Source organism: Tyto alba, unplaced genomic scaffold (assembly GCF_018691265.1).
Source record: "Tyto alba isolate M040663 unplaced genomic scaffold, T.alba_DEE_v4.0 Super-Scaffold_6, whole genome shotgun sequence".
Lineage (NCBI taxonomy): Eukaryota > Metazoa > Chordata > Aves > Strigiformes > Tytonidae > Tyto > Tyto alba.
This window is the reverse complement of record NW_024881327.1, coordinates 25,581,328-25,647,574: the sequence shown is the minus strand read 5'-3', so window position 1 is coordinate 25,647,574 and position 66,247 is coordinate 25,581,328. Positions and strand designations below refer to the sequence as shown.

The following is a 66,247-nucleotide window of genomic DNA, read 5'->3' as shown; positions in this document are numbered from 1 at the left end:
GCTGCTCGGGAACTGGCTGAGCATTGGTCGGTCAGTGGTGAGCAACTGTTTTTCATTTACATCACTTGTTTTCCTTGGATTTTATTTCTCTCTCTTTTTGCTATTTTCCTTTCATTACAATTAAAAACAAACAAACAAACAACATTTTATTTGATTTCTATTATTGAACTGTTCTTTTCTCAATCCATGAGTTTTCTTACTTTTACCCTTCCAATTCTCTTCCCTGTCCCTCTTGGGGGGTGTGAGTGAGCAGCTGTGTGGTGTTTAGTTGTCAGCTGGGGTTAAACCACAGCACCCACAGCTCTCGGGCAGGCAATGTTCTCTGTCTCTGGCACGCTAACTTCAATTATCAAACTACATAGACTGATAATTATCATGGGGGAGGGAGAGAAGGCCCAGTCAAACAAAATGTATCACTGCTTCTGCTTTTTTAATGCTTTTGGTTGATCATTATTGGCAGGATACAGCAAACCAAAGTGTTAGCTTCTCCCACAAGCCAGTTTTTATAATTTCAAAAGGAAAAAATAAATGGGAAAAGCAGCTTATTCTCTGTTAATAATGAATGGCCACTGCTCCATGGCCTATGAAAGGCAGGACTGTCTGCAGCACAGTGGATGAGCGGACTTGGCAGGAGCCACCAGGACCCCTTATCTGTTTTCCCCTCTCGGAAGAAGGAAAGCTGCTGTTTTTCCCTTTCCTGCTTCTTTGCTTGGAGAAATCTGTTACTTCCCCCGAGACTTACATCCTGACCTATGTAAGTCTTTGAACTGCTCTCTTTAACATTTCATTCACGGAGCCTTCTCGCTGAGATATGAGGCTTCAGGAGCATGAGATAGAGCTATTTATTCATCTGACAGAGGCAGTGTTCATCAAAGAGTTGCTTAGGTTTGTCCACGCTACAGTCATGCAGTGTAACTCACAATATAGGGTGATTTTCCTTAATTAAGTCTTTTGATATTGTTTAAAACAATGGCCTAAATATGCTAATGCTCTCTGTCTGATTTCACTTGTTTCTTAAAGCAAAATTTGGCCAGAAATGAATATTGATTTAGGTATACTTCTTAATGTATGCCATATACAAAAAAAATGTCATGTATGGAAATATCTGCATTCTGTGCAGGCCAGTAGTGATTATATAGTAATTCCTTGATCGTGGACAGTTTAGTAATGTTTAAATTATTTACTGCTAAGATGTAAAAAATTCAGGAGAGGAAACAGATTCAGAATATGCGCACACACATACAGATATATGTGCCTTGTGGTCCTTGGATTATTTAGTTCACCTACAAATGTTTGTTCGGTTTGGTTTGGGGTTTTTTTGTTTGTTTGTTTTTGTTTCTTTGGTTGTTTTTTTCTTTAAAGCAGGGCACAAACAACAAATATCTAAGAAACAAATGCAGTTCTTTTATGAAGAAGAAACTTTGTTGTCAGCCTGTGACCACAGAGCATCTCTACTTCAGGTCTCATGTAGGTCCCACCATCAACAGAGACAGAGACTCTTGAGAAAGGGCAGCAAGTATTCCTCCTGCTTGCACCTGAAAGCCCTGTAGAAGGAAGGTGCAAGCAAAGAAGGGTGAGCTTCAATTAATAAGCAACTAAGAAAAATACAGTGCTATGAAGAGAAAAACTTAATTGTTCTTTACTGTTAATGAGGATTCTGCACACATTGGAACAGCTACTCCTGGGAACCACAGAGGTGTTTTGGGAAACACCTAATGTTGGGTCACTTCTCTGGTCTTTTGGGTGGTCAGTAGGCAGCATCTTCTTCATCCCACCCCCAGACCCATATCCCTGTGCTGAATCTTCAGGCGCTGCTGCCCAAGTGTCATGTGCCTTCCCCATTCTTCCCCCACTCCTGCTCACCCCCCACAGTGACTGAGCTGCAGAAGCCCAGGGAGCCCCAGCCCATCACAGGCCTCACCAGGTTGGCACTACAATTCAGAGTGGGTTTTGCTTTGGGGAGATGCTGATAACCTGTCAATCACCCTGCGTTAGCTCTGAAGTGAAGGCATGACATGGGTACTGCTGGAGAGACACATTTTCACAGTAGGTTGTAAATAAATGAATTCTGATGTTCAGGCAAGTCCTTTAGTTTCCTCTGTTTAAGTCCTCTGGGAGTTCTGTTGTTGTTCTCAGGCTCTCTGATTCCTATTCCTGTTAGTAAGCAGTGGAGAAATCTGGTCTTTCTGAAAAGCTTTTGCTTTGGCACTGTATTGGTTGTTGCTAATTGCATCTTCTTTATTATTCTTGTAACAGCTGTACCTGGTCACCTTGAGGAAGGACTAGATATCTGAACCATGTTCATCTTTCCTAACACTAGACATTGACTGCAGTAGTAGCTGCCTGCATCCCAGCTTGGTGCTTAGGTGCTCATCCTGCCAGGCAAATTTTCATCAGCTGAGATCCTTTAATCTATCTGGTCAAACCCACTCAAATACTTTAGGCAAGAGTAATTGCTCTCTGTATTTCATTAACTCTTCTGACTCTAAAGATTGCTTAGTCACCAAGCTGGAATGTAGAAGTGCACCAGAGACACCTCAAGTCAGGTAAGAGCTATCTCTCTCCTATTACTCTGATGTATATAGTAATCACCTGATTGCTGACCCAAATATTAGAAAATCAGAGCTTCTAGTCTACTGTATTTACTGAAGTTTGTTTAAATGCTTGAGAATTGTTCGTTTGCTTAAAAATGCTGAAGGGCAAAACTCACAAAGCAGCTTAAGCTTGGGATGTAGGAGAAGCAGTGGCAGTCCCTCACACCAGTTCCCCAGTTTCAGCAGTTCTGCAGTGCTGCTCAGTTCCACTGGACTCTATTGTGTTATTCTAGATCTCCAAAATATGTTACAGTATGTGGGAAAGTTGTGAGACTCCTAGGGCTTGTGTTAATCTCCTTGCTGCAGAGTGGCAGCTGAAAAGCTCCAGATGAATGGCAGTGAAACTCACTGCCAATAATTCTTTATTAATTCAAAGAGACTCCAGGCTCTGGTTACACATGCTTATTCAGAAACAATCACTTCACTCCATTGGGAATAGTGGGAGAAGGGAGAACCCGCTGCATGGGGCTGCAACATTGCAGTAATTCTCCTGTATTAGCTGTCGACATTGTTTGAAAGACAAAAGACGTCATTTCCAATGTGCTGGGCTTTTTACTAAAAATGAGCAGTGATCTGCTACCATATCCTCTCTCCCGCTATCTACCCCATACCCCGCGGAGAACAAGGGCACCAGACTATAGCCTGCATAGTCCAGTCATTGTTTCCTTTTCATGGGAAACAAGACTTGTCCATCGGCCAAACAGCCTTTGAACATCTCATATGACCTAACCAGACTTCCTCGCATCACATGGTCATGACCCAGCCTTCAGGTGCAGAGAAAAGAGAATAATCCCCACCTCAGACACGCATCCAGAGGAGCTAATTGCCATCCTGGCTACACTGACTTGTGTCTCTGTGCAGAAATGCATGATGCTAGGTATAAAAATTGTGCCTCAGTGAGAAAAAGGGAAGAGAGCTGGCTCACTGCAGCTGGTGGGTCTCTAAAGGTCTCAAATGGACTGAACAGATTTTGCTTGCAAACCGAATATGATTCCCAGGAAACTCTGGCACTCACCATGGTGAAAACAGGTTCTTAGTGCCTGGTAGTAACAGCAGACAGGTGAAACATACCCTGCCACTTTGCAGAGGTAGGAATTTGGTACCAGATAGCATGAACGGTGGTTATATTACCACTATCATGTCTATGGCTTGTTCCAGATACTGCTCACGTTTTGACTGATATCTTCACTAAATATTTCTGATTAAAATAAATTTCATTAATCTCTTTGTCTAACCTTTGTTGCTGAAAAGAAAAATGTTTACACACACTTCTTTTCATCACATAAATGGATGGGTTAGTCCTGCCCAGCAGTGGCAGTAAGACTCCTTAGTGCTACCTGCCTCTATTTTAGACAAAAACAACACTTGTGTATCAGACTATGATACGAGTATAGATTTTTCATGATGAATTAATTCCTGTTTATGACCAAAGGTGCTAGTAATTTCTGAGGAACACCCACAATTTGTTCCAGCTCAAGGACGCTATTCTTTACAAGAGAGATGATGATCGGTGCTGGCCTGGTCTGAGTACAGGGCTCTTCCCTCCCAAAAGCTGTCACCTAGTAGGGAGAAAACTGTAATTCAAGACTTGAAGGTAATCTACAGACAGGGGAAAAATCAGTGCAGGTTCACTGAAAAGTAGTGCCATAATAACCCAGTATCTTCCTTTGACAAGGCAGCTGATGTTCCCAGCAGATTTGCTCCGATTTGATTTCAGTGAAGCATCTGACATGGTGCCATGCGAGAAATATCAATTAAGAGAGAAGCTATACCAGAACTGTGACCTGTCTAAGAAGCTTGCTAACAAGGAGATGAAACACGGGCTGATGAGAGGGGGGAAACATGAGACCACGGGGCAGTCACTAGGAGGGTTCATCAAGGATTGGTCTTTAATTAGTGGCTGCACATTCCAGCAGTGAGGGAAGGCCACTGCCAGTGCCATTGAGAGCTCAGGACTGAGCTTTGGTAAGATGGGAGGTGCAAGGGGATTTGGGACTGGACAGCAATGGGTCCACCAAGGCACCTGCTGTGCCACCAGTTCCTACACCACCCATGCTGGGCAGAGCATCCAGTGAACTTGACCCACAATGTCAGATCATCGCAGCCATTTCACATGCTGATCCAAATAACACTTCTACTTGGGATACCACAAGAGCTTCCAGATTTCCTGGCAGAGGGTGATACCAGTGAGCCAAGAGCAGCTGGTGCTGCTGGCTGCAGAGGTCTCCCAGCCACTGGCTTGCCCAGCAAGTGTGTCTAGGAAGACGGAGCAGGATCTGTTGTCATCTCTTTTAAAGGTTGGGAGAGCTCAGGTGACACATCTGGCATTACACGGTCACATTATAAATGCAGAGAACTCACCCACAAACAAAGTCCAAGAGGTTCCCATGTGTGTAAGCTGTATACAATGTGCAGAAATGTAGATTTTACATTGATAAATTACATTTCTCCTCAGATATGTCACAGCAGCAAAGGTAGAAAATAATAAAGGGTGAAACACATCAGTTTTGCTTATATTCTTGTAATAATCCATATACTTGTTCAGGAATTGCAAGCAACCCTTCACTAGGGTTTTACAGATAATAGCCCGGTTGCTTAATGTTGTTTTCTGGCCTTAAACTTTGCTTTCTGATCTTTCTTCAGCAACAGGTTAAGCTTAGATAAAGGAAAAAGCATGGGAGGATATAACAATACCTTCTCTACCTCACTCTAGCCAGAAACATCAGGAATCCAAAAAAAAAAAAAAAAGTTGTAAGGCAGAGATTTCTTATGTCCCAATAACCCAGTGACACCACAGCCTTTAAAGAAAGCCCTGGAGTAAATGGATGCTTTCACATACCAGTGGATGCTGTCAGGAAACTACTGGCACAGCCTTATATTACCAAGGTCACTGGCACCTCTGCGGTACCTTCTTTTTCCCAAGGAGTGACCTGTGGCAGCCGGGCAGCCCGCATCCCTCAGTGCACCGGGGGAGGGAGGCCCCCAGTGGACAGATGGGCAAAGCATCACCTTATTTTTCTCATTTTCATGTTCTACTAACGTATTCCATCTGTGACACAGTTGTCTGTCTGAAAGCACAGTAATCCCCATGGTTCTAAAATGTCCTAAAAGCTATTGTGGGACAAAGATTTTTACAAACACCTTTTATTTTAAGATGAGGCAAACGAGTGATTTTTTTTTTTTTTCAAAAATAGTAACCTCCAATTAATAAAACTGTTGATTGCTGAGTAGCTAACAAAATCAAAAGCTAAGGCAAATCTAATTATTTTTCTTTTCTTAAAACAAATTATATCTTTTGGTAGAATAACACTGGAGGAAGCAGAAATATTTACATCACTGCAGAGTGTCCAGCATCTTTTACTCATCAACAACACCAGCAGTAATTTATATTCCCCTGGGCAAGTGCTCCCCTTTCCAGTGTCACCATTTCTGTTTCATAATCCCTTTATCCCCCTGGGACACCCGGTTCCTGGCCGGCAGCTGGACACAACACAGCCCCAAAAGGCAGCAGCCAGTGCTGAGCTTTTGCCGGGATCTGCAATCTGCACGCATTTATTTATTTACTGGCTGCCCAGTACCTACTTATTGCTCAGCTGGTAAACCAAATGCTACCAAGAACAGCTGACTTCACTTGATGACTTGTCTCTCTATGGAAATACTCATGTGGGTGTCTTTCCTCCACACAGTGACTGACTTTCATGGAATGTACGAGAATTTCATATCTTTGCGATTGCTAGCCTTCCATCAAACCTGGCCAACAGGTTCAGAAGTTATTAGTGGGAGACAGTCTGATTACACACACTTTGTTTCTTAGGAAATCAGCCTAAAATCAGCCTATAAACAAACGAACTCGGTGGAAATCTGAGGTTACCCACATCCTGCCAGATTGCTTCCAAAATCCTGTTGGACCTATTATTTCCAGATACTTAAACAGAGGCAGAATTGATAAATGCCTCTTTTTATCAATCATGGATATTCATATGTTTAGGTAACCATATCCCTCCTGTCACTGGACCCTTTCAGATCTCTCTTTTTGTTTGCCCCTGTTCTCGGATGACAGCTTGTGTATATCACTTATTTCTTCATCACTTCCGAAGTAGACCACTGAAATCTGCTTTAGCTGGAGTTGAGTATAAAAGGCATCTCTTTGACGGACCTTAGGACAGAGCCTCTTATATTTTGCAGGTCATATTGGATAACATATACCACCATACATACAAATGAAACACATCACCAATAACCAGATGTCATGCAGTCAAACCTAGTTTTGAAATAAGGAGCCAAACTTCTCATAAATAGCTCCAAACTTCTCATTATTTTTTAATTATTGATTAATAGACCTAGAACAGAAAGCTACATAAATTCTTTCTGCTGCCTGAAACAAGTATATTGGCCACAAAATAAAGCTGCATCTACATTTAGCTAGAGTGTTATCCAGTTAGTGTGTCAAATGACACAGTTTTATTCCATCTCTAGAACAATTAAGCATTATCTTGTACAGAGCAAACTGAAACATTCAGTGTTCATGAATGTAGGAAATGTGCATGTGCATATACATGTTACTTATATCACTCCTCCTGACCCAGGTGGCCACCAGTGTTCATGAACTACCTGGAGCTGCTCATAATACTTCCCATTTGACCTTGTAGTCCTGTTTTTTTGAGCACCCTGCACTCAGGCCTCTCTTTATTTGTTGTATTTGGGACTTTCTGCATCCCTTCAGGCTGTTTCTACCCCACCTGAGGTGGCCACCCATGCTCAGCACCAGCTGTGTTGTCGGTAAGGCTCGGGCAACCCTCATGCTGCCCTGATGCTGCCCTAGAGAAGCCTCACCTGAAGCAGCATCCAGCTGTGCCATGGCTCTTGGAGAAAGAAGGAGACAAGGAGACAGCTCAGGGGAGGGCAGAAGGCATGGCAAATAGGTCCTGCAAACCCCACTGGCCGGGAAGGGCTATAAGATTTACGCTTGCTTTGTACGGAGGAAAAACAGTGGAGGAGGCACATCCTCCAATAGGCAAATGTTACAACAAAGACAGCACTGGTCAGATACCTCTGTTTTTAATAAGGCAGGACAAAAAGAAGCCACCTAAATTTGCAAGAAACAGACTGAAGGTAGGCTTGAGAGCAAATGCTCAAATGAAGATGAGTAACCACAGGAGAAACGCTGGCCAGAGAGAATATGAAATTCCCACCTTTGGAATGGGGAAGTTCTGGGTGTTTTTAGTGACATGATAGACCCACCTCACTACGGCTAGCCTAGGTATAATCGGTCCTCTAGGTACTGCAGAGGGTTGGATAAGTAAAATGACCTTTTCTCAGTTCCATCCCTGTATTTTCTATCCTAAGGAAGAAACAAACACTGGAATTTGGACCTACCATCATTTGTGTATGGGTATGGGGCAGTCAGTGTGGTCAGGCAGTCCTTTCATGCCTGAAGATTTCTGAATACTGAAAATAAAAGGAAGGGGAAAAAAAAGGTAATTCAGAGATTAAAAAGGAGTCTGAGAAATGGTGGTAATATCTTTGAAGTATGGAATGGGAAAATATTTGACGAATTAAGAGCAAATAGAAACTATGTATGCGGGAACCCTGCCTTTCCGACACTAGATGGCTCTGCAACCCCAAGGAAAGCTTGTCTTGCTGGACAAACGACCTTTTTCCTGGGAAAATAAAAGTATCAAAGGGGCAGAAAGGTGATGAGAATGCTTCCAGTCTGTTTTTATTAAAGAGGAGCAACACTGCAACTGCAGATTTTCTCTCCTAGATTATCAAGTTTAATTATGCTACTGTATTTTGATTGCACGTGCTTCATCCTTCGTAATAGCCATTAAAATATTTTATTGAAAGTTATTGCATGCATTGCATAAAAGCATACACTGCATTGTTACAAAGGCAGTATAAACTTAAACAATTTTAAATACAAGAGAAAATAAGTTTTAACTACTGACTTAGTATGACATAGATAATTTGAACATTAAGTATTGACAACTTTCACTTTTTCTTTTTTTTTTTTTCTTTTACACCTGTGATCCACTTCTGCTTAGTTTTAACAGAGTTGAGGTGAACAGATGACTTCAGTCTTATAGCATGGTCCATACAGTACTGGCAGAATGAAGCATTTTAGTAAGAATCATTAATATATTATCAGATATGACCGGTTTTACAGAAGGACAGTGAGGAAGCAGAGAGCTGATGTGGTACAAGAACACCAGGAGAACTGAATGTAGTCTGAGTTTGGGGAACTTTAATTATCTGGTTATGATACAAAATTTTTAAACAACGAACAGTGTAACTCCATAAATAAATATGTTCCTTGCTGACAATTTACATGTTTTTTATTTTTAATTTTTTCTTTTTATTATGGTGAATTTACCTTCACAGGGAGAAAAATCAAGGGTGCAGAGGCATAGAAATAGCTGACAGAGGGAAGCCAAAGCCACATATCTGATCAAGGGCAATTATCAGTGGCAGCAGACTGCTGGGAAGTGGTGAATTCTCCACCCCTTGCTGGCTTCAGATGAGTGCTGGACACCTTCTGGGAACTGCTGAGGCAGGAGCAGTCTCAGGAGAAGAAATGGCCACACAGCAGGAGTGGAGGTGAATGTGCTGCATGACAGAGCCCTGCTCAACCAGGCTGTGTCGAGGGATGCTGTGGGTGAGAGGGAGCACCCCAGCAGCGCCCAGTGACAGATGACATGCCACGTTGCACTTGCATGGGTGTATCAGTCCTCATGTTGGCCATACACCGAGTATCAGACTCTATGTAAATACTGCTCAGTGAAACTTGAGGTTCTCATACATGTATCAAAGCATTATCACAACGTAATGATCCTTTATGGCTCACTAGTGGAGCCAGGCTGGTTACAAAGGAGTCATTGAAGGTCCCTGAGGCATCATAGCCATTGCAACCTGCTGAGTAGCCAGGAGTGCTACTGTAATGTTGCCATACTTGTCCAAGAGCCTGAGCTAGTTTGTGTGATGGTTCCTTGTCCATCTCCAGCCGGGCTGTGTAACACACAGCGCTCCTCACTCAGCGTGATGGAGGATCATGCAATCAAGTGGGGAAGAGAGAATGTCTCATATCCTGGACTAGCAACCAAACCTGCATACTCCCTGCTCTTGCTGCCATGCTTGTGTCTGAAACATGGCCAAAATATCTTAGTTTAAAATTTTCTTTTGAGTAAGTTACAGCTGTTACTTACTGTTTCCACCCCCTTCCCCCCCCGGCTTTTTTAAACAACAAACTCTTCAGCAATCTTCCATTTGAGAGCTGATCCAGCTGCAGTCCCAAGTGAAGGCCAAACAGCTATGACAAACCTAAATCTGTGCTGCAATTTGAGGGGAAAGAAACACAGCAAGGTTGGTCTGAGTTAGGCTGTTCAAATAAAGCTGCATGAACTTTCACACTTTATATTGTTTATTATGATGTTTTCAGAATGAACCACAGATGTTTTGCTTTGTTGTTTTTTTCCCCCCTGATTGAGTCACCTATTATCCAGGCCAAATCTGGGCAGCTCAAACAGGAGTCACAACGAAGAAGTATCCAAAAAAAGGTCAATAGTTCATTTGATTTTTAGATAATCCTCTGCACATATCCAAAAATATACTGAAATAAACATAATGCCTACTAATTACATGGTGTAAAATAGTGGGAAGTAATGGATCCTATCTGAACTGCTTGTATTCCCCATCACTTAAACTGAGTCAATGAGGTTGAGTTAGGATTGAATTTTGTGCATAGCTTGCAACCTTTAGTTAAATATTCTGCTCTGGTTACAATGTAGGAGTAGAGGAGATTGAAAAGTTTCTCAGACAACCTTTGATCTTAAATTTGTATCTTTAGCCCTCCTGAGCAAGTGAGATCCCATGAAGCAAATCAAGCCGGGGATGTTACATAAACTGTCAACATGATGGCAAATGACCAGAGACATGCTCTGAAAAATGCCAAGTGTCACAGCTAGGCACGAAGAAACTCTTTACTTTTTATTTTGGAAAAAAATAGTCACATATTTTCTGACAAAACCTGTCAACATGTTACTGCAGCATCCTTTGGGGATGATACTGGTGTGCAGAAAAAAAGGCAGTTCTCTGGCAAGAGTTAACCTGACTCTCATTCAGCAGTCTGCTGAGTCCTTCCTAGAAAGGAGAATGGAGATCTGGCTATAGAGGGCTCTTTGAGAGTAGTAGATGTCAGCCCATTTGAAACAAAAGTTCCCATCCAAACATATCCCCAGGTTTTTTACTGCATGCTTCATTTGCTTTTTTTGTTTTCAGAGTTGTGTAATAACACATCCAGATCCCCAGAATACATGTTATAGTTTTAACAGAGGATTGTCCTTGGAAAGTTTTCAAAGTGTTTCTGTATATTTGCAGTATCTGTACTTAGCACGCTCAAAGCCAGAGTGATTAATTTCCTGCCCAGTGGCCATTTGTTGTTTCATACGTTTTTTTTTTTTTTTGGCTGCACCTTTATGAATATAATGGAAAAATCACTACTTGCAGATAATGAAAGTGAAGGAATTAAAAAATAATGCATACAACAGAGAGTGTCAGCCACAGAAACTTGTTTGCAAATGCCAGCGCAGAGCAGTATTTTGTATTAGGTAGCTGTCGTCAGTGCCTACATATTTGTGGTTAAGTGGCCAGTAATTTGTAGTCAGCTAGAGCCATGAGTTACTTCTACTGTGTAAGTACCTGAGCAGTGAAAATAAAAAAAAAAAAAAAAGCCCATATTATTGCTTAAGAATTGATATTTCAGTGCTTATCATTAGTGCTCTGTATACCTAGTCATTACTGATTTTTTGTTTGAAAGTGCAGTGTCTCTGGAGATTGTCAGATGCTACACAAGCAGCTGAGGTATGGGGAATAGAACATTGTTGTGACACCTGGGTCTTACCACGTCCAGAGTCTGTCAAATCGAGGTCCGTGATAGTAAAGTACACCTTATTATATGTTGGATAGCTTCCCTAGATTTGGTCTATTTTTACTGAAGGAAAACATAAAGAAGCCGTCAAACTCTTTTAGGCAGTTAGGTCAAAGCAGCCACTAGCAAAATAGGAGGCCACAGACGGTTTAACTAAAGCATTCACCTATTTCTATGGCTCATCTCGTATGTTTGTTTGTCCTAGGAAGTCACCTAGCAATGCTAAGGGCCAGGCATTGCTTGGTTGAACTGGTATTAGGAGAAAAGCAGCAGAAAGGCAAGAGATACTAATAATAAAGATACAGGAGCTGTAGACACTGAAGTTTCATATCACTGCACTCAGAAGCAGTTAAGTTGACTGGAGGGGTCACGTGTCTGATGAAGGACTTCTGGGTAAAAGATCTAATCCTTTTCCTATTTGATTTGAGGAAGATTCAGGAAAAAAGGGTAATGTGTTTCTTGAGACAAACCAAAGTTTTATCTGATACCTGACTCCATCCCCTGATTTTGTCTTCCTGGGCACCCCTGAGCTTCAGCTAGTATTAGCTAGTGTCAAGAATTGTGACTGGTTTCTTGTGGAAAGATAACAGGACTTTGTTGTCCTCTTGAACCAAGAATGAACAAGTAGTAGAGGTTCTCACATACCTTAAAATTGGTGCATGATGTATGAATTTTAAAAAGGACCTGTTTAGCAGAAGAGTTTCAAGCAGAATCTGAAGGCTTCACAAAAATAGCACAGAAAAGGTATGTTGCCTGTGATGCTTTCTTTAAAATATGGATAAAATCAACAAACTCTTGGAGAAATGGGAAGCCCAGTTGCAACACTCCCAGTTTGGAAAAACAAGGACAGCCACCTGGGTGACATGGACTAGAAATATGAAGGCACTAGGAAACCTTCACCGCTTGGCTCTTGCTAGCAGAAATGAGCTCCTACAAGGACTTAAGAAACAAACAGAAATATCTCCCAAAGGAAACCAGAAGTTTTGCAAGTTATTTTAGAAGTCATCCATGAGAACAAAGGATCAGATCAGTTTTATGATTATTAGGACTGTTTTCCAATCTGTTTCTAACCATTGAAAGGGGACAGACTGAATCATCCCACTCCAGATACAGAATGGGTGAAGCTGACAGGGACTTCTGGAGATCACCCAGTCTAACTCCACTGCTCAGGTTAGGTTGTTCACAACCATGCTTGTCAGGTTTTTAATATCTCGAAACATGGAGACCCCACAGCCTCTCTGGGCAACTTGTGCCAGTACTCAGTCACCCTCACAGTGAAAAAGTGCTTCCTGATGTTCAGAGGAAACCTCCTGTGTTTCAGTTTGTGTTCATTGCCTCTGCTCCTGCCACTGGGCACCACCGATAAAATCCTGACTCCCTCTTCTTTACTCCTTCCCATCAGGTATGTATACACATAACCAAGATCCCCCTGAGACTTCTCCAGGCTGAACAAAGAGTCTCAGTTCTCTCAGCCTTTCCTCATGAGAGATGTTCCATTTCCTTAATCATTTTCAAGGCCCTTTGCCAAACTCAGTACATCCATGTCCTTCTTGTACTGGGCAGCCCAGAACCAGACCTAGCACTCCAGATCTGTCTCACCAGTGATGAGCAGAGGGGAAAGATCTCCTGCTTCAACCTGATGGAGACAGGCTTGCCAGTGCAGTCCAGGATGCTGTTGAACTTCTTGGCTGCAAGGGCACATTCCTAGCTCATGTTCAATTTGGTGTCTACCAGGACCTTCAAGGCCATCTCTGCAGAACTGTTTTCCATTCTTTTGGTCCCCAGCCTGTACCTGTGTCTGGGGTTATTCTTCCGCAGGTGCAGGACTCTGCATTTCTCCTTGTTGAACTTCATGAGGTTCCTGCCAGCCCATTTTTATGGCCCATCCAGGTCTCTCTGCATGACGGCACAATGATCTGGTGTATCAGCCAGCCTTCCTGACTTTGTACTGCCTGAAAACTTGCTGCGTGTGCACTCTGTCCCATCATCTAGGTCATTCCTGAAGACGTTAAATCTCCTAATCTCTACTCGTTGTAATAAAATGGAAGATTAACACCTCATGGTGTTGCAGAACAGTCCCCTGGAAGACAAACTGAATCGTGCACAGACCACCAGCATGTGGCTTGGAGACAGCCAGCAGTATGAGAAACCCAGGGAAACAGCTGAGAGTGAAGACAAAGGCATGGGTGCTTTAGGTTGAGAGGGAAGTGGATGACTCTACCTGAGCTGCTGGAGGACCACCAAAGTCACGTATTCATAGCGGATAAGAAAGCTACCAAGGATTTCCAGGATAAACTGGCAATGAACCAACTCACAAGCTTTCAGCTGGTCTTCAGCTTGTGGACCAAGGTCAGTGGATGGATGCCAGATGATTCCAAATGGCTCTGGAATTTGCCACATTACTTACATTTTTTTGTTGTAGTAGTGCATCAGAAAAGGAAGCAGGTGCTAGCAAGGAAGATGGGTGCAGATCATTATGAGCCTAGTAACTCCAGCTCTGTGTCTTGCTGAGAATCAGCAGTTCTGGTATGACTCATGACAAAGCATGAAGGACCAGAAAACAATTACATTAATTCTGTAATGGGCAACCATTCAGATAAAAATAAAGAAATGGTCACAAGGCAGAAGAAGATGGAGCATCACAAATACAAATATCTTTCTGAAGCAGACACTGAGCAGAAGGGGAAGCATCTGAGGGTATGGAAATCAGCTTTATGGTTAAGTCTGGATGTGTGAAGAACAATTGTAGGCTTTTCACTGCTGAGTACACAATGCATGAGAATAGCAAACGCTGTAGTCATAAGACAAGATATGTAAGGTGTTCTGGATGCTGAGGGATTCTGGCAAAAACTGGGGCTGACAACCAGACATCTCATTACTCAGTGAAGAGTTGAACTCAAAAATCCACTTGGACAGCATTACAGCTTCTGGATATGCAATAAAGGCCAAGAGTAATATAATCCACTGAGAAGTCCTAACATAAAGATTATTTTTAAAAAGTGGTTTGTGTGAAGTTTGGGCAATTTTCAGCAAAACCAGCTAACCTGCTTTCAGAAACAGCTATAACATCTGCTCACTGAGAAAGGTACCTTGCAAAGCAAAATCAGGGAATGATCAAGCTGCATCCTGACACCAGCATCTTAGCTGGCTTTACTGGTTGAAGTTTCTGTGGAGCTGAAACAAGGAATGCGATTTTCTTGTAGATATTTACTATCCAACCAAGGCAATCAGCTCCATCACTGGACTTTCCTCCTAATCTGCAGGACCCCACACATTGGCCAACCATCTGTATGAGAAGAGTATCTGCTGTACATGCAGCTATGCATATCCATACTTCTCTTTGCTCCCTTGGCACCCCCCAGACTGTGCTGCAGCTGCCATGGAGATTGCATAAAGCCGGGAGAAGTCCCTCTAAATGCACCCTGCTCTCTGCCTGTTGCAGCAGTCTGGGCAAGAATTTGAAAAGGTTGTTCTAGCTGTATTACAAGCATCGCTACCAGAGCAAATCTGGGCTGTGTTTACTCTGATTTCTACTGTGTGAAAAAAAATTTGTTTATCACTGATCTCAGCTGGAGCCATTTTATGGTTTCTTTCTGAGCTCACTTTGCTTCCAATTCAATAAGAACTAAAAATAATAACATAGATAATCTAATTGCAGATCAGTAGATATCCTGACCACTCTCAGTCTCAGAACATGTATCCCACGTACATTAGACACACACGCAGTGCACGAGCTTTCTAGCAGCAGTAGCTTTTCACCTAGAATAAGGGTGACATTTGTGAACCATAAAGCCTATCGATGTTATCCTGCTCAGTTGATATAGTGCAGGGACTTTCTTAAAATAAATAACAAATGTTGATCTCTCTCCCTGACTGCATACCATGGCCAAGGAAAAAATAAATAATTAAACCTTTGAATTTCATGTCCACTGGAGAAATCTTGGAGAAAAGAAAACAGGAAAACATTTGTAATATTAAAAATAGATTGCTTCCTGGAAGTAAGAACCCTGATGGTCCTGTTGACTTGTTTTTTTCATGTTAAATGCCATATGATACAGAAGCACAATCAGTCAGCTCCTGATTTCATTTGAACTTTGTTTCAAATACAAAATTTATATGGTAAATTTTATGCTTTGTTTTAATACTTTTATATTTATTTTTAAGTAATACATTTCCATGCAAAAGCTACTATTACAGGCTGTGATGTGAAAGACTGACTTCAGAGACCCAGAGAAGTATTTTAGCCTTAGAAGTAATAAGTAAGTAAGAACAAGATAAATATTCCCCTGGATAGCTATTGTCTAGGAAAATACGTGTCATTCTGAAAAGCTGGGCATTTCCAGGGAAATTCCCCACAAGGAATACTGCTGGAAATGGTAGACATTTCCAAAATGGAAAAAAACATTAAATATACCTACAGGCTACACTCCAATTTAAAACATGCACCAAACACATACAGTCACCTCATTTGTCATTATGACTTTACAGCACGGCACCCCAGCTAGCAGAAGCTGCTGAGACCACAACAACCTCGCGTTCCACTGTCGTTATCAGTTTCCCAGCCAGCAAAAGGCAGGTTTGCGTGTGCGGTTTCATGTCAAAGCCCTGAAGCTCGAATGCAAGGAACAGACCCTTCACTGGGTAACTGTAAGCTGTTGGCAGAGTTTCTTGAAGGAAAAGGCCACCTTCAGAGATGGGGAGGGCAGCTCTTCCTCCGCAGCTGTGAAGCTCCCTTGCAGATTCCAGCAGGAAAAGCTTACCTCTCTGCATTGGCTGAAGTGGAAAATCCACTTCTTTGTCCTGGTAGCCCGTCAGTAGTCCATTACTATTGCACAGACACAACAAATGAATACAGTGCAAACTTGTTATAAGGTGGGGCAATCAGGATTAGATGAGGACTTACACACTAGCAGGTAAATACCTAGTGAGTAACAGTCACCCAAATGCAGAGACCACAGGCAGATAAAAGTCATGCTCCCGACTGAATTACATACTCTTTCTTCTGATTTTTGTCTTCCTAAGTTCCCAAACTTACAAGCAAAAAAAAGAGTAGCTAGAGGCAAAACCTGAAGGTGAATGTTGATTTTAATTCTTACCAACTTCTATTACTCTGAAAAGGTAGAGATAGAAAATATATTTCTAAAATGGATGTCCCTTCAGACATAATCCTGTCCATTGAATATATCTTAAATACATTTTTTTTCCCAAAAAATCAGTATAAATGTTATTAATGATGTTATAGTTTTCTACTCAGGAAGGATTAAAATAAGGGATATTTTTTCCCTAAAAAAGACACAAGTTTTCTTTAAACAAAAGGTTTTCATTAAAATTCCATTTAAAAATCACTTCAGTCTTACTTAAATATTTGTAGTCTTTCAGTTTCTATTTGAGTCCTTCTTTCAAGTTTTTCAAGGCAAGAAGAGTGAGTTCTCTAAGTTTTCCTCTGGCCACTGAGCAGTTGTGGGTTCTCCTGGTCCCGGTAAGATCCCTGTTTAGAAGACCCATGAGGAAGCAGAAAGATATTTCTTATGCAGCTTTTTCTGAAGTACGGATTTTTTTCACTGCTGAAGACAATGGTGGTTCCTAGTACATTCCAGCCTACAAAACCTGACAGTCTGCAAGTGTCTCTAAAGATGCTGTGAATTTTGGTGCCTGGGAGTATTTCCACTCAGTAACTGAGATACGTCTAGCTCCAGTAGCGGCACAGACATGAGCGTGGGGCTCAGCTGACAGAACAGCGGTGGACTTAGCCTGTCATTTCTAATCTCTGTACTTAATTTTACCACCTGTAAAAGGGGGAGAGGTCCTTTTCAAACCATCACATGAACAGCTTCACAGGAGCCTGTACAAGTACAACTTCTTTCAATTTTTTTTCATTTTTGCTGTTACCTCAGCTGTTGCTGGGTGTTGTTGAAAGTAAACACTTATATCACAGCAGAAAAAAACCTACAAAGATAAATATTTAAAATAACATTACATAACCTACTAAAACTCTTACCATAGACATTTCTGAGTTTCGATGATAGTTGAAGCACTTTGTACTTTGCTGCCCTGTTGATCCCTAAAATACAGACTAATTCCCCATGAAATTAACTGTTTATACACACCTAAGTGTGTCCTCATGCTTTGTCTTGGATAAACATTGGCCAAAGTGGTTTATATGCTAAGGTTGTTTTCCTTCTGAAAGATGATCCCTAAAGTAACTTCAGTCAAAAGATGTGTAAAGATGAATGATGATTTTCTTCTTCCAAGGGTCTTTTAACAGATCAGTTTAAGGTGCCACTCTTCAGTTATGATCATTTTTTCTATGAATGAATCACTTGATTCTTGTCATTAATTACCAGGTTTTTTTAGTCAAACTTTTTTTATTTTCTGTGAAAATATTATACTTCAAGATTAGGACATTGACAGTCATTTTATTAATAAGGTAAACACAATGTTTTCTTTTAAAAACATGCAGCTTAATTCCAGGACAGGTGAAGTGAGTGCTAATGTCATCCAAATGGTGATGGTAAAATCAGTTCGTCCATGTGCAAGTCTATGAACCCTTACCCTTTAAGTGCTTGGACATGGCTCGATAGTAGAGCCTTGTCCCTCCAAGAACATCTCGTTTCACACCCCTCAGCCCCTGGGACTTGTCCTTGCTGCTTAGGACATAAAGTTCTGACCAGCTAGAGTGAGCTCCATCCTGGTCACGCTTCTCAGTTAATTCACTACTCAGTTAATTTCCATGTGGGAAAAGACAGTAAAGGCAAAAGAAAATAAGGTTTCCAACTACCCAAATTGTCTAGATGAAAGGGAGTAAAAGGGCACCCTCTTACATTTTGTTATCTCTTCCCAAGCAAGCCTCTTGAAGAGATTGCCCTAACTATAACATTCATCTTGGCCAACACAATGAGGCAGCCTTCACCCCACTGTTACTTTTGTCTGCTTTTCACTGTACTCCTCCAGTCTCTCTGGGTAGTAGGGCCAGTTAGGCAGAAACATATCTGCTACCCTGCCTACTCATCTTTACCTGCCCTCACTTCATCCAGGAGGTGAAGGACATAATTTTCCCAGGCCAGTTGTCTCCATCCCTGAGCCTGATGGAGGTTGACGACTTCTCAGCCTTACTTACTACAGACAGAGAAGTGAATGCTCAAGCATGATTGCAAACTCCGTTACGTCCCTGCAAATGTGAACTGGGTTATTGCAACATTTGTGCCCTCTTATGCTCCCTTACAAAATCTTGAAAACTAAATAAAAATAAATCAAAATTACTGCTAAGAGTAAAAACGCAACAGGAACTTGACTTAAAAAAATTGAAGTAAACCAGACAATCTTATAAATGCAAGCTAGCAGGAACAGAAAGAGAAAAAATCACCTGTTATACTTAATGAAAAACATAGTGTTGGGGACCATTTTCGACTGCTAGAGTGTCAGCGCCATACACAAAACCTAGAACTGTTCAAACTGCCCCGCTTACAAAGTTTACCATTCCCTTTAAAGATGCATTCCCGGGACTTCAACAGCTGATGTGAAAGAAGATCCAATTTCTTTGGAGAAATTCACCAAATGCTTCAAAAAGGGGATGTGGCATAGCTTCTGAATCATAAAGCAGAAAAAGACTTCTTGCCTCGGTCTGGTGCTATATTCCTTCTATCACTCTGATGACACAGAGATCAGAATTGAAAGCAATCGGTGAGAACTTAGCAGATCTTCCCTCTGGAACAAAAACATGGGTGGTTCCTGTGTTAGGCAACATACAACTAAGATGTATTTGGTGTGGTACATTTTAAAACTTCTGTGTGTTATTATAGAATTTATAGATGATAGACTTTCTATCTATCTGTCCCTTTCCAGTTAAGTCTGACTTTTTTTCTCAGAAAATAACTAAAAGTATGTAAATTTTTGCAGAAAGTATTCCAAATGGTGTGAATTTGGAAACATCAGACAGATGTTATCACAGTCATTTGACAAAGTAGAATTCATTAATTTTCACAGTCGTTCAGTGTTACAGTAGAAAATATACCTATATATTTATCATATGAATTAGTAAAAAATGTATGCAGATAATTTAACAACTGAAATAATATGTCCTATTTCAGCTTGGAGTTATTTAAAAGTGTTTTCAAGATTTTAAAAAAAGTTTTGTGTCAAAATACACATGGTCCTATGGAATAGTTTCATTTTTACTAGATCAGAATTGTTCTATGAAAAGCCTTCTGCTGAAATATTTTCCTAATACAATCTAATACTTCAAGTTATAGAGTAATTTAGGATTGGAGGGAGCTCTGGGGGCTCACCTAGTCCTTCCTTTTGCCCAAACCAGGGTGAACTTCAAAGTTAGATCAGATTATTCAGGGACTCGTCTCCAACAAATTTGTAAAATCTGCAGGGTTGTTTTTCCAGGCAACCTGCTCCAGTGCTCATAGTGAAGAGCTTTTCATTATACCCATCTGAAATTTCCCTTGCTCTTATGTGTGACCACTGCCTCTTGTCCTTTCACACTGTACCTCCAAGAAGAACTTGGCTCTAACTTCTCTCTGTGCTACAACAGGTAGCTGAAAACAGTGGTTAGGTGTCCCTGAGCCTTTGCTTCCACAAGATAAACCCAGCTCCCTCAGCATCTCCTCAGTTCTGGCTTGTGTTCAACTTCTCGCCCAGCAGGTCCTCCTTTTTCCATAAAACTGGTCCCAGCCCCTGCTGCTGTGTGGGGTTACTGCACCAAGACGCAGGATATCTTGGTGCTTTGCATGTTTTTGTCGAACTTTGTGAGGTTCCTCTTAGCCCACGTTAGCTCATTCCTCCACCATCTCAAGATCTTGCTTGAGATGGGCTGGAATGATCTGGAACTGTCATACAGTCCCAGCATTTCTGTCCAGCGTGTCATGCTACTTATATATCAAATTTGCTACAACACAACCATACCTGAATGTACTTGTGAATGTATGTGTCCTGTGACTGTTTTCAGGAATCCAGAAACTAAGATGTCTTCCCAAAATCAGAGTAGAGAAAAGTGCTTATCATTAGACCAGAAGGCAGGACTGCTCAAGGTGAGGGTGGTGGCAGGTGCCCCCCTGTCCCTTATTACCTTTTGGAATTCTAGCTTTTAAGTTTTAAGACTGGTTTAAGTGCACAATCCTGACTTTTTTATTTTCCTTTTTTTTTTTCCCTTTTTAATTTTATTTTTTAAACAAGAGAAATGCTGTAATATCTCTTTCAGCACTATTAGCTTGATATTATGCTGGTAAAATGATAATACTTCCATAAATCTCAAGGAGCACAAGCTGACTTTTTTATCTCTCATTTGCCGTTTATTATGATGGGAAAAAAAACACTTAACTGATCTCCTACCTTATGGATGAGCAAGGAGGTTATAGAAAGGTGAGCAGTAGTAATAACAGTTGTAATGGTAGCAATCAGAAGCCAATAAAACACATCTGATGCTGACCTCAATTAACACCGACATGCACTCTCATTTTAGCAGTAATATCAAGTGACTGCTACAACATAGTTAAAGCCCAGAGCTCTGCTTTCAAGGGATGCTGGTGACAGTTCTGTTTTCAAAACAAACAATTAGAGACCACAAATCAGGATACCAAGTTGAAATGTGGTCTCCTGAGGATCTCGCGATCCTGAGCTTGAGGTCTCAGATAAACACAGTGCTGCTACAGAGAGTCACGTTGCTTTTCTCATTCCAGATGATAAACAGGTGTAACCTGCAATTTTTAAATCCTGCCAGGAGTGGAGCAAACTTCTACAGCTGGGATGACACAGGCCCTCTTCCCGTTTATAAAGGCAGATAATATAAGATACTCACTGAGTAGCAGGCTTAACCTTTGAGGTTAGAAAGTTCAAACCAATTTGTTGAGAAAAGCTAAAGGCTTATATTAACAAGTCTCAGGAAGGGTCTGGGCAAGGACAGGGGCCTGGACTAACAGTGATATGGAAACTCCTACAGCTAAGAACAATATTCACAGTGAGTAACTCTGGTTGCACAGATGTTAGCGGTTTTGTTACTTTTTGAAGGAACATTCTGGAAACAAATTTTCCACTTCACCCATAGGTGAACACTTTGGTTACGTTGGGGCAGTATCACAGAGTGTGCAAATTGGGGTACATTGTCTTGTAGACAATTTCTGTTGGTCGACACAACCAAGAGTACTTACTCACATTAAATTTCCCAGGTACAATGGCAAAAAGCCAAGAAATGTTCTCCAGGATGATGAAAAACTTACCCGCCTTCCAACAGATTAAATTTGAGCCTGCATCTTTTTTACGCCTAACCAGCATTTGCATGGGAGGGTACCCTTCACACAGCAGAATTGTAGCTAGATTGTCTGTCCTTCCCAGGATGATATCTCACATGACTGGAAAAGCCTTTCTAAAGGCTTTCAGAAATAGTCTGGGGCCAAATCAAAACCAGATGTGTCTCTTCTATGGATCTCAACTGGACATGGAAGCCTTAGTCTTTCTGAGGGTCCAGGAACTTGTTCTGAGCTTTCCAAGGTTCTAAATATAAAATTGCAGATACTGGTCACCTCCCAGTACCTGAGAGGCAGTAGAGTCTATGTAATAGTGCAATGTACTTAAGGATGTAATGGTGGCCTCTGGCTGGGCTGGCTGCTGATTTCTGCACTAACTACAGCAGAAAGCTTGCAAGAACCAGGGTGAAAACACTGCAGACTCTAACCTTTCAGTGCAGCCAATCCACACATAAATCATCATTAGTGCAAGTGAATACTGAATAATCCAGAATTAATTGTTACAGTCATCTAAGCATAGAAAGAGCAGTTTTGTCCAGAGCTGCCAGCTGAATCATTCAGAAACTAGAGATATTTTACACTTGGGTTATAAATAGTCATACATCTTCATTAGGGTATCTCACTTGTTTCCCAGTTATCTCCCCTGTAGACCAGGGCAGTTTCCTCTTCTATGGATTGAGGCACCTAGCTCTTTTCCAGGTTTTAGTATTGAATTCTTTCTACAAAAGTATTGACTCCTTTGACTCAATATATCACCCAGACAGGAACAACAGAAATCTGGAGTTAGGTATCATCTATAGTTTGATCCTTTAATCTTGCAATTTGACATCTATATACCACTACATCTAGAGTATTCGCTTTCCCATCTAGTATCATATAGACATATTGAATAGAAATTGTAAGAGATTAGACCCCTGTGGTAGCCTCCAGAGGAGCTCATAAGGCTGAGGACCAGCTACCTCTAAATACTTTCTTGGCTTTCTGTGGTTAGAACCACTACAGATTTACACCATTGTGAAGCCCTGACAGAGGACTCATTCTTAATTTAAAGGAATAGATGATGAGATCAACCTTTGCTTTAGTTTGACTTCTCTGATGATAAAGACAGCTATCCTCCCTCACCTACTGTCATAATGAAAACTCTTTTGTGTAATTTTTCCAATTCCAGCATCTTATTTAGGAGCTTCTCAGTACTGTCACCGCAGGTTGCTAGCACTAACAACCAATATATAGAGAACCTAAATGGTTGTCAGATAAAAGATGGTCGCACCAAGAGACAAGATGGATTGCATCTGAAGCTGCTGAGAGAACTGGATGCTTTCATTCCAAGATCCCTCTCTGTCATCTCTGAAAATTCATGGAAATTGGGAGAAGCCTCTCTCTAATGACTGGAGAAAAGCAAATTCTACACTCATCTTCAAAAAAGGCCAAAAGTACAATCCAGAGATCTTCAGACTAGTCAGTTTCACTTTGATCCCTGAGAAATTCTTGAAGCAAGCCCTCTTGGAAGATACTTCTGGGCATATAAGGGAATGAAGGTGATTAAGAAGAGTTAGCATGGATTTACCAATGGTAAGTCATGCCTGACCAACTTGATTGTCTTCTGTGATAAAATAACTGGCTTTGTGGGTGAAGGGAGAGCAGAGGATGTCATTTACCTTGAATCTAGTGAGGCTTTTGAGGCTGTTGCTCACAACATTCTTGTATCCCAAGTTAGGACATTACAGTCTGCATAGGTGGATAACTAGATGGCTAAAATGTTGGTCTGGTAACCAGGCTTAGAGGGTTAATGGGTCATCTTCCACCTAGAGACTGATGATGAGTGGAGTACCATAGGGTTCTATCTTGGAACCTCTTGTGTTTAACATCTTTATCAATGACCCAAAAATGGTGGTGAAATGCACTTTCATCTGATCTCAGATCTGGCCCTACTTCAGCAGGAAGCTGGACTAGAGACCTTCTGCAGCCCCTTCCAAACTGAGTTACCCCATGATCCTGTGAGAAGGCATTAAATCCAGCCCATGCTGTTCCTTCAGAAGACACTGACACTTGAAATGCAGTATGCATCGGCATTTTCTTCACTTCACCCCAGTGCCTGCTGCAGGCAGTTTCCCTTTCTCTTTTTCCATGCCATGGGTTTGTTAATCACAGAAGTCCATGATGGATCAAGTGGCTCCATTGCTTACAGATCACATGCTGAAGCTGTGATTTAGTTTTCTCTCTGTTCTTACTCAGGCAATGAATTTCAGTGCTCAGCTCTCACTTCATATATTCTAGCTGTCAATATGGTTTCAAACCAGTACAAGGTTTTCCACTCAAATAGTTAAAAAGAGCAGAAATATTCCAACACTAATGAGTCAAATACTATAACTGTAAAAGGGCTGCATGTCCTGAAATAGACTGGAGAGGATCAGTGCTGTAACTAAGTTTCCGTGTGAACCTCTGACTTTTATAAATACCAGAGACTCTTTCCTTTCAGATCCCAAGTTTACCTTCCTCATCTGGCTTGTTGCTTCCTTTAGCTGCACTGGGAGGGGACTGCTGTTTTGTAAGGAGAAGCCTGGGTTATTGTTGTCTAATTTGCCTTGTTGGGTTTTTTTGGTTGTTTTTTGTTTTTTTTTTTCTCCACAGATACTGTCCCATGGGCTTCAGAAACTGTGAGAAAGGTGATTTTTCTCTGCACAGTTTGTGAGATCTTGCAGAGACAGCAACAAGTAAAATCTTGTCTGGATTAAAATCAAAGGTGAAACAATCCTGGATTTCAATGAGGACAGAGTTTCACCCAGTTCCTTTGCAGGATGATGTTCCTCACGTGGAGGAGGTTTGTATGAGGGCAAAAAAATAGTGAACTTCAGAGAAAACTTTTAAGTTTACCCTGGACTCCTAAAAAAATGTATTCAATGGTTTTTGCATGCTATACATGGCATTTAACTTTTTGCCAAACACTGCTCTGATGATTCTTGCAGACCCCAAGCAGGAAATCACTCTCATGTAATCACACTGTCTGCCTGTCCTCCCTTCCTGCCCACTACAGTAACTTTTTAATCCTCTGATCATTTTAATCCATTAGTTTTTCATTTTATTATTTTATATATACTGCAGTGCTGGGCAAAGACTTCAAATGAAGTTTGTGACTTATTAGGCACTAAGAAATTTAATCACGAGCGTAGGAGCTGCAGACAGTTCAGCTTTGCTGGTTCCAGGCTCAGAGGGCAAACCTGTCTGCTTTCCCCTTTTATTCCAATCTCAGGTAACATTAACATATTCTTCCTCTAATGAGTTTTATTTTAAAACACCCTTATCTGGGCATGGCTGAGTTTAGAAAAATCCAGCTGTAACTTGAGTTTTCCCTACTGCTTTCCTAGTAGAACAGTAAACATTTGTTCCCAGGGGCTGATCAGCTCCTGCTTTGACAATGCACATCACAGCCTTACTTGCATCTCCATCTATCCCCAGCAATAACTAAGGAAAGTTAGACCAAGTTTATACAGCCTTACTCTAAAGATAGTGCAGATGATGACTAAAATGTTAAGGTGCCAGTGTGTATGTGAAGCAAGTGAGTAGGTAAGAAAAAAACTATTTGAATACCAAACACCTAAGGGCTGATTTTAAACTTTTAAGGTAGAGTCTTTTTAAAGGTGGAGCAAAGTTGTTTCTGAAATTTCCCGGGGCCCCACCCCAGACTTATAGCCATGTTTGCTGAAGAAGCTTGTTTACAAGCTCATATCATATCTCTCACATGGGAGAAGACTTAAAGTGAGACGGTGGCTTGCTGGAAAAGCACACTGACAGCAAGGTGTAAACTGAAACAGGGAGCAGGATTTCCAGGACTGCAGCCTTACCAAGCTGTCCACTTGGTTTCTTCAGCCTTACGGGGAAGGCTTGGAAGAAGCCAGACAAGTTAACAGCTGTGTTATGGTCCTGTGATGGTCTCTTACCTGTGTGCATTCACACTTGGTTTGTACAACCCCTGGATTCAGATCTCTCACCTACATGCTGTGCACGGGCTGACAGAGCTGTAGCAATACTGCCAAGTATTGGGTGGGTGCTCAACTGCACCAAATACCAAGCTTCAAATCTGACAGGGCTTTTCTGCTCAGATTCTTATTCAGAGCAGTTATTTGTTTGCAGAGAAGCTGTTGATATGCGAATCCCAGTAGCTTCAGGACTGAGCTCACTGTATCTAGCTGGAGATTTTTCCAAGGCCAGAATATCTGAGTATCTCTTAAAGGTTAATATGGCAAGGCAAGATCCAAAGACACCCAAGTAAACAGTGTTTACGTTCCATGGACTTTCAGCAGTTGTTTAACACTTCCATGCTTTAGTCTCCAGGAAATCTTTCCTTGCAAAATTACTAACTGTACATGCTTCCCAATGATGTCAATGAGTTTTCCTTCTCTGTGTATTGCTGAGCATGGTCTGATGTAGTGTTCGGCAAACTTTGAGCTAGAAGCACGGAGCGGTAAGAAAAATGTGATTTAGTTTTTCCTTTATTAATTACCACTTTATATTCACCTTATGTTTTTCTCTGTCTTAAAAAAAAAGAGTAAACAGGTTGACTTCTTTACCAAGATTGTGTGGAAATACAGGATATATATATTTAGCACTAGTCAATGAGTAGGAAACCCATCAGTTCCTGAGGCTGTAGTAGATTTCCTTTGCACAACTTGTCATCAGCCTGCTGGAGCTGAGGAGATTCTGATCGTGTACTTGAAATGTCAGGAATGCATTGTTTATTTGCAGCGAAAAGGCTGAAAACCAGGGTCTAAAGTCTCTCACCCAGAGGTTGAACAACTCTTCAACAAGCTGATGGTAGGAGGTATGAGCTGTGCAGCTGGTACATGGTGGCACTGAAGCATCACTGAAATCAGGCTGCAGCCACACATGAGAGGTACCGTGTCTGATCCAGTGCCCCTTCATTCTCTCTTTGGAGACACATGAATTTTCCAAGGGCTCAGGACCACTTAGAGCAATTTTAGCAGAATTCCCTTTACTATTGTACATGGTGCTCAGTGCAGAGCAGTTTAAGTGTGTGTTGAAAAACACACACGATCTTTTAAGTGCAGCCTGAAATCTGTAAGTCTTGCAGAGAATTAATGTGTCAAGCCAATGTTTTGGTTAACTGTAAGAGCTTACAAGTTAACTTAAAATTTTCGGGTGGTCATACCACAATATACCATAGCACCCTTCTAGGAGCTTTAGCAGTCGACAGTGGTAGCCTAAGGAAGTGTAAAAGAGCAGAATAAGCACATAGAAAACTTCTCCTAAACATCCTATCTCAGTTTCCCACAATTTGCAGCTCAGAGATTTCTTGAACTTCTGGTGGTATTTTTATATTTAGTACCTCTGAATGCTTTCTTTTCCATTAATTTGCTCCACAGTTTTCTGAACTGATGCAAATATTAGCAACCTGTGGAAACTAATTTCACAGGTTCACTGAATACAGATGAAAATTATATTCTTGTATTTCTTTTAAACTTGTTCCCTGTTACTCTCAGCTGATGCTCACTAGTTCTTATGCTGGGGGAGACAGAAAACAGCTTTTCCCTACAACTCTTCTCCTTCTGTGAGATACTTGCAACTTATGTGAGGAGCTAGCAAAGTATTATCATTCTTCTCTCATAAAAGAAATGAACTATTCTGCTGAGGACTTTAAGTATCTGCAGCAATGCCTCCAAGTTTACTTGAAATCCTTTCAGCTAGTGAAGAAGAAATTAGTACATAATGGACAAGGAAAGATACTTTCCTTACCATTTTGAAAAATACTTCAGATGGAGCAGTGGGTCACTCTCCCTCTTTGCAGCTCTGCTGGTACCCACTTATAGCCACACAGACATACTGTGTTGCCTCTGGAAAAGGCCGCAACAGCTTTACTTTCACGAACAGTGTTAGCTGGAGGAAGGAATGAAGCTGTGCCTCTCCATCACTGCCAGCATCCACCACTTTCCCTCCTGCAGCTGCCCTGTCCCTTTGTAGCTGCAGTGCTTAGCAAATTACGTCCTGGGACTTAAATTTGAGTTCAAAGTAACCTGATAAAATCAAACCAACAAACAAAGAAAAAACCCTATTTATTTTCAGTCAGCTCTGTCCTTTAGCTGGATTCCCACTCTGGTCAGGCAGCTGCTTTGCTGGTACAAAAAATGATGCAGGATGGGGTAAAGGTTAAGCCTGAGGGTCCTGAGGAAAGGCAGGGCAGTTTCTTCTGGTGACATTGCCACCTTATGTCAGAGTAAGTATCAGAGAAATGCTGGCCTGACCTATACTGAAAGTATATGTACTGCATATATACTGTGTATATAATTTTTACACAAAAGAAAGTCACAATATTTAAGCTCTGATTAACTGTCACATCCCCAGACCTAAGGAAATGCTCTTAAAAAAAGAAAAACACTATATAATGAAAAATCAAAACTACTTCATCAATTCAGATGAGAAATCTGTCACAGACACTTCTGTAGCACCTTAGATCAGTGATTTTTTGCAATGGGTGACAAATGTTTATGACATAGTGATTTCAATATACATATTTATATGACTATAACAATTTGCTTGAAAGCTGTGTAGCGGTCAAGAATTTTAATGACATTTAGGAGTTGGAACGGGGGGAAGATATTTAAACATACAGCAATGATTTTCTGTGGTCTACGTTTAAAACTGTCACTTGAATGAAAAGATTCAAGACTGAGGATAGATTTTGAAATCCTCTCTTCAATGTGTAAGGCATCTATCTCATCATGCAAAGCCCAATTCCAGCAGAATTATAAAGATTCCTCCTTAAATTGACTTCAAAGCTGATCCCATAACAGACTCAACAAACTGTATAGCCATTAAGGGACTCTACATTCTACAATATTGATTTCTCTAATATCCATATAATTATACTGAGATGCAAATTGCTAATAAAACTTAATAATCCTCCTGAAAAATTAGTGACATTAGCCTGAGAGTATGCTTGAAATGCCTAAAGCCATTGTTTTGATAGCATTACTGAACCATACGTTAATAATTGTATCGCTTTAGCTGCACACTCCCTGCTGTTTTAGTACTTAACTAAACTGTAATGTTAAATAGTTGTTACCAGTTTAAGAAGTTTATCAGACAATATAAAGATGTCTTGGTGATTGTAATTTAAAACTACACAGAAGTACACCCAAAAAGTTCCACTTATGAAGTTATCTCTTCAGGGCTCTGTTTATGGGTATTACTCAGGGTTTAAAGAGAGTTTTTATACCCCCAAGTCTTGACTCGGTAAGTAACTGATAAGATAGGCCCTGCTTTCACTCTGTTCTGCTAGTTTGCGGTGGTAAATGGTGCCCCTGTTTGTGCGGCGTTTGAGCCATCCAGCCTCTGCTTTCTGCATCTTATCCCTCCCCGCAGCCAGCCCGGAGCCAGCGCGAACAGCCTGGGAACGGGGCGACGCTGCACACACAGGAGACAAGTCCAGCCCAACCCTTGGAAACATTTCACCAGCCAAAAATAGCATCGCTGAGAAGATGCCAGCAGAGTCGGATCTTGACATTGACTGATGTTTGCCGATGCTGCGGTACATCTGTCACGCAAATCAGTTGACATAACTCTGTCCTCTGGTGGCTGTCCCACACCCTCCTTCCTCCCGACGGAAGCCGGGTATCTTATGGAGACCTGCTTGGGAACTGTGCCGAGCAGATGTCACCTTCTCATCCAAGGGGCCCTATTTACTGGGTTTGGAAGATGCAAACAGATTTTACTACAGGCTGGAATAGTCTGGCTTGAAAGGGAATGACTGAGGGGATAGCTGTCCGTAAAATCCTAAATAACATGGAGAAAGTGAGTAGGGAATACTTCTTCAGTGTACTGGAAAATAGCTGGGGCCATCAAGTGAAAATCTGTGTGCCAGAAGTGCTTGCTGCAGGATGTTGCAGGTGCTAAGGTTTTTACACAGGTTCAAAAAAGCAAGTGGAAAATCTATCAAAGGATGTTAAACATAAGGGCCCATTGCTGGGTCAAATGCTTTGCCCTCAGCTCTGGAACTACAGCCTGAACACAGTGAACAGACTAATAACCAGTGCACTCTGAAAGTCTGCAAGTGAATCACTAGCAAACTTTACGGGTAAAGGGGTCCTGCTCCTGCATGAAATACATGCTGTAAAGCACCCTCCAGCTGACTAGCAGTAAGCAGTGTTGGTCTTCCAGACCTACGGTGCAACCCGATGGTCTCTAATGAGCAAAACCCCTTTCTTCTTCTTGGGTTCCTGGTGCTAAAGTACAACTCTCGAGTGTAAGGAAATGTGCATATTTGAAAAGGACATCTACAATGATTAAAACTTTCTTTCAGCTCCTCTCTCCCACTCCACGCCACTGCAGCACTGCTGACTCCAGGCGGAGTGTCCATCCCAAACCCAAGGCTGCTGCTGCCCACTGGTCCCCATCCACTGTGGTGTTAAACAAGGGTCTAACACACCAGGAACAAGTGGTGGAAAACAAACTGCAATCTACAGCCTCAGCCAAGTCTGGGAAGAGATTGTGGAAATGATATTCTGAAATCAAAGAGATGAAACATCACAGATAATCTGTGCCGCTGCGGTGCATGATACAGGTATAATCATGGGTTAGTTCAGTACACCCAGAAGTGCAAGAACCTCCAGTAACCAAGTATGACTTGCACCCCTGAGGTAATTTCTAAAAGTGGATGCACTGCAGTCGAAGGTGTGACTTTGCCACATACAGAGGTGTGCCCTGAGGCCGGCTTTCTGCTAGTGAGGTTGGTGCCAGCAGTGTGGGCTTTGCTGTGTGCCCCACTGCCCAGGCTGCTGGACCCTCGCTGGTACTGCTGCTTAGCCTGACAGCATGAAAACTACCTTATGTCTAACTACAACGTGTTGCAGTCATGCTTCTGACTGTAGTGTGGAAACAGACCAAGAGAAATAAAACTAGAAGTAGCTACATTTCCACTCGCTTTTGTGAAACCATTGCAAGAGTAATCATGCCACTTAGCATGATTATACCACAAGAGAGAGCAGCATGGAACCCACGGAAACAGCTCTGTAGGGTGCAGAACAGCTCCAGCTACCCCTGGAAAACAGAATTAAACCTCAGTTCATATATTCCAACTTTTAAGAAAGCTTTTTTTTTTGACCAAGACTCAGGAAACACATTGCACTGCCATTTTTCCTAGCACCAGAGCCTGTGCCTGATGCTAGAGCTGGACCTGGAAATTCGATTCATTTATGCCCTCCAACAAATTTACAGAGCAGCCATCATTCACCATAACATGTCATCCTAACAAGCTGCAAGGCAGAGATACTTCACATTTGAACCAACTGGTGGCAGTCAGCCAATAACATCTAGGTAACCAGAAGACCCTTCATCATGAACCTGATAGGTTTAACAGCCAATTAAATCTGTGTAGGGATTAGGCTTTACATTGTATAGTTTTATGGCAACAAAACCTGAGCTTCCTAAGATTACATTAACCAGCTCCTTATCTCTGATGCCAAGATGATTATCAGCTCCATATGTTACCAGGTCCTGCTATGTTTCTCAATGACCTTCTGGGATTTAATCAGCCCGAATGTCAGGGGTTGAGGAGCTGAGGACATATATTATGACATAGAATGCAACTCTCAGCCAGGCAGAATGAAAATCCAGGGCTGAAGTCCAAAGAAAAGGTCTGTGTTGTTTAACTTCTGTCCCTAATAAATTTGTCAATTGGGAAGAACAAACGTTAACTTTGTTTTCCTTGCCCTTGATGTTGCTTTGTGAGGTCCCATACTGCGAGGTAACACAGGGTGTGTACCGAAGTATCAGCGATGAGGGGAAACCTCAGATGATTCACGGTTTGGGAATGTTTCACATAAAAATACTGAATTCCAACTTTATATCTGGAGGCTACCCATACTACCCAGCTATGTTTTCCAGCCTTAGAACCATCAAAAATCGATGCAATTAGCAGGAAATATTTGTCACTAATTTCAATAGCTCTGTGATTGTAGTCTTTTTTAGTCATGTGCTGCTTTTAAAATTAACAAGCACTCTGTCCCAAAAGTCCCCCAGCATGATGCTTGGGGACGATCACATCAGAAAAAAACATGTAGGATCATCATAACTCCTTTTATGCTTGTGTCAAATACAGTTGCTTGTGACTGAAGATGTGTTAATAAGAAAAGCTTAGGCAAGGACTGAATTTGTCAAGACATTTCCACATAAAGACTGAGATACATTTTACAGTATCTTTTCCAGGGAGAAGGACCTAGCTACCATGCTTGAATGCCCCTGCATTCTTCAGATGGGCTGTGTTTACATTGATAAGAACTGATATGAACCATCTTCAAGCCCCAAAACTGCCTATTTCAGGCATGGCTCTGCTTGTTTCCCCCCATCCAAACCCACCAGCAATTACTGTTCATTCTGGTAGTTCTTCTGAACAAGAGAAGTCAACTCCATTACTGCTTCTCCCCACTCCTACACAGCTGCTCACAGGGATATGTTTGGATCTGCAATCTCACGAGTGTCCCTCTGGTTTGCAGCTCATTGGGCTCAGATCCAGGCTGGAATCTCCCATGCATTTCATGGGTAAGGATGCTGATCCAAATGCTGACACTTCACTGCATGGATGCAGAATGGAGATAAAGCTGGGACTGGTTTGCGAGGCATTTGCAAATCTGTGCACTATATGTCTGTTGTTTCATTGAAAATACCCTTTTTGGAATTTAAAGCTTCTACTAAGGCAGATGTAGCCTGACTGGGCTTTAGCTGAATGTGCTGTATTCAGAATATAACAAAAAGTCCAGGTGTTTTAAAGGATGTAATGTCCATGATCTAAGAAAAGAATTGTGTTACTGGATGCCAAATATATGAACACGTTTATAGAAGCTTTGCTTGTTCCTGAAACTGAATATATATATGGGGTTCTGGGTTTGGGTTGTGGTTTTGTTTTGTTTTGGTTTTTTTTTTTTTTTTTGTTGTTGTTTGTTTTTTTGTTGTTTTTTAAAGAAGCTAATTTCCTTTCCTAAAGCAGGTGTGTGCTAGTTCCCATATTTTCCAAGCATATTTAAAATGATTTGGATCCACAAGAGAGTTTCATTGGCTGACAAGGATTATAAGTGAAAATTCATTAGCTGAAATGGCTATACTGCAACTTCATCGATCTGTGTTACAGTTGACAACTGTTTTAGAGGGACTACAAACACAGAGGGAAGCATCTGACTATGTGCTATCATGTGTTACACCAAGCTGGAGAGGAAACAAAACTACAAAATGAGATGTCTAAATTGAACATCCCAAAACTTGGGGAGCTCCAGATCTAGGGCAGATGGACTTCAATGACAGATCTCCATCTCCACCTCTCTATCGGGACTTTCCAACATGTGACTCATCAGGGTACTCATCAAGCTTCTGTCAGTGTCAATATTTTATGTCCATCATAAAATTATACATAGAAGAACACTTTCATTAAAGATATTGAAGAATATTGGGGAGGAGGGATGTTAAAGAATGTATCACTGTCTGTTGAGCATACTCTGCTGGCTAGACTCTTGCCTCGGAAGCAAAAGTCAAAGATATGCATGAAAACACAAGTCCTTCCTGGAAGCCCTTACAGCAGATTTAGGAAGCCTCTCCCTTACCTTTCCACCTGACCTCCCAGCTCCTGCTCTCCCGGTTGTAAAATGCCTTAGATTCGGGAAGAAGAATGGAGAAACATTTGAAGCTTGACATCCCACAGCCTTTAGTCAGAGCATGCACATAGTGTGTAGGAGGTATTAGTCCCATATTCAGCCTGAGAAGAGTTTAGCAGCGAGATCTCCCACTCCCTAGACAAGTGCTCTCACTATTCAGTAGCCTATGAAAGTCTCATTTCAAACTGCAATAAGGAAATATTGAATTAAAGTCTGCAGTTTGTGGTTTAACTTCCCTTGCACATTTTTTAGCATAAGATGTTATGATTCTTTGAGTCTTTATACCCCAAAGGTGGCCAGCCTCGCACTGAGAACAAAGGCCTACACAGTGCAGAAGAGAAAGTCAAAAAGTAGATAACAGAGTGAAAAGTTGGGAGCTTTAAGTACAGATTTAAAATAAAGAAAGCCATTGCTATGCAAGGGCAGGGGCATTTCAGCTATAAGAAGTGAGATGGACGAAACACAGGTGGGAAAAGATGAATCAGGCTTTAAGGGAAGCTGCTACTCCCCAGGCAAAAGCCAGAATACAATTAGATTAACCATTCCCCAACCGAACATAATAAACTTTCAGATGAGATTCAGTCTGTACAAGCAGTCTATTCCTCTGACCATTTCTCTAAAGGCACTTACTGTCAACTGCTAAAAATCACTGAAGTTTCTTTACTATAGGTACCCACAGTCATGTTCACAGACCTGTACAATGGTATAAATAACTAGATCCATTAAATGGCACTTGAAATAAGCAGCAGTTGATAAACTTCTCTGTCAATATAAAGGATATAAGAAAATACATGCAAGAAAAGCAAACAGATCTACTCGTAGCCCCACCTCTAAATTTCCAGTCCCTTTTTAATAGTGAAAAGTTTTAGCTATTAAAAATTTTGTGACCCTTGTAATGCTACAGAACACTGATACAAAATGTGAATAGTACAATATCCATTATATAATATATATTTATATTTTAATATATTACATTTATTTCTACATAAAGAGGCTATAAATACTGTATATGCCTTATATTCATGGTTCCCAGCATTTGACATTATAGTAAGTACAAACAAACAAAAATAATTATAAAAATACAAAAAAGAACTCAGTAGAAATAGCTTTACATTTTAAAATCTTGTAGCCTGCATTGTGTCTATCAATAGAGCTCTGGGACTACAAGAGCACAGGTACGATGTTGTCTAACAGTTAGGCACAATCTCACCACTCAGAGATCGGAGCTGCCATGAAAACCAGTCACAGATTCCCAAGACTACATGAACCGAGACCTCTGCCATTGCAAACAGACTTTGTGTTTGCAAAGTGAAAGAGTCAGACCTACGTCTGAGGGAGGGGGGATGAGATGAGTAGGTAGGGTGCCCATAGGATGCCTCCCCAGGGCTCCCTGTGGTCCTAAAGTAGATTACACTGCCTTTTCTACCTGTTGTAGAGGCTGCATTCAGAGGGGGGGGCATTTCCTGCAGCTGTTTCAGGCTAGCTCAGGAGCAGGGAGGCACCTGGTATGGGTCAGGGGTGCTGGAGAGGATAGGGGGGCAGAGCCACCCCCAGAGGTGAGGCATGCCCCCAGCACCCGTGTCTCATCACTTGGCTCAGTGCTTTGCCTTCTCCCTACTAACCAGCCTCACCACGCAAGTCTCGCAAGCAAATGCAGCTCATGAGGTCTGGTACAGCAACTTTTTCCTCTGCCAACAACAGAGACCATCGCCTCCACCTATATTTAGCCCAGCCTATGTTTAGTCTCAGGCCGTCAGTGAGTGCCAGAGCCTTGAGCTGAAGGTTCCTTTTTTTGTTTGTGGAGGTGCAAGCAAGGGATAACTCTGAGAAACAAGAAGCCAGTGCTGTGCTGTTTCCTTCCTGGAGCCCAGCAGCAAGGGGAAAAACAAAACAAAACAAAACAAAAAAAAAGAGCAGGGCTGCGCCATTATTTCGTACAACCAGAAACAGTCGAGTTGAAGGCTGTGCCGCTGCCCGCATCAGGCAGACGCTCCGCGTGTCACCGGGGTCCCAAAGGCCACCACGCTGCCTCTGCCGTCGGGTCGGCGCAGCCCACACACCGCAGCCGGGGCTTTGCACCCTCAGCCGCCGCTCGAGGAAAGCTCCCCGCCGCCTGGCGCGGCGCATTTTTGCTGCCAGATGCTTCTGCCTCCTCTTCGGGGAAAAAATAAACGTCTTTTCTTAGTCTCACGGACGCCATCTTTCTGTACATCAAACCTGGATACCGCCAGCCCAAGGCAAGGAAGGCACATCCCGGGGAGGGGGGGACCCGGAGCCGCCAGCTTCGGCCTAGAGCGGCGGGGAGGCGAGCGGCGCGGCACCGTCGTAGGCGAGCCCCCGCGCACGGCAGAGCCGGGGAGAAGCCTCCTGGGCGCACAAGAGTTCGGTCTCCTCGCTGGAGTACACGGTGGTGTCCATGTCGTCTGAGTGGTACCCTGACTGGTACCCGCTCGTCTGGTTGGAGGCTTCGGACATGACGGACTCGTTACTCTTGCTGGGCACCAGCGTGCTGCGAGGAACAAGCAGAAAGAGGACTGAGGGAGCTGTGGAGGATGTTGTCTGGTGGGCGATTCCTGCCGGCAGCCGCTTTCCGTCACAGCAGCAACCAAAGCAAAATGGTGCACTTAGCAAAGCTGGCTTCAAGCCTTCTTAAACATGCATTTGATTATAAGGAGAGGCCTCTTTACACGCCCTATCGTCACTAACGCATGAAAAAGATATTTGATTTTATGATGGTACAAGGAGTTAGGTCGCAACCGCAGATGAAACGGAGAGAAAACTTTGAGAGGCTTCACACATTTCAGCTGTGGTGCAATCATAACTGCAATATACCTTTATTTGCACTGAAGTTGTCCTGGAAAAAGTAATTCCTAAAAGAAGCTCTCAGAGAGCATACGTGAGGTTTCAGCTTTATGAGCGCCGCTGTGCTTCCTGTGAACTGCACAATGAAACCCCTGTACAATGCTCTGAAAATACACCCAGGTACATCCTGAAAAGTCAAGAGTCAGCTTTAGAAAAAAAGAAAGAAAAAGGAAAGGAAAAGAAAAAAAAAAAAAAAAAAAAAGAGCTCTTTGTCATTGCAGACAGGCAAAACACAAATATACTCAATTGTGTGCACCAGCTCAGTTCCTTCACAAGGTGGTTGATGCTTTTGCAGCTGATAAATACAACTCTTTTCTGTGGTGCTGGATGATGCTTCCAACAGCTGCATTACCTCTCCTGGTACCAAATGTGGATGACCAGGCATAGAGCGCACATTTTTATTTTGTGTTTTTAAAAATACACTAAGAAAAGATTTTGTCTTCAAAAACTTTTTACAAACCAGTCCTCTGACATACTTCAAGCAAAAGGTCATATTCAATTCTACATGCAGTCTGAGCCTTACCTAAAGGGTATTTTCACTTGTTTATTGCTCTCTTCCAATGTCTTCAGCTCTTCAGACGCAAGAACCATCCCACTATCTGTCTGGTTTTCCTGCAAAGGTGTTAGAAATGCATTAAATGGAAAGGGATTAAAAAACAAAAAACACACAAAAAAAGACATGAACCAAGGGAAGAGAGATACAAACCACAGACAAACTCACCTCCTGAACAACTTTTACAGTGGTTACCAATGGGACATCTTCAAATGTTTTCACGCTGACAGGGCGGCTTTTTCGTTTGCTACCTTGTCGGTACTGACTGAAAAGAAAATAAAATTTAAAAAAAGTTTTATGTTCACTATCCACAACTTGGCTGCAAACAGCCCCATGATATCAGAATCCTTTTATCTCTCTACAGAGAAGTTAATCCTTCTGTCAAAACATATTATGCAGACCTCAAAATATCCATTTATTGAAAAGGACGAACAGCCTAGAAAGTGACACGTTTCTGACCTTCTGCTCCTGACAACCCTGATCTCTGAGCAAATTCTAAGAAATTGCTTTGAGAAAACAGCTCCTTTCCTCAGTAACACTGGAGGGCTTCACTTCCTGCAAGCTTCGCTTAGAAGTATAATAAACAGAGGAGCCTGGAGCACAGACATGTGTCTCTTCCTTTGGACTGCACTTCTGAGACCCCTGGCTGGACCTAGGACAACAACAGCAGACTCAGCAGACTGCTGCCCTTAAACAGTGGGGATCAGGACAGGGAGTGCTACATCTCTCTTGAAGGCTCTTCTCCAAAAGAATCCCTCTGGTCAGGATGACATCCATAAAAAATATTGGACAAAAAAATAAAATTTACTTTCATGGAGGGACTAATACAGCAAACAAAACAGTTACCCTCAGCTTTCTGTCTAAGTGAATATGGAATAAAGTGGATGTTGTCCCAGTTAAATAGGACAAATTTATGTCCCTAACAGCTCATGAAGAAAAAGACATGGAGTTAGAAGAGAAACCTGCATCCACTCGAAGCACAAAGCTGGAGGCAATTAAGAGTATCATTCATCCCATTTCCCAGATTGGACTCTAGCTATTGCTGAGTCCTGCCTATCTCCAACAGACATTTATTTCAACTGAAGGGGATTTTACAAGTTCCCTGTGTAGCCTGCTCAGGTGCTTAATCACACTTTAGAATGTTTTTTAAATATCAAATCCAAGTATTTGTGGCAAATAAAATTTGCTATTGCTGGAAACACAGAATAATTAATTAGCATCCTCTTTCAAGCAACTTTTCATATACTGAAAACTGTTCCCTCTCCATTTCCTCTTCCTAGACTGAACAACACCAGTTCTTTCAAGATCTCTTCACTGACCGTGTCTTCTGCTTCTTTTACTCTGCAGTGGTATCTAATCCACTTCCCACCCAACCCTGCCAGGACCAAAAACTTCTAATGGACAATCTAGTCCACTTATCCTCCTGGACAACCTGACCTTGAATTATAAGAAGTTCATTCTACAACTTGCCTTCTTAGTCTGAAAGCTCCTCATGTGCTTGCATTTAATTGTCCACATAAGCAGAGAACTGCGTGGCCAGGACGACAGTTACCAGGGTGGTGGTGAGGACTGGGAATCCTCCCAGGTATGGGAGTCCTGTCTCTGCTCTGCCCAGACAAGACTCAGCCTACGTGGGCTACAATGAATGAGAACCTCCTGGCTAAGCCAAGCTACTGTGTAAACAGGAGCATAAATAGTGTGCAGGCAGAGAAAAGCTGCACATGGAGTCTGACTCCTGCCCGGTGGCAGTGAGGGCTCAGCTGACATCCTGGTGGTATTTCCTGACACGTGTTTGCATTTTTTAATAGACTGTCCCATTAAAAAAGGGCCAAAAATGCACTACAGAAAATCAAAATCTTTCTTCTGGCTATTTCTAGTTCCTTCGTTTTCCTGTAGGCATTTACCATTATTTATCTGATCGTTTATTCCGGGATCATTCCTAGGATTCAAGTTAACCTGATTTAATGGTTATTCTTTTTCTGTTCTTTATAAAAACATCTTTATACTTTCTTAATCTTCTCTACTTCACCTGACTGTTCTTAATGACAATCTCTCAAGGTTCAAAAATTGCATATCTATTTCCTAAGCCAAATACAGCAGATGTTAGGAGGTCCTGCTGATTTTAATTTACCTCAACAATCTAAATATTATTTAATATTCTCTGTGGTTTCCCTGTCCTTGCTCTTCCTCCTTCAGCTTTGATTTAGAGACTGAAGCTATCAGCCTCTCCTCATAATTAGTACTTTTGTGAAGGCTGAAAAAGACATTACTGAACAGATCAATCCTTTTCACTACATGTATAGCAAGATCCATGCCTACAAAACTTTTCAATGAACAGAAAAGAAGAATAAAGCCCCTAAGCATGTCTTAAGCTCCCCACTTTGATCCCCTAGCATGATTTCCACAAGTGCTTTCACATCTCTGTCACATTATAAGACAAGACAAAAGAGTTTCAAAGTCTCTTCTGTTCATAACAGGAAGTGGGAACCAGGAAAAGCCATATAGGAAGTATTAGAAGTAGAAAATAAGCACGATGTTTTCAGTGTTAAATCATGCTTTTTTAGTATTTTAAATATTTATATTTTGGACTGCCTCACTACTAAAATATGGGGTTGAGAGTTCAGCTCTAGGACCATAAGTTCAACTGAAGTGTGAAATTCACTTTGCCTACCTAGTCTTTCCCAGGACCACATAAAAATGTTATCCTGCAGTACTCAAAATCATTGGGAACTTTGTCTTTGGTGGATATAACACAAGCAGTGAGGAAGAGGGCTCTATTTTGTGGAAACCACATGAAACCTGCTGACAGAATCTGCCTCTGCCCTGATGGTTGGATCCATCTCCTTTTATGCTCCTCCTCCTTCTGAGATTGCAGCAAGCAACCCAGGGCTCCCAGCATCTGAGTGGCTGAATTTGATCTTAGGCATCACTGGATGAGAAAATACCTTTCTCCTTTACATCCCATGCCTGAGGTCCTCACAAGGTCAAATATAAGCCCTGCTTAAGTGCATTAGTACAGACTCCTTGCCAGGGCAGTCACCTCTACCATGATACCCAACATCATCTACCACTATTGGTCCATTGTGGATACCCCAACAACCCTCCAGAAGCAAGCAATGGGCAAAAACCAGTGACAACACTATTTAAGTTATATTCCCCTTGGCTATCAATTCATGACCTACTAACCAACATTTCACCCTAGGAGGGGAAAAGCCAGAGAGGTTATGAATGATGGATCTATTACCATTAATATTTTAGGGAGCTGCAATACCAGAGTATGAACACAACTGAATTGGATCAGTAAAACTTTGTATTCATTTTGGTTCTTAAAAACTAAATAACAAATACTCTTATGGCTTTTTTGAATGAGAATGCCAAATCTTGAAATAGTAGCAAAAAAAAAAAAAAAAAAAAATCAAAAAAATCACTAGCATTTGGGAAGGTAAGAAACTAGTTTTTGCCTACAAAAACTCTACAGTTTCCTTCTTATCCCTATGGAGGAGGTTAAATATGGACCAGGCAGCTGAAGTCTCTTCCTTTCATTTTCCCTGCCCCCAGCCTGAACAAAATCTGCCCAGAGGCCCCAGTAGGATGTCCACCATATAAAATACCTAATTCCTGCTGTGTTGTCATAATGGAATTTAGGATCACAGACTTCCTCTTCCTCCCTACAGGAAGCAGGTGAAGTTGGGAGAGAGAGACCCGAATCCTCTTCCATATTCAGTGATACTGACAAAGGAAGGACAACGTAGTCTTTACCATCCTGTAGAATGCAGTGAAAAAAAATACAAAAATTAAATAAGCTACAGAGATACACAAACTGCCACACACACATACATGGAGAATGCATCAGTCCAACAGTGCTACCTTGGTTGTTTTATTAAACTATGAACATTATACCACCTTTGCAGGAGCAGCTACATTAAAAGAAGGAAACTTAATAAGAACCACTGCCAAGTAGTTTGAGATTGAAAAATTGAGATTTTCATGTGACATATTGTAACATAATATATAAACTGAACTTTCTATTGATGTCTTTAAAATAAAAAAAAAAGTAGTTTTTATAGTTTTTAGTAATGTTTGAATGTCAATGACACAAAGGACATGAACCTGAGGAAAAAAATAATATTAAACTGAAATTGAGACTGAATTAGACTACAGTGTATTAATCAGAAAGACTAAATCAAGTATAAGAAGTAAATGAAAAGAAGAATGAAATGGAGATAGCAAAAGAGGAAACCTTCTATTAATACTTTGGCATCTAATTTGATGTGAATAACAAGGATACCATTTTTAAAAATTTATTGCACTTGCTTACATTTCTGCTCTAAGTAGAAAAAATTAATTATGCATCCTTTGGTACTTCATACCTATTTATAGTCCCATAAGAAATCCTTTAGTAGATTCCACATTTTCTCTAATTTTTTTGCATCTATCCCTTTTGGATTACAATATGATACATGCATAATTAGCTATCAGTTTTCAGACAGTAAACCACGTTGTCTTTTATAGTCACAGTACACTACAGTTCATGACGAGAGGGTCTAAATCATTAGCAATCCAACCATATTAGATTGTGGGCAAATATACACAAAGTATGTTCTGAACATACAAGGAAATACTTTTTTACTGTGAAGGTGACTGGGCACTGGCATAGGTCACCCAGAGAGGTCGTGGAGTGTCCATACTTGGAGATACTCAAAAGCCATCTAGACATGGTTGTGGGTAACTGGATCTTGGTGGCCCTGCTAGAGCAAGGCGGTTGGACCAGGTGGCCTCCAGAGGTGCCTCCCAACCTCATCCAGTCTGTGATTCTGTGATACATGAGATTCAAGCTGCTCTTTAGGAAAGTGAAGAAATGCTATCCTTTCTGAGCTTTGCTATGCACAGAAGACAGGATAGTTTGGAAGGGCAGGTAATTCCCATCATTACCATTAGGTCAGAAAGGGAGAACCCATCTAATAGAAGAGCATGTGGCTAAATCCAGCCTCCTTCATCCAGTGTGCTCACATCTATTGCCCTGGCCTTGTCTACTTCCGTAGCGCATGAGCAGGGAGCCACAAGATGGAGAACCTGGGAGGGAGGTCCATGTATCCCACCTGGACACAGTGGGCTCTCCTACCACTATGTGTGCACAGGACAAGTCTTAATACACTTATCTTCATGGAGCTGTTGACAGGCAGCAAGATGCCTGTATCTTCGCTTTCCAGAAGAGTCATTAAAAGCATTGCAGCCCACATCCTCACATATGCTAAGACATCCATCTTTAGCATAGTAAGATCAACAGGAGTTACCTGCCAAAATGCCTCGGCAGTATGCAGAGAAATCATCGGAGCAGGGAATTGAGCCTGTGACAACAACTACCCATCAAGACAGCTAAGTAACCACAGTGGTGGTGTCATGACAGGGCAAGGTGGCTTTTGGTTACCACAACAGACCTCTGCAATCTTTCCTCCCCCGAGTCATTCTTCTCTGCAAGCTGCCCCGACTGCTGGTCCGTAACGGGAGTGGTGGAAGAAGCCTAGGCTCCCCAACGGCTCCAGTGGACAGTACCCAAACACGGGATTTCATGGTGGCTGGCAGGACAGAAGGGGTTCAGCTGGTGGTTCTAGCAACCAGAGAATATACTTCATGTACCTGACGGACGTTGGCTTGCAGTAAATTCCCCAGGTGCTCCACCAGCTCTGAAAAAGTTGGTCTCTGCTTAGGATCTCCATGCCAGCAATCCAGCATTGTTTGGTACCTAGAAGGGCAAAGCCCATTAAATCATGAGCATAAAGAAAACTGCACCTATTGCTTGCTCTAGCGCCTGCTGCTATTGTGGGGTAAATGTGGGCAGCTGGAAGAACAGTTTCTTACATTTCTGGTGTTGTATAGTCTGGTGCTCTCATTCTTGTTCCTTCTTTCAGTCTTCTGCAAAATTCCTCATCAATTTTCACTCCAGGGTATGGTGATGCGCCTAAAATGAGAACAACAGTAATTGTAATGCATTAGACTCTTAAACTCTGGGATTAATTTTCAAACAAATAATTTGCTATGGCCTGAGTTAATAAGGTAATTTGGTATATTTGGATGTGCAAACAGTTTATATTTATGATGGAAACAGCGACTGATTGAGTAAATGAGGCGTATCATCACATACTGAAACTGTATGAAGAAGCATTTCAAGTCCATGTTCCTACATTTGCATTTTTAAGGGAATTTGAGTATTTTATTCCACTGGAAAAAATAATCAGAAAATTTGCAAGAAGTAAAAAAAATGTTAAAGAGGATCCAAGAACACTTTGACTGTTTTCCTCAGACTCTGTTGTTTAAAATTTAAGATGGCTCAGTAAAATTAAAGTGACTCACCTAATGAAAATATTTCCCATAGCAGAACTCCAAAGGACCATACATCACTCTGAATGGTATATACTCTATCAAAAATGGTTTCTGGTGCCATCCATTTTAGGGGTAGTCTGGCCTGAAAGTATTTCCATAAGCAAAAAGGTATTACAGTTACAAAACATTACATTTCCACAAATGCATTTAAGGTAAAAAAAAAAAAAAAAAGGAGTCTTGACTTAATATTAATTCTCTTTCAAATAGAGAATCTGAAACTTACATCTCCTTTCCTGACGTAATCTGGGTCTTTGTAGATGTCTCGAGCCAAGCCAAAATCACAGATTTTGACCACGTTATTGTCTGACAAGAGGATATTACGAGCAGCCAGGTCCCTGTGGATGCACTGCAAAGAGAAGTAAACAACTTCATATGCTGCCTGTCGTCACAGTTCTGTTCATGGGCCTGATCTCTTTCACATATGTGCTCTCCTACCCTCAAAGACCAGATAATTCTTAAAACCTTTTAAGAAAAAGAAACCTCAGCATCAACAACTACTGATTTTAAGTACTTTTTTGATGGTCACAACTGATTTGGCTCAGGGAGACTTGTGTTCCCAAGTCCAAACATACATCTGTTTATCCACTATGCAGAGAGGGCCTTTGAAGTTAGCTAATTAATTATCCTAAGAAGCTGACACAAAGCAGGTTCAGATCTGATTACCTTTAGATTTACTTAGGTTCACTCAAATCTGTGTACTCCACTCTCTCTCTGAAAAACATACCACACTAAAATGCCGATTTGATTCCAACACAAACTAATCTTGACTACAGAGAAAAAAGTCCATGTCTTTACCTATGCAGAACAACAGCTTAGCCAACAACCCAAAGACCTCAAAACTCAGCTTCAACAGCTTGAAATAAAAAATCCAAGCTCTGAAAGTGGCTTCTAGTATGGACTAGAACTGCAGATCCTGGTAAGACATTGCATATACACACCAACCAGGATGTATGAAATGTAGACAAGTTAATGTTTCTAAAAAAGACTCTGAAGTCTGCTCTTAAACGCCTAGCCTGCACTCTAGAGCAGTGTTGTATTCCCTGCTTTTCTTTCTTTTTCCCATTTCTAAGTACTTTTTTTTTTTTCTATACAACTGCAGGCAATTCCTCACTCTTGCTAAAATTTACATCCTTTGAAACATGTACTGTACATATTTAGGATCAAACCACAAAAAAGCACTTCTAGAATGTCAAAATGCAGGTGAGGTGTTATTGACTGCCAGGGTGCCCTTGACAAGAGACTTTCCAAGGAGTCATCCATGAGGTTTCATAGGTGAGCATCATCTCTCCCCACACTGCCCTTCCAATCCCACTGCACAAATTACAGGCAACCTCCTCAGAGCAAACTCTTTTACTCTAGTTTATCTCTGGTTGCCAGGGATTTGTCTCTGATTCCTTTAATCATCCTCATAAGTGAGCTCCCCTCCTCCAACTACTTAATCATTCTTCTATGAATCAGTGACATATAAACCTTATACAGATCACTAACATTTGTGTCAATAAATGTATGGGCTGTTTCACTCTGTAGTATCAGTGATTCAGGTATGTCTTAGGGCAAAAAGAAAATGTTGCGGATGACTGCTAGTCCAAGGATGAACATGTTGTTTCCTTCTATAGACATTCAGCCCTATTTCCTACAGACAAATAAATAACATGCCACTCTTCCTGAGAAGTTCCTTACTTTGCGTGAAGCTAAGAACTCCATTCCTCTCGCCACCTGGAAGCTATAACAGATGAGGTCCTCCATGGTCAAAGGGTTCTTGCAAAGGTCTTCAGGACCAGCTGCAAAGAATCACATGACAATTAAACATGTCCTTTGTCACTGATGTCACCCATAAATGCTTCTTAGGTAAAAGTCCATCTTAACTTTATACCACGTTCAATTGGAAGAGCAAATTGAGCCCTTTTTTGGCTGTATAATTAACAATAACAATACATTTTACACCAAACTAGTCCTGTGTAAAATAAATTTTGAGATGATGGGTTATACCCCAGGCCTCCTTGCTTATTTCCAAGGTTCCCACCAGTGGAAAGAATTGCAAAACAATCCTAAAAGAAAAACAACCAAAACTCAGCTCCTAAATTCTTAGGACAGGAAAGGCTTGCTGTGGTTTTAGCAGATGCATTTGGAAACAGATGAGAGGGAGTCTCCACCTAGTCCTTACGGGGGAAGAATAAGACATGGGGAGAAAGACTTGAATTTGGCAAAAAGCCCTGCTAATTTAGGGTAGAAGTAGCCTAACCTCATCCCCCAGTGACCAGGAGGAGTAATGTACTCAAGTAGCCAAAGATACCTAGGCATTCAGTTCCTCCTGAAATAAACAACTCAGTGACTTTTCTCAGCTCTTGATTTTAAGAAGAAATCTCCCAAAAACTACAACACTGGTGGCTAAAACCCTCATCTCAAGGCCTGCTTTAAATCTGCATATTTCTTATGACATCCCACCTCAGAGTGTCAGGACCAGAGAAGTCTGAAAAGGACCAAAAGTGTGTGGAAATGCATAAAGTGCATGCCTGATATTATCTGGGATTGGGCTGAATCGTTTGGGATGCTGAACTAGATAATACATAGCTCAGGAACTTTGGTCATCAAGGAAATACACCACACACAGCTTTGAGGGAGCTTTGGAAATCACACAGTCCCCAATGTCCCTCATCAGCCCCCACCAATGACAGCTGTTCCAACACCAGGAGAAGACATATCCTACCATCCTCCTCTTCTACATCACTCAGGGACCGCTCCTCCACAAAGCCAGAGCTTGCTGAGCTCTGGCTGCTCGTGATGCTGTCCAACCGTCGCTTCAGGTCTGCAGAAACATCACCAACATAGTTCTCCTTCCCCTGCCGAAACCTGGCACTTTTGGTCTAGAAACATGCGGGAAGGATGGAAGAAATAAGAAGCAGAAAGCATACCAGAAGCTTCCTCAGGAGAGGCAATGGTGCTCCCCACAGTCTCTGCCATGGGCACCACTGAAGGCCAGCCCAGCGTTTCCATGGCCAGCCACTCTGCCCCAAGCCTGCTCTGGCTGGGGCACGAGGCTGGTGCGAGGACAGCACCAGCAAACCCAAACTCATGGCCACGTGGGCTCACCAGCTTGAGCACCCTCTGCCGCCCCACAGCACGGCTTTAGTCTGCTCCTGCATCCTCCCAGCCATCCCCCAGCAACATCTCCACATGCTGGGGAATAAATGCACACTGAGGAGCTGGCCTTCTCAGCCCCCCGGTGCCCACCACTTGTGAAGCACATGTGCATGCTGCTGAACCCCCTTTCATACACTTGAGCCTCTCCATACTGCTACGGCTTTACCTCCCACTGCTACAAAGGTCCTTTTGCTAAACCTTTACTTTGGCCAAAACCCTAGCAGCCTTCAAAATCTGATTTATTTCCTTCTTCCCCTAAGCCACCGAATGCCTCTAGGAAGGATGCCAGCCCCACAGGCTTCCTCCACCACATTTCCATTTTCTCCTGCTTTGGTCTCGTGATTTTTCTCCCCTGGCAGGGCTGGTTTTTTTCCGTTGTCGATTCCCATCCTCATTTCTTGTGTAAGCAAGGGTCAGCACCTTTGTGAAACCCTGCCTCTTCCTTCAAGGCCTCTCAGATATTTGTTTATCCTTTTTACCTCACAAGAGGATGCAGCAAGTTGCCTTTGCCAATATAAAATAGTAAACAATGACTCCAAGGATAAAGAAAAATAACCCCCCTGGAGAACTGACAAGCAATTTGAAGAAGCTCTGATCTAAACACGGCAGCTGCAGGAAGACTCAGGTCTACCAGCATGGCAGAGCATAGCCCAGGGGCCTCCCTCTCGGCTCTGGGTGAAAAAGGGTACGGTCCTTTCCTGGAGGTCCATACCTAAGGATGCTCAGCACTGGGTACATACAACCATGATCTTCATCTAGCAACCTGACCCTCGGAGGGGATAGATCTTCCCAACCCTCTCTAGAAATCAGATCTCCTCTCAGAGGCATCCAGGAATGAGTTTGAAAATGCCAGCCTCTATCCTCCCTCCTCCTTTCAAACAGGGGTGCAAAGACGGGGTGCTGCGATGAAGCTCCTCTTTGCAAAGGACCTGGGAGGTGGAAAGCTGAATGTAAACTCATGGGAGGCATCAGTTATACAAAGTGATTAACATCAAAAAAATATGTATAGCCTGGTTCAGCAATGAGCCAAGGGGGCAGTGGAAAGGATAATCACATGATAGAAGACACCTATGGGTATCTGATGGATATATACACTAAGCAGGGAATGCAGTTATTTAAGGTGGTCTGGAGCTTAACTAAAAAAGGAAAAAATTCGGGCTGATAATCAGAAAAAACTTCCTGACAGATACGGCCAAGTGTAGGATAATCTGCCAAAGGAAATAGTGGAAGCCCAGTTCCTTTGCACATTTTAATCTAACAATAACAAAATAGCTACATTGCAGGGGCCAAGGGAAAGACTAGGTGACCTCTGATGTCTTTGCCATCGCTCATTCCCATGAGAAGTACTAGATATTCAGTGTCCCCAAGGATTGCCACTTCAGTCTGTACTAGAAACAGAAACACCGTGTGTGGAAAAGCCCCACCAAATCAAACATTATACTGTTAACCTTGACTCCTTACCTTGTACGGGACAAATTCACTCCTCTTGCTCCGTAGGTAAGCTGACAAATTTCCAAACTTGCAATATTCCACGATCACCATGAGTGGGCCTATACAACACGTAAAGCAATTCCTTAGAAAGACCATTTATATCCCACCTTATCTCACAGCATAACTCATGGCTAGAAATATATACATTTCAAAGAGAGTTCTACTACCCAGAAATTACCAGTTATTAAAAAAAAAATAATCTAACCAAAGCAAGGATATGATTCCTTTTCTGCTCCATAAAGAAGGAAAAGAAAGAACATATTTTTGAAAATCACAGACCTAATTTCATATGTGAAAATGTATAGTGGTGTGCTTATACTTAAAATGCCAGTCTATGCTAATTGACATTGTAAGGATGTGACAAACACATTTGAATGAACTTCAGTGCAATTAACTGTTCATCTGCAAAAAAGTACACACATGATTATCCATGCATTTCTGTGAAGGCATTTTAAGTCCTAAAAAATTAAAACAGGAATTCTGGTTTCAGACATAGATGCCTTAATATACAGACCAAATGTGGTATTTCATGCACAAATTGCTTCATATAGGCATATGCTACACAATGATAAATTTCCATCCTAGGTTCCATATATTAGCCATCTCTATTTTATTGTGGAATAAACAAGGAAATGAATATGGATTATGTTTCCCTCAACTACTACACTTCCATCATGGAACTTTACAAATTCAATTTTGATACCGCAGTAAGCCAACAATTCAGCTTCCCTGAAAAATTATTACTGAGATACTTTACACTGAATTTCTTCCAAATTAGCGTGCAGCGCTGGATTTGTCAAACAAAACATATGTCCTCAGTTATAAATTAAAATAGGTTCATCCACCCAGAGTTTGACTCCGAATTGCAATCTCCCCTCCTACACACACACAGAGGCACCCACAGTCCATCCAAAGCTAGGGGGGGAAGTCACAACTTGCAGCTGCACTGTAGCCGTTGACAAAAATCAGATCAACTTGTTAAATCTTGTACTAGACTCAGACCCAAAGTCTATTACATGTGGAGTCCACTACAAAAGTGGATCTGAGGTACAGAAAAGCAAAGTGACAGAACAACTAAAGGATGTAGAACTGAGGGCTTCTCAGCCCTTATTCCACTTCTGGATGTGCTCACTCTCACCAGAATTTTTTTTAAAAAAGACAACTATTTCTTCCAACCCTTAATTTTAAAACTCAATTTTCTATGCAGCAGAAATGGCAAAACCAGGGGTTTCATTAGCACCATCCCACCCACTGAAAAGTTACTCACCTCCTGGCTTTGTGCAGGCTCCGAGTAAATTGACAACATTGAGGTGATGGCCAATATGAATGAGGATCTTCAGCTCTGACATAAGTGCTCTGTGCTCACTATGGGTTGCACCCTCTGAAGAGGTAAAACAACATAGATCAGGAGCATCACAGGCAGAAAGGTTTTACCCTCCTCTGTGTTCTCTTCTGTTATTTTTCCAGCCGATCTGGTGAGAAGTCTTGTTGGTTGGTAGCCTGGATCAGCTATGCCACAGGACACTGATGAAGGCTAGGCACGTGCATGACAGGGTTGGTTTTGCTCTGCTTTTAAACATTTTCTGAGGTCTGCAAGGGCAGTACCTCGGAACAGGGACATAATCCAGATTAGCAAATATCTTTTTTTCCTACAGAACTTTTAAGCAGTTTGCACTCTGCCGTTTGACCCTCCCATCCAAAAATAGATAGAAACATTGTCTCATAGACGTTGCTGGGGTCTACACTAAGGGTCTATTGGGTCCATAAACTGGGTGAGATAGGGCCAGGGCCAAACATGCCTCACCCTAAGCCTCACCAAAAGCCTGGAGACATAGCTGGTGTCCTCATCCCATAGATATAGAAGGGGAAGAGGAAAGAGCTGAAGCAGTGGGGAGGGAGGGGCAGAGGAGGCAGCTGTCTGAAGGCTGCCTAATCACTGCAAAACTGGAGGGACAAGGTTTTCCAATTTTTATTATCATTACTGCACTTTCATCCCATCTCAATGAGTCTGCAACAGGTCGTCTTGCCTGCGCTTGCGCCTGCTCACACTGTACTGCCAGAAATCCCCCGCCTTTCCCACCCTCCCTCCAGTACAACACAGGGTGGGATACCGCCCCCGGCTGCTGGCAGCCCCATTTTGCTCCCCCAGCTACGTCCTCCTCAGGAACAATGTGTCTGTGAACCGCAGCTTTCAACTCTTCTGTAGCAAATGCGAGGCACTATAATATGATTTAAAGTGAGGAGAAAGCTGTTGCAGAACTATGACTCATTTTGGAGCATGCTTAAGCTGTTGTTGGAGACTTGTAGAAAGCTCCCTACCAAGCTACATAAAGCAAAAAGGACATGTGCAAATTGCTTGCAGGAGTGAGTTTATATTCTGAACCTGAGTAGATCTATAAAGCAATGACTAAGAAATCATAGTCACATTGCTCCAGCTATCGATGAGGGAAAGGCATGCACTTTCCCTAATCATTGCTTCATGATACCGTTAAGCTAAACTTGTCTACACCATTGGTACAAACATTTTGATTTTTCCTATCTACTGGTTATAGCATTGGCAATTATCCCTATATTGTGTACTGAAGGTGAAGCTTAAGTCATAATTTTTACCTTTAAGCATTTTGACTGCTACTGTTCTGCAGGTAGCAGTTTTGTCGATTCCAAATGCATCTGCTTCTATGACCTGGCCAAAAGCTCCACGTCCAAGAGGTTTACCTTGAAGTGAGAAGATGAACATACTCAGATTTATATGCTTGGCACAGTGGGAAAAAGATGGAGAAGAAACAGCAACTCTAAACTGAGTTTATGTGTCAGAAATTAACAGAGGGCTGATAATGGGGAGAGGATGCATTATATCCTAGGGGAATTAAAGCCCACCCGGGGGGCCTGCATCAAGATAGCCCCATGGCAAGCCAGTACCTAAAATAACCCTAGCACAGGGCTGGCTGCAGTATCTCTAAATGGCTCATGCAAGGAAGGCACACCTAGCTTTAGCCGGTCTCTGGGAAACTCCCACTTGCTGGCATCATACGGGAGCCGTTCGCAGTGCTCGTCTATAGGGACTTCATCAGGATCCATGATGATTGACAAGTAGCCAGTCTTCATGTCCCCTCCATTGGCCTGGAAAATGGTATTAGTTGTAGTTGCACAGGGTTTTTGCTGGCGATGTGCAGACAAAGTGCCACTTTCTCACTTTGTAATGTTTCACCAGTTCCCAGAAATGCCAGGCTGCCATTTCCCTACACCATGTCACAGTGAGTGTGACCACCGTTAATTACTTGCACTCTTTTTTTTTTTTCTAGTAAACAAAACCATCTGAAACATTTTTTCTCTTGCAAGGGCCTGTTCAATTAAAAACAAATTTCTGTGCCCCCAGTTCCAGGCAAGAATGTTATGGCAGGGAGAGAAAAAATGTGTCTGTTGATTTAAGAACAATGGAAAGAAACAACAGAAGAGGCCTCAAGTCAGCTCTCATTTGTCATGCAAGACCAGTGCTGATAGGACAGTATGAGAATTTTTTCATTACCCGCTTAACGGTCCGGAGGATGATTACAAGAAGCAACCAGAAGAACATGGCAATCACTGCAGTGCCAACGAGGATAATGAGCTCCAGATTTGTTTTCTCTTCAGCGCCTGGGAGGAAATAAATGAATATCTGAGTGATAGTTGGAAGCGTATTGGTTTTGTTCATTCATTAAAGTAGAGAATGGAGGTCCTTGTTCTAAAGGTTCGTTTTAAAAGTGCAAAATGGAGCAAAGAAATGAAAGCAAAACAAAACAAAAAGCTTGGTTTTTTATATTGGAATATTACGCTTAGTTTCATGCTGGTTTACACACCACTTAATTTCTTAATATCAGGTTTATTCCAAGAACAGTATCTGGATCTTTGGTAAATATAAAAAAGTAAAATCTCACATTTTAAAAAGAAATCTTTGTTTTAGAATACTCAAAATGAATGACTCTTTCTCCAGAAACAAAAAAAATCCCCCTCATATAGTAAATAAAGTGCTGTGAGAATGACCCAGAAAACAATCTCTCTTTTGTCCCTTTACATGCTTCAGCTGGAGCATGAAAAAATGTGGTTCTGCAAGAACACATGAAAATAAGGATTTATTTACAACATCCCTTCTCCAGTAAAATAGTCTACAGCAGACACCACTCAAACATCTATTAATGTGCAGGAGCAGCTCTCTTCTTCAGCTCCCATTTACCACATAATGCTCCTGTATTTATTTCATCCTTTGCACCATACAGATTTTCCTACACAGTAGCACACTCCATTGCATGACCCCAGTGAGCTGCACTATAAATTTCTTGGAGTGAAACAGTATGTCCTACACAGATTTCCAACTTTTATAGACATGCCTCGACCATATTTACCACATCAGCTGAAATCTACACTGATGTCAGCTGCATATAATTTCTACCCCATGTAAATATTTGGCCTAACATCTTAATATCCTAATGAAACCTATAAGAATAACTGGATACTGCTCTAATTACCTTAACGGAACAGAGCGGGCAATCACTCTAACTTATAAGACAGGGGTTTGTGAAGGATTTAGTGACTAAATTTTGCAAATATACTAATATCAAGGGCAAGGAGCTTTTAGTTTGAGGCTTCTCGTTGCAACTCTTGGTAGGAAGTCCATCATGGTTCCAGCTACTCAGACTGCAGACTAACCTCTTGTTAGGACTTATTGCTTTTCATTGCAAATTGCATTTCAATGTGCCACAATCAGACTGGAACAAATGAGAGATGGGTCTCACAAACACTACTTTCAGAGTTTGATGGACTAAGGGTGGAATCCCCTAACCCCAAAAAACACTGCCTGTTCCTGTCACTGAGATGGGACAGCAATCACAACAGATCACACAAAGTCTTCCCTCAGTTTTTCTTAGATGCTATGACAGCAGTGACATAGTTCAAAAAATTACAACTGTTAAAAAACCATAGTATGACAGTTACGTTACCAAGACAATAGAGATGCCCTAGGATATCTTCAGGTTTAGGTAGGTTTTGTTGTATAGGTTTGCATGTAATATAGACTGGCAGAGTTTTCTCTGCAACCACAAGTAAGATAGATTCAGCTTTTGTTGAAAACCATTAAATAACGTTGTGGAGAAGAAAGCGTCAGCCTCAACAGCTAAGATTACAATGGCTATGACAGTACCCAGTTTGAGCTTGATAGGAATGGTCAGGACTTTTTGCAAATGTCATGGTGTGTTTTCAGACCTCTGATCGGGATAGCCACTAGATTTTCCTTTTAGTTATTATAAAGGTTTCATGCACAATCTGGAGAGAAGCTAACACTAACCTTCCACTGAAAAAAAAGCCACTGCTTTTCTGCATCCAAGGACATTGCAGGCAAGGCAGGTGTATAGCCCTCCATCTTCTTTCCTCACTCGACGGATGGTTAGCGTTTTGTTTCCATCTTTCAAAACAATACCTAGAAAAAAAAAACATGGTTCTTAGTTCTGCTATTTTTATGCCTCTTTGTGTTAAAAATTCAAAATGAAACTTTTCATGGTAAAAATCAGCTGTGAGTCCCATGAAAGAAAGCCCTTAACTGATAGAAAATTCATCGCAAAGAAGCAATCCTCACCTGAATCTTCAACAAGGGTTTCATTATTTTTAAACCACATGATGTTTGGAGGAGGAATGCCATTTGCTGTGCATGACACTTCTATGGTTTCACCAATGTTTGTTGTTTGATTTTCCAGATTTCCTACAAGTGTGGGTGCCATGGGCTCTGTTGGTTCGAAAATATGGCAAAATTACTAACCATTAAAAGAAAACATCTATTTTTGCAGTAATACCACTTGATGACACTCTACATGCTTGGTGCAGTAACAAAGTCTCAAATCCTTTTATAATACCAACAGCCACAGCATTCATGTTAAGATCATAGTTAAAATTCCACGACATGAAAAAATTTAAAAAGCCAAGAAAATTTTAACAGTATTGATGTAACCCACTTTAGATGGTTTAATTTGTAACTGCTCAGGATGCTGAGGGAAGAGGGAATAGGTGAGAAATTGCTTCCCTCACATTTCTATTTCCAGGGTCATTACAAGAAGTCTAATACTGCCAGTCCATCAAATGTCCATTCAGGAGAAGAACATGCATTGGTGTTTTCCTGAATCTGCCCAATCAACCTAGACAACCCAAAGCAATGTCAACACTATCCGTGTGAAAAGCTGATTGATTATCAGCTTGCATTGCTTGCGCCTGAATACCAGCATCACTTCACACCAGTCTTAAATTAGAGACACTACTTCAAACTCAAGAATCCGTGACACAAAGCAGTAGCATTAATGCTATGAATAGACACGTGCATATACAGCTAAAGGGGAAAAACATGTATTGAAAAGTAAAACTGAGAAGTCACTGAGCTAAATACATGCCATTATTTGTGCAAAAGCCAAACTCATCTCCTTGCACAGCACAGTGGCTTGGTCAGTGTTTCCTCACTGGTACTGATGAAATAGTAAGTCCCTGCTGCATGGACAAGCCCCATACCTGCATGTTATAACAAGTGGTCCAAATCTTTTTAACAAACTGAGTGCACCATTAACCCAACATATGCAAGGCCTGAAGATACCAAAAACTGACACTAGTGCAGTTATTTTATTACACAACCACCCGTTTTGGTTCACAGTAAGAGATCTGTACCTTGAACAGTGAGGTGTTTCACCAGGCAGTGCTGTGTTTTAGCCTTTTTGTCCTGAGCAATGCAAACATAGTCCCCTCCATCCTGGAGGGAGATGTTATGGAGGATGAGCTCTAACGTGACATTTTCACCATTGGTATTTGAAACTGTCGCATTCAGCTTCTGGAGAGCATTGAGGTTCTTGCAAACGGGCATGGGCAGCCCTCCAAAGGGAGTCTGTGAAGTGTGAGCACTGAGTTTGTACCACGATAGCTTCTCAAAGGTGAATTTGTCTGCCGTGCATTGCAAGGACATGTTATCCTTCTCGGTGAGTTGATTTCGAGGCTGGAGATTAATTTCAAGACCCCCTGCAAGTTAAAAAAATAAAATAAAATCCTACTGGGTTGCACATTTTGTTGCCAGCATTAACTTGAAGAAGCCATTTTACAAATATAGCCTTAACTTCATGTTATCCAGTTGTAAATAAGGAAATAAAACACTGAAAAAAATCAACCAACCAACCAATCAATCAATCAATCATTTAAAGAGTACAATCTCATTAAAAGCAATACGTTTAAAATGGATCAAAGGAAGGCCTGTGTAATTAATACACTTCTTCTTCCTCTAGAAACCTACTGCAACCTAAGATGATTCTTAGCATTATCTTACAGTTCAGTTTTAGATTTGGATTAAAATAATATTTCAGCATGTGAATATGGAGACTGATTTTCAAGAGGACAGAAGCTCTTTGTCAGCAATTTCAAAAATGTCAGTCTTAGCTTTTACAGTACATCTTTACTTGTTTTGTGACACTAGCATAATTTCTCTGTAGTTCTTTTAAGTGACTGCAAAAGCCCGATAGTAATCACTCTCAGAACAACAGTGCCCGTTTTGCACCATTTTCACAGGACCACCACCCCACTGATGCCAGCGAAATTAGTCACTTGGCTGAAGTCAGGCAGTGACTTTAAAGGCTGCCTTAGGAAAACCTTAGGTAAACCTAAAATCCTAAAGGCCAGGAATCATGACAATGGTGTTGAAATGCCTATCATTAGCAAAACAGATGAAATAAAGTTAATTTAACATGGCTGTCCTCAACAGGGTATACTTACTGGTCACATGAAAGGAGATAACTCTCTCACTTGACCCAGCTCTGTTCGTAGCCATACATCTATACAAAGCAGATACGTTTGCTGCTTGAATCACAAGGGTGCTCACAGTCTACAAAAGAACAACCAAGTAGTTTCATACCACGTCAGGGCTAAAGTACATGCATGCACCTCACCACCCCGACAGCTCAGCAAAGTGCTCTGCAGGTATCCGCACAACCAAAAATCCCTCCAAAGCACAAATCCATGGCACAGTGGGAGCACAGTCCCCTCCTGGCATTTACATTTTTGTCCTTGAATGGTAACAATCAGGGAAAAGAAAAAGCAGCCTGACAAAGCAGACTTTGGTGTATGTGTTAATAAATGCTGCACCCACAACTTTTTTTTTCCTTCAGTCTCTCTAGCTTCTCCCTCTTACAGTTAATTGTCAAGATTAACTCACCTAACTTCAGACTGCTAAAAGGTAAGCACTGAAATCTAAGTAAATTATGTTCCTCAACTGAGACTCACTTTGGGTCAGTGTCTAAAGAACTTGAAAGCGTGTATCTCTGCCTGCTGGCTTCAGTAGGAGCTTGTACAACTATCTGAGAGTAGATCCCCAAGTTTAACGATAGGTGAAAAGAGGCTCATCTCTAGTGGTATATTTCCAGATATGCGGACTGCTGAACAGGGCTAATCATCCCCAACCAGCAGAAAAGAAAATCTGCTCACCTTTGTTTTCCCGGCAATAGTAACAACTCGGTGCTTAATTTCAACCTGATTCCCACCCTTTCTCTCTGAGATCACTTTCCATTTCCTGCATGCATATGGATTGGCTCCTGAGCGAACTTTCCTGAGAAATAAATAAAGACATATGCATTAGATAAGATGAATTTTTGCCTTTCAGGAGAGGGGATTTTTGTTCTCTTTATGATATGCAGATATTTATCTATAAATCAGATGCACCACCAGCCATACCTTGCATCTGGGAGGGAAGAGTATGTTTCTATAAACATTTCTATTAAATTGAACCCTATAACCTTCTGAGACCTTTGTGCTCTGTAAAATAAGGAACCCCCAAGCCTAAAGGTGAATCTCCTAATTAATCTGCCTGTGTCAGCTCAATCAGGATGCTTGGAGGGAAGCAGCTGCTATTCTGGGAACAAACCTCCATTCATAAATGGATGATTCAAGTTAATTTAGTTCAAAGGAAGACAGAGAGACATAGAAATCACTGAACTCCCTACAAGAATTTCTTGAGGACAGTGGCCATTGTGTAGGAAGCAACCAGGCACCAAAGGAAGAAACTAGTGGAAATCATTTTAAAAACAACAACAGGAAAGAAGAATGTTGTGTTTTTTTTATCCCCCGTTTTTTTTTTTAAAAAAAAAAAAAAAAAAAGGAAATCTGGGCTTATGGCAGGCCCAGATAAGGGAAGCTGCGTGAATCTCAGTCAGGCACTCTCTCTATCATTCCCCAACATCAATCAGTGCACTTCCTCCGAGATACACTTTCACACAGATAAAGAGCACCGTCACGCTCAGCACTTGAGTGTAAGAAAAAAACCCCACGAGGATCCGTAATTAGCATAAACAGCAAATTTCCTCTGTTTAGGATGGAGTTTGGGGCCTGCAGCTCATGGGGAGATCTGAGGGTAGGGCACGCAGATAGCTGCATTTGAAACCCCGTGCAAGCCTGAGTGCCCTTCAAGAAAGCATGACGGCAACACGCAGGCGCTGCCGGCTCGCCGCTGCAACAATCTGCCGGTTAAGTACAACAATCTTTGCTTCGTTGGCCGTTGGGTTTGCACTCCGGAACGAGCCTGGACAAGGGATGTGCCCCCCCAAAACCCCAGCCCAACACAAACGTCCCTTAAGAGCTAGGTAAGCCGCAGAAGATGGCGAGGGCTTCGCACTCACTGGGGGCTGAAAGTGCACTCCTCTTCCAGCTGCCAGTGCCAGAGGACGGCGGCGGGCGGCGGGACGGCGTAGACGGTGCAGGTGAGCGCCTGCGTTGAGCCGTACTTGTAGGAGTCGACGGGGGCCAGCAGCGCGTTCTCACCGATCTGAGGGGGGACTGGAGGAGAGAGCAGCAGGTTACACCTCCCGCCAGCGGCCCCCCAGCGGCACCGTGTGCGTGTGTTAGACCCGCAGCGACTAATTCACCGTCTCCCATGGCAGAGTGAAACGTAGAGCACCAGCTCTACGTTCTGTGTTGGGAAGAGGTGAACCTGCCGGACGCCTTGAGGATCAGGCCCTCAAGATGCAATGCTTTGGATGTCCTGTAAAATCTCCCTTCGTTATCCCCTGGTTTAAAATGCAGCCCTTGGGCTCCTGCCACCATGCCCAACCATTAAATGCATATTTTTCCCCACCCCTGGTCTCACAGCATGTAGCCTCTCTGCCCTTTCCAAGACCTGCTGATTTCAAAGCATGGAGGCTAGGCTGTTTCCTGGGGAGCAGAGAGGAGGAGGATAAGGAGGAGGGTTGCACAGGGCAGGACAGAAGAGGAGGGACAAGCATGCGTGGGGCAGGAAGGATGGGTGAGGCGGGACAGGGCCAGGATGGAGCAGGATGGGGGAGGACTCCAGCAGCATGGCCAGCAAGGAGGGCAGGAAAAGAGCAGGACATAGAGGCAAAGAAATAATACACAGAAAACGAAAAAAAAAGTATCATCACAACAAGAGCACCAGCAGCCTGCAGCTTTTCAACCGGCACACCCTGGAGCCGGGAAAGACGGGCCACCTCTGCCCTTCCAGGGCTGAGGTTCAATTACTCTCCCTCCAGCCACCACCTCCACTTAAATCTTCATAGCTCTGGGCTTAATTTAATCCTAAGAATGGTAATACACCGCATTCACCTGTGGAAGAAAAGTACCCCTTTGTTACGCCACTTACCGTTCACAAGCAGGGTAAACATATGTCTCTTCTGCACCTTGTTAGTAGGGTTTGTAAGGACAACAGTGTAATTCCCAGCATCCTTTTCAGTTGCTTCAGAGATCACTAAAGTGTAGCCAAGTTTAACTGTATGATTTGCATTGATGGCTTTTCCATTTTTATACCTGAAGAAAATATAGAGCGCTTTTAATACTTTAGAGATTTACCTTGACTAACAAGAGCGTAGTCTTTCAAACACGTTATGTCCCAATTCTTACCATTTTGCCTCTGGTGGAGGATATCCTTTAAACTTGACAGGAATTTTGACTGTATCACCTAGCCTTGTCTCAACCACATTCTCCATTCTCTCCAGATGAATAAAAGGACTTTCTGCAAAAAAAAAAAATAAAAAAAAATAACTAAATGGTCTTTCCATGTGGACAAAAGTGTAAGTGCTCTCCATTTGGGTTAGCACTTAATAGCAGATGACAAATATGAGCCAGTGAGAGGACGCCACTGGTAAAGCACAGCTGGCTCCAAACAGGGCTCTGGAGAGATGGCCCACCATGAAAACCCAGTCCTTTCCCTCACACAGAGGAATGGACCAGTTCCCCCCACCGAGGACCTCTGGAAAGCAGAGACAAGACTCAGCCCTCAGGACAGTGCATCAACTGTCAGACCCAGTGCCAGACCTGTATATGTGTATATATATACATATCATAAAACTGGCTTAATCTACTAATTCCAGGAAATAATAGTATTCAAAGCTACAATGTTACAAAGTTAGATACTTTCAGCCTCTTCTCAAGTACATATTTGAACCATTGCAGTCACAGAATACCTTGAAGTGATTTACATGTTATAAAGTTGCAATCAGACTAAGACAGGAACTAGCCTTTTGACTAAGATTTACGATGGTATGGATTTAATAACTGGTACCCTCAGTATAGCACATGATCTTGTTTTGGATCCTGAAGAGAAATAGAAAGAAACCAGGAGAAAATTGAGTCTATTTTGAATCACTGTGCCACATAATAAGTTTGAATGTTAAAAAAAAAAAAAAAAAAAGCCATTAATATTCTGACCCCTGAAATCAAACCTCAGGAAAACTAGTCTCTTTCCAAATATAAAACCCTGTGTCTGACTGAGTGATTAAAAATGGTCCATTCTCATGCTGGCAATTTTTTTCTAGAAGTAAGCCAGTGGAGTCACTGGGGATGTGCCCAAGACGGGCTTGAGAAAAGGCTGTAGGATGTGGCCTCATACTTATCTATACACTTAGACAACGTTGTTTCCTTTGCATCATTTCTGTACAACCAAAACACCATTTGATTCATCTATTCGTAATCTAAAAGCTGAAAGTTTTATTTTCCTAGCTTCATTCATGCCGACCCAGAATCTTGTCCTGTAGACCCACCAGAATCTAGCCTTACTTCACCTGGAGTAAGAATGGGCAACCTTTATACAAAGTCACCTACACAAATTCAGCTTTACTGGACCTCAAAAAGGTCAACACAGAAGAGGACCAGAGGCTTATCTCAGTTTATTTTACTGCCCATTTTCCTATGGGATTCTACAGCTTTCAGTAACAAACAGCATCCCTTAAAATCTTATCATTTGCTAAGCTTGTGGTATAAAAATAATCCTATAGTAGATGCAAGAGAAATACCGTAGCTGCAGTTTGATTCATTGCTGTCATTTGATTCATGGCCGAGATGCTTTCTGCACCTCAGTAATCAATCCCAAATCTGAAGCAGCCAAAAAAACTCAAGTGAAAGATGGCATACCATGGATAATGAAGTAACTGCTGTTTTTCATATTCATACGGCCACTGGATGCTGCGCAAGTATATCGACCTTTGTCACGTAAGGACACACTGTCGATGGTAAGAGTGCTCACAAACTTCTTTACTTCTCCTGCAGTGGTTTTTAAATCCCTTATGGTGGCACGTTTTTCCTGTAATAGGTAGAAGACAAAGGTGTTTGGGAATTTTATTGCTATTTCTCCTGTCACCCTCTGCACACCTGTATATACCAGCAGTTTCTTCGTGTGTTACCATCTGCTTTGTCAGTATTATAAACGGGAGAGTGACATTGCACCTAAATGAAATTTTGTTGTGATGTTTGCAACTTTAAGTTATTACAGATTTACCTTGATGGAAGGGTAGTCCCATTTGAAATCAATTCCTACATTCAGCTCCGTCCTTACGGTGCAATTGAGGACAAGTTTTTCTCCCACTGCCAGCTCTACTTGGTAGTGCGGGTTCATCGTCAGGTCATAAATTCGGTATCCTAGAGGAAGAAAAAGGCACATGCAAAAGAGGTTTCTTTACAGCACTCAGCACCAAATTTCCCACGTGAATTCACTGAAACTCCCATCAAACCACAGCTACCATGAGGCCCCTCGATGTCCCAGTGCAGCATGATGACGGGCGTACAAAGGAGCCCGGAGGAAAGGGATTTGCCTGCCCTGAACATTTCCCACCCTAGAGCCGCGTCAGACAGCGGCGCAGCAGGATGTATGCACTTGATCAGAGCCCCCCCGTCGGTGGGAGCAGGCAGGAGATGGCGACCCACATAGTTCCTCTGCCTTAAGCACCTTCTTCTTAACCTTGTGAGACCTGAAACTAAAGGAGATATATCCCCCCACCCCAGCAGTAAGAGGGAACTTTATTAAGAATAACTGTCTGGCATTAGCAAAATTATCCAAAGTTTACTTTGTGCAATAAAATATTTAAAATATTCCAAAACAGAATATTCTGAATGCAGAAATTCTGCAGAAATTCTGAATTTGCTCCAAGTCAGAGTGAGGAGAATTTGGTGGAGAAGCAAGAGCCTGCTGCAGAGAGTAAAGGGTGGAGGGCTGCCGTGCCTCCCTGCCAAGCAAGGCCAGACTGCCTTGGTGCCATCTGGCCGCTTGAAATGGTGGTCACTGTATCCTCAGCCAAAAGAGAAATAGCTGCAGTTTCAGCTCCGGCTTGAACCTCCACAGAATCATCACGTTATTTCTGGGGTTTGATAAACAACTGAAAAAATATACCAGGAGACCATAAACCCCTGTGAGAGTCAAGACATAGGTCCGAAGGAGACAAGACGACCTAGCTCCTAGTGCGACCTTCAGATCCTCCATTCCCTTGGTAGCCCCTGAGAGCAATTCCTTTCCATCTGCTGCTGATGGATGCCTGCCTCTAGTTCCCTTCAACTGTGACTTGGATCCCGGACAAGTGAATAAAGTACAGAATAGAGTGATTTTAGGAAAAAGGCTTGCATTGTCAGGAAGAAAAAAATAATCCCTGGTTTCTATGTAAAACACTAAAAATAGAAGCACTTATCCTAATGATGAACCAGAAAGAACACAATACATTGCATTTAAAAGAGAAGTAATATATATCACAACATCCATTTTGCATTAGCTGCATTGTCAGTATTAAATAACCAAGAGTCCAACCAAATGTAATTGCTTCAGTATGTTGTAGCAAGCAAAGTAACATTGGCTATAGAGAAAAAACAAACTTTGGCTTACCTACAACTGCGACTATGTATATCACAGATTGGTAGCTTTCATCATCTATTTTAGCTTCACAGAAGACCATGCCCGCATAGTTGATTAAATGACTGGGTATAGTGAAGCCTTTTTTATTATTCCATGAAATTGATTTACCATCAGGAACAAATATCTTTTCTGGATATTTCTGTTTGAAATATTGATAAAATACATAGTCAGATTTCAAAAATCAAACAACCCTGAATTTTGAAGTCCAACATTTTCCATAACCACAGGGTCCCAGTTTTTACATCCTAACTCAGGCAATCTCCCTTTTACAGGCAATCACTCCACACTTTGAGAGCGCAGGATCACGGACGAGCACATTTACAGCACTCACCTTTTTAATCACAGGCTGTAAAATTCCCAAGGATGGAAAGAAGTTTTTAAGAAATGTATTTATACTTCTAGCAATGTATTTATGTCACAGTGATTTCAAGTAACTCTTAAAATAATAACAGGCTTTTTCCTTACCGCATGTAGAGATACATTGAGATTTGATACAGTTCCAAGGCACGGCACTACCACAGTTTTATTCTTAGTGATGTATACAATGCCAAGCTGATCACCAACTGAAGTCACAAATGGAGATCTGTAATCTAGAAGAATATTCAGTTGGTAAATGGATATCATTTGTCACATGGTTACAGAGGAAACTTTTCCAGTTTTGTTCTTTCTCTGTCTATTCATTCTCAAATCAGTTTTATTGTTTTCTGTAAGGTAAAACACTTAAACAATGAGACTAAATAGGGGGTAGGGTACACATTTCAACCGACACAACCTCCCCCAGCTTTACAATATCAAAACCAGTTATCAGCAGCAGTACGCACTTTGGAGAATAGCTTCCTGCCATCTCAGTCTTTGTGCCGACAAAAATCTGATTTACCCTACTGTGACTTTCCTTGCATAAGTATTACAGGAAATATCAGTTAAAAGCAGTGACATGCTACATTGGCTCCCCCAATGGCAGCATCCTTTTCAAAGTCACACCAAAAAAAAGGTGAGTTCCCGATCTTATAAAACAAGCTAACCTATGTACATAATAACATCTAATTTTTCAAAATGGTATCTATAAGTTAACAATGAAAAGGAATGAGGGCATATAAGAAAAGAAGTATGAAGTCATCAGTGCAAAAAAACAGATGCCTCAAAGAATGCACTTACTTAAACTGAGCATACAACTGGAGGCTTTGCAGTGTCTGCGACGCTCAGCTGCATTGCTACCAACACAACTGACAGCCCGAGTTTAAAAACCTGGCTCTTACAGCCTAAATAGATTTTACCATCACAGTCAGAAAATGTATGGAAGTTTATGTTTTGGAGTCGGGTGTTTTTTGAATGGTATCAGATAGTACAAATTGTAAAAGGCATCGGATCTGTCATTTTTAATAAGTATATAATCTCTGTAATCTTCCCCTGTGTGAAACTCCTGCTGAGGTCAGTAATAGCTCTGCATTCATGAGGACAGGCTCCGATACGTACGTTAAGTTCTGGGTGGAGGAGCGTAGCAGACCAAGTACTACATACAACAAACAGGTCAGTTCAAAACTACAGGTACAAAGGCTTTTCTATTGATGGCAACTAGCGTACTGGCATGTAATCACTCAACATGACAACAAGAAAAATAACAGTTTCACAGGATCAAAAATTCTAGGATTAACAAATTTTAATGTCAAAACTGCTTTGAGATACATGATATCTCTTTTTTCTCCTGAGGCTAGGGGAAGAGCCACCTAAGAGCTGTGTAAGCACTTACCTTGAACATAGACATAAATGGTTGTAGCTGCCTGTTTGTCGCTGTAAAGGCACCTGTAGTCCCCTGTGTCATTGCCAATGACTCTGAGGACAGTAAGTGTCTTGCAGTAGGGGCCGTCGCTGCAGTCTGTCACAGAGACACGCTTCTCAGCACTGCTCTGGTTGCTTGGCCAGGACCACTCCAGTGGTCTCTGACCGCTGGGAAAGCAAAGAGAGGAGCGTGAGCATGTGATGAGCACCAAGGTGGTCAACCCCAGCCCTACCAGTCTCAACAGCTATGGAGAGGAACGGGCTTCATCCCGTCACATGGAGCATGAAGTCACGTAGGATAAATTCACACAAATCGGCCTATTGTTACTACCTATAAGGAAGCCACTTGGGATTTATGTACTGCTGAATCTAAATGACACAGCACTCCGAAGGGAGCGTCGAGAGCACGGCTCACCAGCGGGCTCCACAAGCACCCGGCTGGTGCTTCCTCCTCCCGGCTGCCCTGAGCTCTCCCTTGCTGTAACCCTCTGGGATCATTTCCAAAGTTTGTCAGGGAAAAGCAAGGTGAGGGGCAAAAAGGGAGTGGGGAAAAACAGCAGCGATGATGGGGGAGAGACTGAATCACCTGCGATTCTGTACAAAATCTTACTACATGAATTACCCCCATCAGAATCATGCCGGACAGATTTGCCCTTACCTGCATGTAATATTTAGAGTGTCATTTGCAGTTATTGTGAGGACATCTTTTTGGATGCTAAGGGTTGGCTGATCCAGAGAAATAAATAAACCTGTGAAAACATGTATAAAACTCCTTAAATCAAGTCAATAAACAGAATAAATGCTACTCAATCAGAAATGTGTTATATACAGGAACATGCAGCATGTTTTAAGCGGACACTTTCACATCACCTACTTAGCAGCGAAGGGTAAATAATGGCTTTTCACACATCCCAGAAAGTTCAAAAACTCTGTCATAACAGGAAGCAAAGGCAGATGGTCAGGAGCTAGCTGCAGAGCACTACAATTCAGCCAGCCAGGGTGGAGTTCCTGTTTTCTTGCATTGCCAACTTCAAGGTCTAACAAGAGGATGTGGGACATTGAAACGAAGTGAACCTTCATCTGATGATCTCACTCCCTGGGGAAAGGGATTACCAACTTTTCTTATAATAAATTGAATATACTTATGTTTTTCAGGACTGCCGATCAATGCATTATGTGAAGAAGCTATTTTACAGTTTGTCATAAATTCGAGATGCCATGATTTTATTTTATCCCATGATTTTCTAAGGTCATCTCTTTCCTCCAAAGCAGTTAGTTAGGCAAAAATCTCTTACTACCAGGCTTTGTTTGTGCAAGGGCTTGCATCGCGCCCACCCCGAGCCACCCGCACTTGTGAGGGCTGTGATCTGGGTGCCAGCGCTCGCTCTGAGGCAACAGTCCGGCTTGCGCGACATTTGTGAGTACCACAGGGAGAGATTTTCAGTCGGCCCTGGCTGCTCCCATCATCACCATCAGGAACCCCGCCTCACCAGGGCGAGCCGGCAGCCCCAACCCCAACCGGGACGGCTCAGCCAGCTACGATGGGCAACAAGAAAGCGCTGCCAGACCGGGACCTTCCCTATTTCCCTAGTATTTCCCCTCGCTTTAATCGCTGGCAGCCCGAGCAGGTTCTTCGACGGATTTCCCGCGTTTGGCTCCAGGAACATTTTGCGCTCGGAAACGACGGCTGATGCCGGGGCCAAGCGAGCAGGACACCGCGCCACGGCAGGCAGCCCTCTCCGACGGGGAGCACCGGCCGGCCAGACAGGAGAGGACAGGAGGACAGCAAAGAGGACAGGAGAGGTGAGGACAGCAAGCCCGCAGCGCTGGGCGTCCCGTCCCACCCCGGGGCTCGCACTGCCTCACCCGCTCTGCCCGCCCGGACAACCCCAAGGGAAACTCGTACCCACGCCGCTCCTGGCACCCCATCACCCCCGCGCCCCCTCTCCTCGGGGCGCCCGGGGAGGGGAGGGGAGGGGGGTGTGAGCTGCCGGCCCCGGCGCAGACGGGGCTCCCCGAGGGCTTACCGGGAGCCAGGCACAGCAGGACCGCCAGCAGCCGCGCCGCGCCGAGCTCCATCCCGCGACCGCCGAGCGCTGCGGGGCGCGGAGCGAACCCTCCGTGCCCGACCGCGCCGTCGGGCCGGCAGCCGAGCCGAGCCGAGCCGAGCCGAGCCGAGCCGAGCCGAGCCGAGCGCGCCGCACCGCACGGCGGGGATGCGGGAGCCCGGCGAGCAGCACCGCCCCTCTTGTGCCCGGGGGCGGGGCCTGTCGTCTAGGCCACGCCCATCCCGCCGTGGCCCCGCCCCCAGGGCCCCGCGGGCGAGCCCGGCGGGGATGCTCTGTTTTAAGGGGGGGGGGGGGGTTCCCCCGGGAGCTCTCCTCCCTGCTCGGCGGCAAGAGGGCCTAAGGCAGCGAGGTCGCGAGCACTGAAATTCGACTGGCGCTTCCATCGTGTG

General features: G+C 42.4%; 1 protein-coding gene across 1 annotated transcript; it reads right to left on the bottom strand.

Moving 5' to 3' along the window:
* Positions 1–34,249: 34,249 nt before the first annotated feature.
* Positions 34,250–65,987, bottom strand: KDR (kinase insert domain receptor). The gene is made up of 30 exons (XM_042808344.1): positions 65,817–65,987; positions 64,448–64,538; positions 63,761–63,957; positions 62,479–62,603; positions 61,984–62,152; positions 60,613–60,752; positions 60,249–60,417; positions 58,740–58,851; positions 58,483–58,646; positions 57,506–57,662; positions 56,319–56,439; positions 55,611–55,719; positions 54,522–54,866; positions 53,452–53,598; positions 53,164–53,295; positions 51,373–51,479; positions 50,831–50,966; positions 50,457–50,561; positions 49,114–49,227; positions 47,817–47,905; positions 45,922–46,078; positions 44,895–44,995; positions 43,438–43,560; positions 43,185–43,296; positions 42,693–42,792; positions 42,471–42,576; positions 40,445–40,596; positions 37,002–37,098; positions 36,804–36,892; positions 34,250–35,927 (listed from the first exon to the last, which is right to left on the bottom strand). The coding sequence occupies exons 1-30, from the start codon at positions 65,866–65,868 to the stop codon at positions 35,708–35,710; spliced, it is 4,038 nt and encodes a 1,345-aa protein (XP_042664278.1). The 5' UTR covers positions 65,869–65,987; the 3' UTR covers positions 34,250–35,707.
* Positions 65,988–66,247: the final 260 nt, after the last annotated feature.

Coding starts and splice junctions, on each gene's coding strand:
- KDR (XM_042808344.1), bottom strand. CDS start 65,868: ATGGAGCTCGGCGCGGCGCGGCTGCTGGCGGTCCTGCTGTGCCTGGCT. Junction 64,539..65,816: donor CCTGCTGTGCCTGGCTCCCG/GTAAGCCCTCGG, acceptor ATGTTTTCACAG/GTTTATTTATTTCTCTGGAT. Junction 49,228..50,456: donor AGCAGTCAAAATGCTTAAAG/GTAAAAATTATG, acceptor TTACCTCTTCAG/AGGGTGCAACCCATAGTGAG.